Genomic DNA, 61,221 nt, shown 5'->3' with positions numbered 1-61,221 from the left:
CCCTTCAGCGCTGACAATGACGCCACAGAGGAAACATTGATTGACTTCTGCGAACTCCTTGGAGCCCACTCGGGAGATAATATTGCAGAAGTTGTGTGGGCAACACTGGAGCTGTATGGCCTTACGAACCGTGTGCGTGCGCTATCATTATATTTTCCAGAATATCTGAATTCCTTCTTTTAGATCTCGGCTTTTGTAATGGACAACGCAACGAACAATGACACGATGGTGGCCGCAATCGAGGAGAAGTGCATAGCTGCTGGCATCACTTTTTCCGAGAGCGAAGCAAGGCTCCGATGCATGCCTCATACTATCCATTTGGCGGCACTGAAGGTGAGATCAATTGCGCCTGCTTCGGCACTTCAAAAATTGATGTATCGTTAGCTCCTCGAAAGTATTGGCGCAGTTGAGAAGCCTCCGAAAAAGGCAAATGAAGACACTGATTCCTCATCGCCAAACTCCTGTTCGTATCAAGAGCATGTTTCCGAAGTCAAAGCGCAAGCGCCCAGTGACGACACCGACAACGACGACCCTTTTGCAGCGGAGCACGAGAAGGGGGATGACTTAGATGCAGCCCAGCGTGACGACGATGACTGGGATGAGGAAACCGAGGGCGCTGGCGAGACTGGCCAAGATTTGGCACCAAATGCGACACAAGCAACCGGCAATCTTTTACCGCCTACACCTTCGAATAAGGCGCTCCTTGGGGCCGTAAAAAAGGTGAGCACTAAACGTTGTTTGCGAGTCATTCACTTGAACTTTGCTAGCTTCGTCGAATTGTCCGTGCGGTTAGATCAAGCCCGCAGCGCCGTAAATCATGGCAGCGCGAGGTCCGAAACTCCATCGATGAAGGCACTACCACAGAAACCGATGTGTTGATGCTAATTTTGGATGTTCGGACGCGATGGTCATCAACGCAGCAAATGCTGAGTGCGTTCAACTCGTCAATTACTACAAATCCTCATCTTGATTATGTTACCAGGTCGAGCGTTGAAATTTCGGAGCGCTGTCGACAGCTTCGTTGACCGGACCCGAGAGCTACACCAGTTTGCATTGGACGATAGCGACTGGTCAGCAATTTCGCTCGTTTCGGAGTGGCTAGAGATGTTTCGTGATGCGACCGTTCAAATGTCGAAGACAAAGTATCCCATGCTGTCGACTACACATGCCGTCTTCCGAGGGCTTCAACTCCACATTCGCGACTGCCTGAGGGCCCTTCCCGATGATGTCTCACCACAGATCAAGCAGGGATTGGTCGACGCGCACACCAAACTTAGCGATTATTTCACCAAATTCGATATTTCCCCAATCTATACATGGGCTGCATGTGAGTAACATATTTGCATTGCTGTGAAATGCTCACGGAGAACTCATCACGCCGACAGTGCTTGATCCACGGATATCATACGAAGGAATTCAAGAAGACTACAGTGACGACACTCTCCTCCTCGCCTACCTTGAAACGGCCAAGGAACGGTTAGCAGACCGCTACGAGAAGCGATATGCGAAAAGCCATGATACACCCGCCAGTGTACCCTCACCGGCTCCCCAAGATACCTCAAACAGCAAGCCAATCCGCAGCTTTACAGCGCGACTTGAGAAACGCGATCAGGCAGTTGTCAATGAGTTGGAGTACTACTTCACGCTTCCGCGCGAAGACTTCAAAAAAATGTGACCCGATAGAGTGGTGGTATGCGCGTCGCCGTCAATTCCCTTGTTTGCATCGGATGGCCCTCGATATTCTCTCTATCCCTGGTGCGCTACTTATTTCAAGTCTGCCAACACATCAATAATTGCTGATCATCGTGAAAGGTTCGGCCGTTGCAGTTGAGCGCATTTTCTCTGGGGGCCGAGACACGATCAGTCTCTGACGTTCCAGTCTACAGCCTCAAACGATTCGCGGCCTGATGTTAGTAAAAAACCAGCTCCGTCAACGGCATCGGGAGATAAAGCAAAAATTAAATGAATAGACTCGGATACATTAGTAGCATCGAAATAGTTTAGTTTTTTTTGCATATGCCATGCCGTCTCCGTAAACCGTAATACGGCCTGACGGCGCCGTACCGTACCGTAAGGGCATTAAAATCGCGGGCTTACGGTACGGCATGGGGCCGTCCCGGCGCCGTCAGAGGCCGTACCGTACACGGCCGTAGCCGTATACGGTACGGTCTACAGCCCTAGCAGAATGAGGAACGGGCGCTAAAGACAACGTGGGCGCTAAAAGACGAGCGTTGGGGGCCTGGTGAAGAGAGGCGGGTGCTGCTGCCGGTGCTCGTGAGTCGTGTAGGAGGCGGTGCCGGCGCAGCAGAACAGGAGGGCGGCCAGCGCTATGGAGGCGGCCAGCGCTATAGAGGAAGAAGTGTTTTTTGTGATTAGTAATAGATTGTGTGACGAAGGGTGACGACCCGATTGACCCAACGATATTTGTGACATGTGTGACCAGGCATCGAAAATTAAGCCCTGGGTTATTCCCCAGGTTATTCCCCAGGTTATCATATGATGGGATCAAAATCTGCTCGGCGGGCGCGGCTCAGAAATGATGGCCTGGGTGCCCTGTGAGCTATTCAATGCATTAAATACTGGAGGGCAGCCTGGGTGGGAGGTGAGCCATATCTTATGCATTACATTCTGTGGACCCCACCCATATTCTATGCATAGATATAGGTATAGGAGCTGAGAATGGGGGAACGTCGAGGAGGACGGCGGTATGCGGGCCCGTTCGGGCCCGTACGGCCTTATGGCCCGGACGGCCCGACCCGAACCGTGACACAGGCTGGGGCTACGCCCCAGCTTCAAATGTTGTTTCACAATTTTTGGCAGACTAAACATGCCAATTTTATTCATGAGTTTATGAAATATCAAAGTCTGCATGCCCTTTATACTGATATTACAGCCAAGAACAACATCATGAATAGCCTTAGATTGGTTACATTCACATGACATCTGCTTAATATAAGAGTAATTAATTCTCAAGAGATTATATTTCAGGCATTTCCCCCTGAGCTTACTTCCCGGCATTTTTACTAGCTATTCCCAGTGCACCCAGTGGATGTTCTTTGGAATGCTTCTGCAGACTGAAGTTCATTACTCCAAACGCTCCAAAATAAAAATAAAAATAAAAAAAATTATATTTCAAAATAGCTACATTACTAAGATTAGGCAATAATAGTATTATCTAGGCATTTAAATATGCTGAAAATGAAAACTGCGATATACAAGGTGTTAACACAACAACTCGAGTGTCATACTAACTATAATGAGGTATTGACTGCTTTGATCCACAACAAGGGTTACATTACTGATGACTAATTTCCACCTGCTAGAGTCTTCTTAGTATTGTACAGGGTCTAATGAGCAAGATACTGCTTAGAGTCACTATGAGTCTTAGGGTTTTACCATGTTATTAAGCCCCAACCCCAGCAAAGATGCTCAAAGTGAGTATCTCACAGGATTAATCTTTGAATCATTTATTTTCATTTGTTTATTGTTTGGCAATCAGTCCAACAAAATGATTATTTAAATGTTTATTATCATTTACAAATGATTTCAAACTACTCTAAAATGATTGGAGTCCTAAATTGATCTGAGCTAAAAGACCGTATCCGCAAGTCAACCCCTTCTCGGACATGAAATCATTTTGGTTTCCTGTTGCTACAGCCTAAAATGGGGGGTTGTCCCGCCCCTTGTGCGCTACCTTATTGCCAGTCTCCGTGCAATGATATTCCAGCCTTATTTTTCAACACATTCCAAGTCATCCTACTGTGGCATCCTTCCACTATTATCAAGCCCGGTGGAATGCTGTACACTCAAACATTAGCTGTCCCCTCTGTGTCCCCGCTTCAATTGTCCCCGCCAAATCATCGCTCAGCACGCGCTCCGTCCCGGGGACCCACATCAACGCCAGCCTGAACCTCTCCGCAGACCCCAGTCTATCTCGTCGGATCAAAAAACTACGCAACACGTCGTCGCTAAATGCCCCACACGTCCAGAGCTGCAGCTCCTTCAGCTTCGGCAACAGCATTGTGTCGCCCGGGGCATCAACCCAATCGACAAGAAGTGCAGAAAAGAAGCTGTCGGTGATGAGTGGGGCAATCGGCAGTTCCTTGTCACCAATTGCAAGCGATTCGAGGGCCAAAAGACAGCCGAGGAGCTGGAGTAAATGGGCCTGCTTGATGTCGATGTCGACGATGTAGAGCTCGCGTAGGCCAATGCTCGCAGGGTAGAGCATCTGGAGGGCGGCATTGACTGGCCAGCTTAGCGAGTAAACGTCGTCGCTGGCATGAACGAGGAGGCTCGTCAGTTGTGGCATTGCCAGTGCGCTGAAGAAAAGGTCCAGCAGGGGAGCGATTGCCCCAGTATGGGAGAGAGACAGTTCCAGTGTCGAAATCTGCGACTCGTTCCGCCCTTTGTCCAGTAGCTTTCCGTGAAGCCGGTTGAGATCCGCTTGCGATGCAATGAGCATGAGGTCCAGAAATAGCGTGCTGCCCATCGGCAGCCTGTACATGAACTGCAGCAGGGAGGGAATGTCGTAGACGCCCAAAGGACCGAGCTTGACTCTCCGGAGGTGGAGCAGGGATAGTTTGGCGATGGGCCTAAGCGGGCCGGCATATTCGAGCTGCGTGAGCTTCTCCGCTGAGGCGAGGACGGCAACGAGGTGGTTTGGCGAAGGATCGACGAGAGAAAGACTGATGGGAAGCATCGGGTTATACACCGTCGGAACCCGCAGCTCCTTCAACCTTGGAAGCTGTCCCTTCAGCGGGCCAAAGTCGACCTGCATACTGGGTGGCACGTCAAGCGTGACGCTCTCCCAGCGACGGGACTCCGCAAAGATAAGCCGCAGAGGGGACTGCGGAAACTCCCCCATGGAGCGGACTGCCAACGTGAGGGGCAAGCTCTGACTACGCTGGAGAGCACGCTTGAGCAGCCACATCAACGTTTTGTGCTGGTCTGCTTCGCGCTTGATGCGGCCATTGAGGTTGAAGACGGGTCGGATGGGAAGTTGGAGGTACGCGTCCGCATGAAAGCCGTGTAGGTCGAGCGTTAGCTCGTTCCAGAGCGACGGCGTGCCCGCGATGATGATGCGGAAGCGGGAGCAGACTTGCTCAAGGGTGGCAAGGTCGCCGCCCGCGAGGGAATGGAGCGCAAGTTGGCGGGCGAAGGAGGGGTCGAGAGTCCCTAGTGAGGTATTGCGCACGTAGTTGTCGACGTCGGGCCTGAAGGCGAGGCAAAGGTGGAAAATTTGGGAGAGAGTTTCGGTGGGCAGATCGGTGAAGGCAGGCATGATGGTCGTGGAAAGCAAGGTTGGTCGTCAAAGCGCCGTAATCCAGGCGTTATATATACTAGCACTGCCAGTGCGCTTTGAATGTGGGACAGGCGTCCGTGACTCACGTGTCACAAACGAACAGGTGGCAATCTGGATGGACGATCGAAGAAAAGGATAAAGCAGATAGATATGACACACTGGCTGTACATGTAGGAATATTGAGCACGGGCCGGCGGTCTCCGGCTTGAAATTTCCTCCCGCATAGCCTGAGTACTAGTACTAGCATGTTCGTTCCGTGTCTTCAAGTTCCGCGACAAGGCATACGCCATTGTTCATGCTTGGACCAGCAGCTTGGTAACTGGTTCATGCGATAAGTTTGAAAGGGCACCAGAAATTGGAAGACGCGTTAACATACTAAGTATGCGGAAGGGAAGCGTTGAGGATTTCAATACTTCAAAGAGCTCGTACTCACCGTACTCACACCAGAGGCGCACAATCCTTCCTCCCAGCCGCGGGTTGCCGCAGTACCATTCGACGCAATTTTCCAGCAGGTGAGCCCGCAAAGTAGCTGGGAATGAGGCCATCCACGCACCAAGCGCACATGCCGGCTCGCTTGGATGCTCTCCGCGTATCGGGCTGGATGCGCGCGCTGCAGTGGGCGTCATCGTGGGGGCGCTGAGCAAGCGTGTGAGCGCTGATCGGCTTTCGGCTCCGTGTGACGTCGTGACGGATGCGTATCACGCCTTCTTCTGCCCCACGACGACGGGCGAGAGCGCTGTTTATGCGCGTCGTTTGCCGGCTTCGATATTCTGCGGTGCGTGTTGGTATGCACGTGTGGGCTGCTTACTTCGTGCGACAGAGGCTCTTACCGGCTCTACCCCCGGCATCAAAATTTGAATGCGTGGCGCAGATGTTGTGGATGCGTGTTTTCTGCCTGTGGCGGTCTCAACTCACTGGTGCGCCCTCCTTCTCTACTACTCCAGGTTACCGCTCACTATGTGTTTCGAAGTGTGCATTATGATGGAGTCCGAAGTTGCGCCACGAAGGACCATTTGATATGGTGCTAGTGCGTGAACGCCTAATGTTAGCCCTGGATCTAGCTGCCTCGTGGCAGCTCTCCGAGAACGACGGCACTTGAAGCTTCAGACTGCGCTCTCGCTTGCCTGCGTTTTCGAAGTAGAAGACGACCACTTACATGCCAGTGAACGGCGTTATGAAGTCCATTATGGCGGTTCTAGCTTCGTGAGTGGGCTGGTGCTCTCTTTCTTTCACTCCACCAACATCCCGCCAGACGACGCCGCCATGCTCACTTCAGACGCCTCCGACCAAGAGGAAATGAGCGAAAATGACCTGCGACAACTCCTCAGTGAAGGCCTCGAGGATGAAGCGCTGCTTACCCACGAAATCGAGTCCACGCTGGCCTTGCTGCACGACCTGCACGACCTATTGGGGCAGAAGAAACAGGAGAACACCGCTATTGCAGCCGCCCTCGCCGCCCTCCGCTCTCCCATCCAACGGCTCCCGGGGGAACTTCTGGAGGCGATATTCGAGCTGTGCGTTGTCGCGGACTCCACGGCGCTTACATACTTCACGAGTGACTCGAGGGTGGCGCCGCTTGTCCTTACGCACGTCTGCGCCGCATGGCGTCAGTTAACCTTCGGCTCGCTACGGCTCTGGAAGCATTGGTACTTCCGCGCAACACACACCCGATCCGATTTGGAACTGCTCACTCGGGTGATACCGTCTGGCCATCTTCAGTTGCACACGACGATCGTCCACACAGTCCAAGGGCCGAACTCCCGTGTCTCGCGCCGCAGACATAAGGGCATACCTGTGTTCGTCATTCAGGCTCTCCTAAGCATCCCGCAATTTGTTGCTGGGGTCCCCACTCTGGTCCTTGCCAAGGGCGCACTTTCGCCAACCGAGGAATTGGCCCGCCCGCCCCAGACGTTCAAAGAGCTCCGCGCGCTGACGATCGATCTCCACCGCTCTCCGCCCTTCCACCCGGACGCTGGTCAGACCCTCGACGCTTTTGCGGATGCTCCGCGGCTGACGAATCTCGACCTTACGCTCTCGCTTGGGGAAGCCCCTCCTGGCTCACTATTTGCGCCACATTTCCCCTGGGCCCAAATTCGCTCGCTGCGGCTGGCATTCCCAGGCAACGCGCTACCAATGGACTGGCGCGACCGTGGCGCGCTCCGCTCCATCCTCCACATCCTCTCCCGTTGCACCAATGTGAAGGAACTGACACTCTACGGCCTCTCCCCTCCGCTATTCATGGCGATGGTGGATCAACCGCCGCTCTGTGTCTTACCACTACTCACAAAGCTCGTCCTTCTCTTCACCGAAACGCTGGTGGTTCAGTTTCTCGTCCTGCCAAGACTACAGGAGCTCGTGCTGTCCTCGCCCAAGTCGCGCGGAGACCTCTTCCCTCTTGAGCGATTCCGCAGAAACTCCGAGGCCAGTCTGACGACGCTGCGGACGCTCGAAGTCCGCGGCCTCACGAGCCTCGGTTTGCATGTGCTCCGCACCACATTCATGAGCCCCGCAAGCCCGATCACCACCCTTCGCCTGCCTGACATTCAGGACACAAACGCGATCAACGCCCTAGTATCGTGGCAGGATGCGGACAGACCACTGCTCCTACCTGCGTTGACTTTCATTTTCATCGGAGCGCATAACGCCAGCGTCGTTCAAGATGGCGGGATCTCGATCCTCAAGATGATCCGCTCCCGGCTGGGTCCTCAGACGGGAGATACCAGCGGCAAAATAGCTGCCAGCGCCAGTGCTACTCTCTTGCGTGCAGAAGTGGCCCTCCCCGAGTCGGTGTGGCCCCGCACGGTGGAGGTTTGGGATGCAAAATGGGAACTAATCGCGTGCGGGGTGCTCCATCTTTCGGGTTCAATGTCGTAACTCCCACTTAGCTCATTTGCTTTATTGTAGTCAAGATAAATGGCTTTCAATTCCGCTTGGTTTGATTAAGTACTCTGGCACCAAATTTTCACTGACCAATCACTTGGTAAGTAAAGCCATGGAGACTTTGGAAGTTTGAACTTTGCGCCCTGGGCGCGACCGGTGGGATCATGATGGCTCTTCCTGGGCCAGGTTTTGCCGCCGTTGCACACCGAGAAAGAAGCCATGCGTTCGGGCAGACACCGCTGGTTGTTACCATGTCAGCGGGACAGCCTTGAATGATGTGACGCGTGTGACCCGCTTGCCAAAAACGTCGACGGAGAAGATACGTGGCTCTGCGCGCGGGGCATATCGGACGTTTCGCTACGACGGAACTGGTCACAGGCTATCCACACTGCATCCCACACCCGCAAATAAAGCTTCTCCGTCATTCGTCCTGGCAGTTGAGCTCTCCTCTCACGAGTATATACGAGTTTGGTGGGAGTGGGACTCGCGCCAGTCCCACTCCCAGTGCTGTTTGACAGCGGTTAAGCCGATTTGGTGGGACTTGTCCCATCAGAGTGGGACTCGATGCACATCATCTTTCTGATGTGTCGTGCGTGGATCATTGGGTTGCGGCGCCGGCCGCGACGGCCGGGGTTTTCCACCCCGGACCCCGACCAGGGCGTTGCCCTGGACCCACCCTGCCGGGGGCATCCGCTCGCCGCAGGGCCCGCTGCGCGGAGCATCGTCCGTCTTCCCTTCAATTTTTTCCGCCTTTTTGCATGACTCACTGTCTTTTAACTCTAGGTTGCGGCGCCGGCCGCGGCGGCCGGGGTTTTCCACCCCGGACCCCGACCAGGGCTTCGCCCCGGACCCCACGCTGCCGCGGGCTGCCGCTCGCCGCGGAGGCTCGCTGCGCGACGCCGGCTAAGTCTCTCTCCTGAGCTGGCATCAGCCGGCCTTGGAGACGATCACAGCAACCAGCCATGAATCCCACTTTGATAGCTGGAGTCCCACAGATTGGAAGGGAGTGGGACTGGCACGAGTCCCACTCCCACCATTCTCGTGTACCCTCTCCTCTCACCCTTCCCGGGCCAGCCCTCTCCTCATCTTAGTACCATGATCCCATGCACCCTGACAGGCCTCGACCCCGAATATGCGGGTCCTTACCTGTTAACGTACGTGGACGACGGAGACGACGAGTGGGCCTTTCCAGTTGCTCGAGAGATGGCATTGGAAATGCCAGATTTTGTGGACCTGCCAACATCGGAGACCACAGCCATCATCCAAGACGCGCTTCTCGCCAGCTTGGCCGCAGACGAAGGGGAACTCCCCACATGGATTCTAGACTACACAGGACGTTTCTCGCCCGAGTATAATGGGAAGGCAGACAACTTCTTTGGCACCGGGCTCCTGATTGAAAAGCATAGAGTGTCTCGCGTGCACCAGCATGGGTTTTGTTATAACGGCCCGAATAGGGCCGGCAGCTGGACCTCCGCCACGGTTTTGACCGACTCCCCTGGTGACTCGGAGGATGACTGGCGGTTCTTCTGCTGGGAACGACCATATCTTTATTACCGCCACTGGATTCAACTTAGCTTTAGATTGCCACGCAACGCCAATGTCGACGATGCCGCGTTTGCGACCCAATTATTTGATATTGTCAATAGCAACCACACAGACTGCTGTCACAGTGAGTAATTTCGCGCTCCTATTTGATCTTCATTACTCACTGCAACTTAGGCCATGCAGCTGATGCTCAAAGCAGGTATCAACTCAACGGACTTCTTCCATGTATAAGCTACGGCGGCATTGAAAAGCTGCAGTCCACAAATGAAGAAATTACCTTCATGCTCATCCGTGATAGCGTCAAGAGCACTGCCGCTGCCATCGTTGCAGGTGCAAGAGGCCGTGATCTGTGGGAGCCAATGGCGCTTGACTTCGGCGTCTGGATGACATGTCGGCCAGATAACTGGCCCGTATTCCAAGACCTTGTCGATGTCCCAACTACTGTCTTCCTGCCTGGAGGGCAGGAATCCACGATCCACACCCTCCCAGACGAGATACTCCTGGAGATTCTCGTCCACCTCCCGCTCCGTGATCTATTGGGCTTGCTTGTCTTGTCGCACGGTGTTGCACACACAATATCTCCGCTTCTCAACGAGATCTTGTGGTTTCATGTCCATCACGGCGTCTTGCACTGGCTTCTCCCTGTTGTTGCCGTCGATGGCGAAGTTCGGCGTTTGGGGCATTCGTTGAAGGGCGCTCCCACCACTTTTGAATCTATGAGCTTCCCATTCACAACATACCTACCTGCTTGTTTTTTATCGATTTCCATGCGAAATCGCGAGCGCTTTTGGAATATTTCACAGCAATTTGGAGCACATTTAGAAAGCAGCAGCTGAAATTAGTAGAAAGCAGTGTTACCAAATGATATGTTGTTTCTGTTCGGATCAAATGTCTGCAAATTGCCACTAGTAGTTCCATCAGCATTCCCGGAGCGGCATCTACACACTGGCCATTATCAATCACAACAAGCTAACGGGCATCACACCCCTCCGCTTACAGATGTGCACCCACAGTCTCCAGAGTAGCACTTAAGTATCGGAAGGTGTGTATGGATACTTTCAGGCTGGTTCCACTCCATTTTCTCTTCTCTCTCTTGCAAACTTCGGCCACTTCTCTTCTTCTTTTCATCTTCTTAGTAATCAGAATCACAATGAGACTCTCTATCATTGCACTCTGTCTTTTTCTTGCTCTAGAAGTTCCGGCAGTGCCGGTTCTGGGGGTTCATAAAACTTTGTCTATTGGCAATAAGGTGTGTTGGGTTGAGGTCGACCTTTCAATGATATCTTAACAATATGTGATCTGGCAGATTGTTGGCTCTCATTCCCAAGCAAATAGTCCTATTGCAGTCAAAAAAGCAGGTGTAGTAGTATCCAGGCCCAAGACTGGTTCCAAAGTGGGGTCAAACAAAGTAAGACAGTTGATATTCATACTAATAATTACTCAACCCTACTTCTCAGAGTACAAAGTCTACCAGTGTGGGCATTGGAATCAATAGCCATAGAAAAAGCGCAGTAAGTACATTTATATGCAGCTGTTCAATGTTTAGACTGGTGCAGGTTAAAGCCAGTCCTATCCAGTCAGTTCCTATTAGGACAGTGTCCCAGGTCAAATCAAATGCACCAGCTCAAACCACTAATGGAGTAAAGCAAGGCAAGCCAATAACATATATCACAGAGGTCAGATACTAAATTAAATGCCAGCATCATGTAAAAAAGATCAACCTCCACAGCTCTCAGGAGCAAGTTCAGGGACCTCAGATATATGCAAACAACAGATCTTACAGACTCAAATTCTTGGGTTCCCACGCTTCTCACTTCGCACCCAAGGAGGCTCTCTTCTATGTGGTGCAAAGGCCCATTTCTATGACTATATAGATGATCATACTACAGTGATATTGACTGTGAGTATCATATTTCAAGATATTCAATTCAGTTTTAATTTTGATCAGGAGATCAAGTTTGATAGGAAAAAGCTTGTAAAATTTACTGCACCTCCTAACACAACTTGTGGTATGAGCTGACCAGTTGATTTTTTTTCATATATTCAACTGATTAACTTTTTTGTTTCAGATCACATCCTTGAATTGAATGTACTTCAAGATGTGTTAGAGGCCCCTGGGGGTGTTTGTGATGCAATAGGCCAACAACTACAGGCTTCTGTGCAAGCAGACCCTGATCTACAAGTGCTAACACAGTCTCAGATTGATGCACTCAGTTTGTCAGGGGAACCCCCGCTTCGGCCTCCTTCGGACCCTCCGAACGCATCCGAGGCGCATCCGACCGGCGCCCCCTCGGACGCTCCGACCCACCCCGACCATCGTCCACGGCCTCCTTCGCCCGCACAATCACCGATCCGTCAAGACCCTCCCAACGATCACCTTGGGACAGAGCCTGCGACGCCGCTCAGGCCTTCTGCGCTCTACGTCGGCAGTTACGGACGACCAGTATATAGTTGGCGCCCTAGCAGGCGGACCCTTAGAGTTTCTTCTCTTTGGATCCTCCCCTGCTAGGTCGGTCCCTCCGTGTATTTCCCGTAGCTTTTATTCACCCTTTGGATCCTCCCCTGCTAGGCTTTCGTCGGGAGTCTCCAGGGTTGCCCTTACAGCAGAAGAAACTCTCTACGGGATTAACCGGTCAAGATTGCCAGGTTTGGTGCTGACTCAGGCTCGGAGTACGAGTCCGTACCCCCCTCGTCACCGCCCCTGCCACTTGACCCCTCCTCCTCTGCTCTTGTCGTCTTTACGCCCGCTATGTCTACCGGAGCTGCTCCGGACGCTGACGCGCGCATGGACGCACTTGAGGCGAAACTAGACAACCTCACCAATCTCCTCACCCACCTTGCTTCCCAGGCTTCCGCTGCCGCACCACCTCCGGCAGCTCCCGAACCGCCCGGCATCTCCGAATGCCCCGACGGGATGCGTTATTTGGTGACATTACTGTCGCCTAAAACTGGTCTTACGACCAAACCCCCCCGTTTGCGTTTAACGGAGATCGCAAACGCGGCCGCGCCTTCCTATACGCGGTCAAAACCTACGCCGGCTTGCCCCGGAGGCCTTCGTAGTTAACGGAGAGCCGAGCGAAGAAAAGGCCGTCCGCTACGCCATGTCCTATATGGCGGAGGGACCTGCTCAGCAATGGGCAGAGCGTCATGGGAGCAAAAACCCCTTCCCCTTCCCTCGGTGGAGCCAGTTCCTCTCCGAGTTTCGCCTTCGGTTCGTCGAGGAGAACGAACAGGACCTCGCGCTCGCTAAGTTGGAAAGCGGGGTTATCACATGGGAACGCGGGATGTCTACGGATATACCGACGACTTCGAGGACTTGATGGACCTCGCTGGCTTCAAGACGCGTTGGTTAAGGTAACCAAGTACCGCCACGGACTTGACCCCTTGATCAACAACGGCATCACCTCTTCGAACGACCCCCCAGACCTCCGTGACTATCTAGGCTGGCGCACTCGGGCTTTCCGACAATATGAAGCCCTGGTGCGAGCGAAGCTCATTAAGGGAACGGCTACCCCTGGACCGCTTCGGGAGCTCCGCGGGCGCCTTCCCCATCACTCGTTCGGCAACTCCGTTCCCCATCCGCCCGGTGGCCGCACCTGCGCCACCCGCGGCCCTGCGCCCCGTCCCGGTACCTCCGGCTCCCGTCCCTATGGAGTTGGATCGTACTAGGGCTCGGGCGCCCCTCGTCGAGCCTGCTTCAGATGCGGCGACCCCAATCACTTGGCTCGGGACTGTCCGCTCCCCGCCCGATGTTCGCCATATGGACATCCTCGACGAGGTGATCCAGCAACTTGGCGATGAGATGCTAGGAGAGCTACTTGCGCGGTTGTCCGACACCGCGGCCTTAGCAGAAGCGCATTCGGAGGCTCCGGCAGAGGATTTTGTCCCCGCGACGAGTGACTGGTGTGCCCTCGTTCGCGTCCCATAAATCGTTTCACTTGTTTGTATGATGAATCAACTCCCTTGCCTTACAACGAGCCTGAAACGAAAGACGCACCCCCGCCCCTCCGAAGCCCCCCGTTCGGATACGCCGACTTGCCTGGGAGAAAAAGCTACCTGGCAGTTATACCATCTCTGCCGCTCCTGACGTTAACTCGCTGCACCTCCCCCTTGAACTTGAGTCCACTGCGAACGCGCTCAAGCTCTCCCTCTCGGGTCTGGTCGACTGCGGAGCCACTTGGACTTTATCGACACAGAATACGTCCAACCGAAACAACGTGCCAGTCCGAAATCTCTCAGTACCCATACCGGTCTACAATGTCGACGGCACCCCCAATGATGCTGGGTCTATTCGCCAAATCGCGGACCTGGTCCTACGATACAACGGACACTCCGAACGCGTTCAGCTGGCTGTAACCCACCTTGGGAAACAGGACTTGATACTCGGGTACTCCTGGCTCAAAAAGCATAACCCCGAGATCAACTGGGAAACAAAGGAGGTGAAAATGAGCCGCTGCCCCCGAAGCTGCTCCACCTGCCGCGACGAGGAACGGACCGAGCGCGCTGAGGTTCGCCGCCTCCGACTCCTTAAATCGCGCTTACTTGCGGGCGCCTTCCCCACCGTTTGCGCTATCGATATCGCTGGCCCAGACGATGCCGACGACGAACTCGGAGCTCCTTCGGACCCTCCGGAGCGCTCACCAGACCTTGACGACGACGAGCATCTTGAAGACGGCGACCGCATCTTCTACACCTCCTTTCGCCCAATCGAGGAGATTCGCGCTGGGAGCACCGTGTCCCAACGCCTTGCAGAGGCCTTCGCCCGTAACTCGGCCCCCCCGCCTTCGGAGATTCCGGACTGGGCCAAGGAGTTCCAAGACGTCTTTGACAAGGAGTCCTTCGACACGTTACCAGAGCGGAGGGCTTGGGACCACGCTATCGAACCCGTCCCCGACGCGAAGCCCGCTAATTGCAAGGTGTATCCGATCTCCCCCTTGAACAGCGCGAACTTGACGAGTTCATCGAGGAGGGACTTGCCACAGGCCGTATCCGCCCTTCGAAATCTCCGATGGCTTCCCCGTCTTCTTCGTTAAGAAAAAGGACGGAGGACTTCGGTTTGTCCAGGACTACCGCGCCCTCAACGCAATGACGATTAAGAACCGGTACCCCCTCCCGTTGATTAATGACCTTATCAACAGGCTTAAGGGCGCCCGTTACTTCACCAAACTCGACGTTCGCTGGGGCTTTAATAACGTCCGGATTAAAGAAGGAGACGAGTGGAAGGCAGCCTTTCGGACCAACCGAGGGTTGTTCGAACCTTTGGTGATGTATTTTGGCCTGACGAACTCCCCCGACTTTCCAAACGATGATGAATGACATTTTCCAGGATCTCATTCTCTCAGGAGACGTCATGATCTACCTCGACGATATCCTTATCGCGCATTCGGACCTCCGTAAGCACCGCGAGATCGTCCGCGAAGTCCTTCGGCGACTCCGAATGCACAAGCTGTACCTTCGCAAGGAGAAGTGCGACTTGAGAAATCGTCAATCGAGTACCTGGGGGTTATCATCTCTCACAACCACGTCGAAATGGATCCCGTTAAGGTTGCCGGAGTCTCCGCATGGCCTCCGCCCGAGAACAAGAAGGACGTCCAGCAGTTCCTGGGGTTTGCTAATTTCTACCGCAGGTTCATTCGGGATTTCTCGGCCCTAGCGCAACCCCTCTTCGCGCCACCAAGAAAGACCAGAAATGGACCTGGGGAGACGCCGAAGCCGCCGCCTTTCAAGCTATCAAAGACGCGGTCGTCTCAGAGCCCGTCTTAGCGATCCCGGACGACTCCCGGCCTTTCCGACTTGAAGCAGACAGCTCAGATTATGCGACGGGGCGGTTCTTTCACAACAATCCGCCCCGGACGGGAAGTGGCACCCTGTAGCGTTCTATTCCAAAAAGCTTAAATGATGTCCAGCGCAACTACGAGATTCACGACAAGGAGATGCTCGCGATCATCCGCGCACTCGAGGAGTATCGGCATTTCCTCGAGGGTGCCGCGCATCCGGTCGAGATCTGGACTGACCATAAGAATTTGGAGTATTTCCGAAAGGCACAGCACCTTAACCGTCGGCAAGCCCGATGGTCGTTGTACCTTTCCAGGTTTGACTTTACGCTGCACCACGTCCCAGGTCGCCAGATGGGCCGTCCCCGATGCTCTCTCTCGCCGGCCCGACCACGGTATCTCCGACGACAACTCGGATGTCACCCTCTTACGCCCGAACTGTTCCACGTTCGCGCTTGAGGCCGTCACCGTCTCTGGGCCTGGCTCCGAACTTGTCCAGGGACATCAAGGAAGCGCTATCCGGTGAGCCTGACCTAGAGGAGCCCGTCGCGCTTGCGGCCCGGCAACTCTTGAAGGTCCGAGGTCAAGTTCGGGGCCCCCGCTCATCATGTTCGGACGAGTGGGCCGTCTCCGGCGACCTCCTGTACTTCCGCGGCAAGGTTGTAGTCCCTAAAGACAAGGACCTAAGGAGGCGCATCATCGAGCTCTGCCACGATACGCGAGTCGCCAGACACGCCGGGCGGTTCAAGACCTTAGAGTTGGTTTCGCGCAACTACTGGTGGCCGCAGATGTCTCGCCATATCGGACGCTACGTCGCGACCTGCGACTTATGCTGCCGCACGGCCCCTCCGAAGGCTTCCGCATGGAGAGCTCCATCCGACCGAAGTCCCGCCCGAACGTTGGCACACTGTCACTGTAGACTTCATTGTCGAGCTGCCCGAGGCCCACGGGTATGACGCGGTTATGGTAGTGGTCGACGCCCTCGGAAAGCGCGCCCACTTCACTGAGTGCCATACGACAATAGACGCGGTCGGAGCTGCCCGCTTGTACTATCGGAACGTCTGGAGGCACCACGGAACCCCCGAGAAGTACATTTCGGACCGTGGCTCGCAGTTCATCGCTGACTTCACGCGCGAACTCTGGCGCTTAATTGGCGTCAAACCGGCTACCTCCACGGCTTACCACCCGCAAACCGACGGACAAACCGAGCGCGTTAACCAAGAGCTCGAGCAGTACATCCGGATCTTCACCAACTACCAACAAGACGACTGGGACGAGCTTATCCCTGCCGCTGAGTTCGCCTATAACAACCACGTTCACTCCTCCACTCAACAGGTACCCTTTATGACGGACACTGGCCGGCTTCCCGAATGGGTTTCGAGCCAGGCGCCCGCTCAGAGTTGGAGTCGGTAAACGAAGTTTCGCGATCGGATAGCTAACGGCGTCTCCGAGGCAAAGGCCGCACTCGTTAAAGCCAAAGACGAGTATAAACGGTACTACGATCGGAAACGTTCGGACGCTCCGAAGATTCAAGTTGGTGATAAGGTTTGGTTGGACGCCTCTGACATTAGAACGACTCGGCCCTCCGAGAAGTTCTCCCACAAGCGCCTTGGACCGTTCAAGGTGCTCGCAGAGGTTAGCAAAGGTGCCTACAAGCTAGACCTCCCCCCGCGTTACTCCAAGCTCCACCCCGTCTTCCCCGTTGTTAAGCTCGAGCCCGCTCAGGACGACCCCTTCGACGGACGACCCGGCTACGACGAACCGCCCCCCGAACTAGAGGACGGAGTTCCCGAATGGGAAGTCGAGGAAATCTTGGATGCCAGGATAAGGTATAAGCGTCTTAACTATTTCGTCAGGTGGAAAGGCTACGATGCTTCACACGACTCGTGGGTTCGGTTCGACCGTGTCTTTGCGCCAGACAAGATTGCGGACTTCTATCGGAGATACCCGGGTAAACCACGGCACATCGCCTCAGCAACCTTCGACTCGCTGCCCTTCCGTATTATGCGTCGGCCACGCCGCATTCAAAGGGGGGGTGATGTCAGGGGAACCCCCCCGGCCTCCTTCGGACCCTCCGAACGCATCCGAGGCGCATCCGACCGGCGCCCCTCGGACGCTCCGACCCACCCCGACCATCGTCCCACGGCCTCCTTCGCCCGCACAATCACCGATCCGTCAAGACCCTCCCAACGATCACCTTGGGACAGAGCCTGCGACGCCGCTCAGGCCTTCTGCGCCTCGTCGGCAGTTACGGACGACCAGTATATAGTTGGCGCCCTAGCAGGCGGACCCTTAGAGTTTCTTCTCTTTGGATCCTCCCCTGCTAGGTCGGTCCCTCCGTGTATTTCCCGTAGCTTTTATTCACCCTTTGGATCCTCCCCTGCTAGGCTTTCGTCGGAGTCTCCAGGGTTGCCCTTACACAGTTCTGCTGAGAGTGCAAAACGGAAAACTGCTATTGCCAAGCACACCCAAACTATCAAGACACTTCTAAATCCAATCATCAAGGCAGCCAATGATAAGAACCTGAATGTGGCATATGCTCTTGGGTGTCCATTGGAGAAGGAGGTAATAATTCAATTGTGTAGTATTCTCATGCTAACACATACTCCTTGTAGAAGACCTTAGTTATAGCCAATATAACAGGCAAAGCAACAAGTCTTGTCATCCCTCCTGATATAGGGATCCCACCTCCTCCTCCAGCCACTACTAGAAATAGAGTGACAGCTGTAAAGGATTATCTGGCACGTACATCCAATGGACAAGACAAGCCTGATGGCCCCAATTCACTACTGGTGGCGGACAATTTGGACAAAGCTATCAAATTGAATTTTGTAAGCCATTTAAGTTGCATTTGAATTTGATCCTGAAGAACTACAGCCTAGCTTGACAACAACAAGAACTGTAAAAGCAGACTGGATCCGGATTCTAGCTGCTGCGCAGGCTCTTCAGCTTCCTTAGATTGCTGGAATGAGGCACTTGTGCAAAAATATATAACTTAGCATAGGACTGTACCAGTTCAATATATTTATCAAGGGAGTCCAGACTATGACACCCATCCTTTTTGTTAAGTGCCATGCACGAACCGAAAGGAAGTAACGGAAAGTCCGAAGCAGAACCGAGTGGCTATCGCAACACTATATTGGAGTGAGCAACTACACGTCTTGCAGGCCGAAAGCAAGTCTGAACAAATACGTAAACTCCTGCGGATACGTTCGGAGAAGCCAAAGGCGATAAGGCTTAGAATGCGGGAAGGAGTCGGATGAGAGCGGAGAGTGAGGCAAGAAACGTTAATAATGAAACTGAAGTACAGGAGTGTAGAGTACGAGTATTTATACTAAGTGGTAAGCATAAGGCATATGACCTCGCAGGGAGATCCGATGTGGTCTGCAGGATCTCCCTGCGGGTTAAGTACAAAGGCATAGTAAGTAAGGGGAACAAGAAGACATACACGAGGCAAAGGAAACAAGGCGAACGCCTAAAGGATATAAGTAAACAAACACAAGTCCATGGGTAAAGATCCGAGTTGATGGTTGGGGGGACCGAACAGGTCTGAGGGAGTCTGCATGCAGATTAACTGTTTGAAGGGAAACACTCAGATACCTTAATCGCGTAAAAACCCTGTTACACTCCAAGGATAACCTCGGAGCCTCCGAAGATGCACGGGATATAACACTTTTCCTTTTTGTCACCCAAACAGTTTTTTCTGCAACTTATTATATCATTTCGATCAAGTGTCTGGATTATATGTTACATGGTGGCCTGGACAGGACTTATTTGTGGGAAATAGCTTAAGTTGGATAAAAGAAATTCAGAATCTATTACTGTGGACAGGTCAGATTTTAACCTTGTACACATTCTGGAGGGCTGTGATTGTGGACAGAGTGCCTTCCACGTTACATGGCCTGGAAACTTGATTGAAATGATACAGTAGTATGAGAAACAACCATAATGTATGTTTGGTCTGGTAAAATGGGGGGGGGAGGCTGAGATGATTAGATTGTCATCCTTGGCCTCTACTGCCTTCCTATACCATAAGTGCATTGAACTCAAGGGCTTATGGTACAGCATGGGCCATCCCAGCACCGTCAGAGGCTGTACCAAACCTAATGTGGACACTTGATCAAGATGGTACAGTAAACAATCAAGACCACACAGTAATTCAGATGAACAAGTTCATGGAGCAGAAGGGAGTTGGCAAATACTATAATCAGTGACTGGGTATAATTTAAGTTTCAAATACTTATGTCCTGTGAATCAACTGAAAATATCACAATGTTTCCCTATAAGTTTCATTAACTTTGTGTGAAACTCATCCCGTATACCGACCCATTTTGGCCTGCCTCTGCCCCATAACCATTTGGCCAAGATATGCAATTCTAGCATGACCTATTACCTGATTAGGAAATTCGGTATACATGTGGAAAATTTGAAAATCTTCCTGATTGGGACACTTTGTAACCAAAAGATTTGGCTGTGACCTGTAACCCCCCAAAATATTTCAGCCAAAAAATCTGAGGTGACTGTGACCAGCAGAAGAGAATTGAATTCAATGGGTCAGTAATGCTGGTCCGTGCGCAGATAGCCCTGTACTTAAGTAGTTGGCTGTGTGTTCCCCCGGCTTTGGTATCAACTAGGCACCTGGACCCTCATCCCCTGACAGCATACCAAAGCCTCTACATCGACTCTGGCACTCTTCTAGCCCCAGTTGATCCTCTCTATCTCCTATATTTGTCCTCACCCTACTGTGCTTGCCTGCTCTTCCCCAATGATGACTCCTGGCATCCCTGTCGACCTGTATTCGTACTGCCTGATCCTGCAGAGCGAAATTACTCGCCTCATTGACCGTCTCGACCGTCTTGAGTATGGTATGCCTGCTCCACCCCCTGCTCCCCCTTCCCCTGGTCCTACATTCTACGGTGTCTGGGACGGCAGTTGCTGGGTTCTTCCAACAATCCCGGCCCCTACCCCTGCCGTCATTGCTGCGGCCCACACTTCCATACCACTTGCCGAAACCTTTCCCCTACTGTGCCCGACATTCATGGCCCTAGAAAGAAATGCGATCGGCACCCACTGTAAGGGCAACCCTGGAGACTCCGACGAAAGCCTAGCAGGGGAGGATCCAAAGCGTGAATAAAAGCTATGGAAATACACGGGGGGACCGACCTAGCAGGGGAGGATCCAAAGAGAAGAAACTCTAAGGGTCCGCCTGCTAGGGCGCCAACTATATACTGGTCGTCTGTAACTGCCGACGTAGAGCGCAGAAGGCCTGAGCGGCGTCGCAAGCTCTGTCCCAAGGTGATTGTTGGGAGGGTCTTGACGGATCGGTGATTGTGCGGGCGAAGGAGGCCGTGGACGATGGTCGGGGTGGGTCGGAGCGTCCGAGGGGGCGCCCGTCGGATGCGCCTCGGATGCGTTCGGAGGGTCCGAAGGAGGCCGAAGCGGGGGGTTCCCCTGACAACTTGGAGTGGACTTCTGCTGGATGAAGACTCCTTGCCGGATAACTGGATAAATGAAAAGGGGGTTTTAGTGGGTATTCTACCTTTAAAAAAGGGTGTTGGATGAATCACACTTGAGTAGGAGTCCCACACTGGTTTAAAACGTGCATAAAGGCATTTCCTCCTGAGCTTACTTCCCGGCATTTTTACTGGCATTTTCTAGTGCACCCAGCGGATGTTCTTTGGAATGCTTCTGCCGACTGAAGTTCATTACTACAAACGCTCCAAAAAAAAAAAAAAAAAAGTATTCCATCATTAGACGTCAATAGATTGTTGTGACAGTACAAGATGATATAGTTGGACATTCTACATGATAATAGGAGATTATACCTTCCAAATCAGCTCTGTCCCAGCTCTATCAACCCAGCCTAGCTAGAGATCCATCCTGACCTTTGAGAATTGATGGAAATCAAATACCACTGATGAGTAAATGCACAGCATTCCCAGTGCCATATCACCTGTTTATCCCAAAACCCACTGTGCATTATCAGTGGCAACCCAGCAGGTTGGCACTGATAACAGCCAGTCTTTTCATCTTTGCCTAAGTGGTGAATAATTGGTGGAGATGGGGTGAATAATTGGTGGAGATGTGAATATCTCCAAAGTCCAAGGCCATTTTTTCGCTAAGTCCAACATGTAGGGGTGAATAAAGGTGAATAATTTGACACAGGCCATCAAGACCAAGTTCGCCAGTCATACTCCGTGACAAGTGTGATATATTGTCCCGAAAAGGAAGTTTTTTACTAATAAACATATAAGTAGGTTTTGTTGCCTGTATCATGCTGTTATACACTGTCCTATATGGTAATAGGCATTTTTGAAATTCCAAGAAAGGAAATAAATACTGTTTGATGATACAGTCATCAGAGTATGTCACACATTGTCACAAAATCAAAGTTGTATATTTTGACCATATGAACAACTTTCATTAAGTAACCTATAGTGCCAGCCAAATGGGTGCATCACTACTTGTTAATCAGTACATGATCTCTAACTTATAATATGATATCTCAATGAGTAAATAGGATAGAGACCCAATGGCAGCACTACCAATGATACCTACATGAGATGATCAATATCCTTCACAATACAGGATCATCAGCACACCTATACTGACCCATAATCATCTATCAAACATTTTGATCTAGCCATATCTCCACCAGTTCATCATGGATTTGGATGATTGTTTCACTAGTAGGTAGGCGGTTAATATTCTCCTGATATAGGCTGATATTAATATAGTTTAATATCTCTAGACTACACTGTTATCCCACTTTTCCATGGGTTTTCTGGCCTTAAGTTGAATCAAAAACAATGATGACTTGATATCTAGGTGAGTAATGCATGGATAATTAGGATACAAGTTGTGTTATAGTCTGTTGGATCTCTATAATAGCTTGTCAAGACATATATATTTTTAAATATCCTATATGTCTGTATATATGTCATATATGCCAGTGTTGCAATCTCCTAATAACTTACTCAGAGGTCAGGTATCCCCAATGGGATAAAGGTAGTAAGCATACAGAGGAGTTCCCCTGAGAGATTTGATGCCTTCCATAATATTTTCTTGATGGAATCTCTTGTTATTCTCCATTATACCTATTACTGCTATGACACAATATATTGATAATACAGCCATAATCTGCTGGTTGATTATAGATCAAAATATATTAAGTTCAGTCAATGAGGTATATAGACATACCTACATACTCTGATTGATAAGGGTCTGCACTTGGATAGAGACATGAGGCAGACATTTAACTACAGGTTAGGTGCGAAACTGGTGTACATGAATGGTGAGGTCTATAGACTCAGTACACATCAGGAAAACTAAATTTCTCTGGAAGACCTGGCACCAGGTCTTCCAGGTCCTCTAGATGCTCCAGACAGCCTCTAGCACCAGAGGACATGCCTAATTCCAGAGCCTTCCAGAGAAATTTCTGGTGCCAGAGACACTTCCAGACAGATGTCTGGTGCCAGACGCACTTCCAGACACTAGCTAGACATGTATCCAGAGACTCCATTATGCTCAAATCTATACCAAATATCATGCTCGTTGTTCAGTTGATTGAATAGACAGTTGTAACGAATAGCTAATGCCTAGCTAATGCCCATTTGCCTGCTGCGCAATCCCATTCCCCTCCTCCCCCTCATCCTCAGAGATGTCCAAATTCTCCCGAGGGTCATAACCTCCTCGTCCGGCCTCCCCATCAGACCCACTTCCCTCGGAGGTAGCATCGAGACTCGCAGTTGTTGCATTTTTCTTGGTATATGGCTCCACAAGGTTGAGGATAAGTTGCTGCTTCTGTGTCGATTGGAGGGCACCAAGGCCGTTGTAGTACTTCTGAGTTCGTTTAGCCCATCCAATGCTAGAGAATAACAATTTCTTCTCTTTGCCCCCGCCAAGGTCGATCTTCTGGATGAGCTCTCCCGTGCGCCACATTTCTAGTGCCCGTTCAGCCTATAGTATGAATAAGTACATAGTCACACAGCAAAATATAACTTACTGCGGCAGCACAGAGCGCTAAAGCTCCCGCGGGAAACCCAAAGTTTGCCCGAGTACGCGGCTGAATTGCCAGCCGAAGATGCTTCCGAGCGAACGGAATGAGAATATATTTCGATCGATAGATGCCAGTCTAGTAGTATGGTCAGCCATGGTATCATATGCAGACTCCACGTTACATGTGCGGCTCCCCCGGCATACAAGAAGTTGGCGTTAGCAAGCTGATGTTCGGCACGTTCAGCAATAAGCTCCTTCGTGATTAGTGGCTGATTTGGCAGCGGGTCGCCCTTCTCGTCTCGTTCGAGGTCCTTCAGAAGCAGTCCTGTAACTAGGACAGCGTCTTTCCCGATATCACTCCGCCAGCTATCAAGATGGGCGCTCATCTGTTCAAGGAATTCAGCTATTGCCAGTGGGAAGTGTGTATTTGAGCACTTACAACACCATAAACAGCCGGAGTAATCGCATATGGGGATTCAGGGTCTTCAGTTGCAGGGAAGACAGCCTCCCAGGCACCTTTGACGGTCGCGCGAAATTCTTTATGGCTGGCAGTGGTAAATGGTTGCTGCAAGGTTCCGGCCCAGTCGATGATAGAGCTCGCGACCGACTCGCGGAACTGTCTCTTGTCAATGGGGTCGTGGATGGGTAGATGGCTGGTGGTGTAGCGGGGCTTCGGTCCTTTCTTACTCTGAGACTCGTTCTCGGCAGCAGGGCTGGGTTGTCGAAGCACGATGCCCATCTCGTAACATGTCAGAATTTTTTCCCACCGAAACATCTTGCTTCTTACCTGCGAAGTCGTTGCGTGAGGCTTTCTGGCCTGTGTTGCCGAAACAGTTGCCTCTAAGCTCTCAGTGTCGCCCTCCAGATCGCCATCGATATCATCGTCTCCGCTGGGATGGCCTAGAGCGGAGGAGACGGAGGTGGTGGATGTTCGGCGGCCCTGGTCCAGGACCTCTTGCCAACCCAGCGTCGGCCCCGTCAATCGCTCGTTTGCCAGTGGCACGTTCGCAACTTGCTTCCAATTTGCGGCCACACCGCTCTTTGCCTTTTTGGCCCTACGCGTTGTCAGCGGTTGTGCCGGCACGGAGGGAGGCTACCTGGGACCATCCAAGGCGGATTTTTCGCTAGGCCTTCGTTTGGTGGATGATTTGGGCTGAGGCTGCCCCAGGTCTTGAATTTCCGCACGAAGAGGGGCCTGATACTCATTGGTAAGCCGTCGTTTGTCGGTTAGACTTGACTGACCTTCACTTTGGCCTTCGCTTTGCCCTTTTTCCTCTCCGACTCCTTTTCGACAACGCTCTTCGTGTTTGCCATCTTTGCCTTCGACATCGTGGCTTGCTGCCGACGCCGCTTGTCGTTTTCACCATTGTCCGACTCATAGCTGTCGGACCCGTCAGACAGCTCCTGCCCCGCATCGATATATGCGTCGCTGTTGTCCTCGCCGGAGCTTCCATCTATGGCGCTGCCTGTGCTCATCTTCAAATGAGAATCTGTCTGATAATCGTTAGTATAACTCAGCAAAACACTGTTGCGCACCTTGACAACAACATCAGCTTGCTTTACCGGTACTCGGTCCTTCATTCGGAACGGGTTTTGGCCCCGCGGTGGCGTGAGCAGAAGCTGGGTTGGAGTTAGGTCAATGAATAAAGGTGTGTGAGTGTGAGTGTGAGTGTGACGTCTACCTCATCGTCCGCTTCTTCATCCTGCTGACTCTCCTGTGATTTCAGTAGGTGCTGGTGGCCTGGAGCGAGGTCGGGGTGGTTCGAGGAGCTGGCCGTCGCTTCGTGCTTGTCGCGTAGACGTTGTTCAGCGGCAGCAGCTTTCTGGATTTGTTTCTTGCACTTGGCTTCGGCACTCTTCATCTTTGCTGCTTTTTGGTGCTCTTCTTGGCGGCGGTCTTCTGCAATTTCAGCGGCTGTGCGGCGCTTTTGGGTTGCATTCTTCAAGATCTCGCCGGGACGCTTGTCGGTCGCAGGGCGGCAAGGTCTGGCTTCGGGCTCCATGGTGGACGAGAGGAGAAGTGGGACTTGTGTCGAAGGTTGTTATTCGTGCACGTGCAGGCACAGCACTGCCCGGTCGATCGTTTCATGATCAGCTCCTATGCGGCTAAACAGCGCCTCCATCCGCAGCTTCTCTCCTGTCCTCTTCTTCCTGGTAATGCCGCCTCATCGTGGCAATCGCAAGACGATCGCAGACTTACTGTGCCAGTTTCCGGGCTGCGGGAGGGCATTCAAAACTGCCTTTGGCCTCACTCGCCACGTTCATGCTTATCATGACAATCCAACTCATGACAACGCAAATGTGGGCGCCTCCCTCCATCCACCCATCGACGCTCCAGCCACAGATATTGCGCGGGACAGCCCTATGCCCGACTGGGAGCCTCTTGCCCGTGCTGCGAGTCCCTCAGAAGCCTCACAATCGGACGTGGCGTCTCAGAACTCTCCAGGCTGGCGGCGCATTCATCACCCGTTTCTCACCGGTAGGTTATAGGCATTACTGGAGGAAATATCGCTGACTTTTCATCGTTAGCTCGTCCTTGTGATGAAGATGGTGTCTATCTTCCAGAGGGAGCAAAGCCGCGGCCGCAATGCGAGTTGGCGCCGGACGAGTGGGATCCCTATGAAACCGAGGTCCAATTTCGGCTGGCGGACTTTGCTTTTCGAAAAGCACAGATTTCAGGCTCGAATATCGACGAGTTAATGGAAATTTGGGCCCTCGACAAGCTCAAGTCTGACGAGCTGGCCCCGTTTGCCAATGCCGATCATCTCTACGAAACCATCGACGCAACGACGCTGGGAGATGCGCCATGGAAATGTCTTGTCACTGATCCCGTCTCCACCGCCGCCAGTGCTCCCGAATGGGCCCGGCGTTCATACGAGATTTGGTATCGTGACCCGGAGGTCGTTGTCAAAAACCTCCTTGACAATCCGGACTTCGATGGACTCTTTGATTACTCCGCATATGTGTCAGGGGAAACCCTGATGCCGTCACTTGATCCCATCAAGCGCCGCGTCTCCGCTCACGTCTCCGCGTCTCCACTTGCGTCTCTGTGTCTCCACCCGAGTCTCTGTATTCCTGCACCCTGACGCTCCTCCTCCACTTCTCCCACCACATCCCGCATCCAGTGGTCCCCAACCTCCAACTCCCATGGCCACCCCTTTCTGGGAGTCTCTCCGGAGTCACCATCAGGGATCACTAATGCCATCGGAGACCTCTCCGGATGTGGCCGCACCACTTTCCTCTGAGACCTCGAGCCTATGGCCTTATAGCCTCTCTGGGCTGTCGCTCATCAAGGTCTCCCTGCAACCTCTACCCGTTGGACCTCTTGGGTGTCCCCAACCTATGTCAGCGTTCGGGCTTACGTTCGGATGGCTGAGCCCCACCATGGCTCCGCCCCCCCACTCCGCCACCACGGCCCCCGTCATCGGGTCTTCCTTTGGGTGAGGCCTACTGCCGTTAAGGCTCGTGCCTACTGCAGCGCCCCAGGCTGCACGCCCTCACACCTCCACCTCTCTGGAGACATCCGGGGACGTCTCCGAGTGACCCTCCTGTCGCTACCCTCCAGTGGTCATGGCTGGCCGCCATTCCTATTGGTCCTTTCCAACACTCCCCGGCCCTTGGGCTAGACCGACTCCTTCCCTCTCCGCTCCATGCCCCCCCTCTCCGTTTCCGGCCGTCACGTCACGGTCACACACCCGGAATCGATTCCGATTCCGATTCCGGTTGTCACGGTCACGGTCACAAGCGGAGACGCCCAGAGGCAGTCTGGACCCCCCGAAGCCCTTCCTGGGCCTTCTAAGGATGCCTGGGCTCTTCCCTTGGCATCATGGTCCCAAACCTGCCTCTCCGGAGCTTCGAGGGCTACTCGACACTCACCTAGGGTCCATTGGCGACACCTGACTTCTCCCATGCGTTGTTCGTCGCTATGCAGTCACTCTATCATTACTCCGGTCACTAGTATATAGTAGTGCACCTGAGCAGAGGGCTCCTTGGCTTGTTCTCTAAGGATTCCCCCTCTGCTCAGGTGAGTCTGTAGCGTCCCTTCCTGTTGTAGTAGTTTCACTAAGGATTCCCCCTCTGCTCAGGACTCTGATTTCGAGCCTCGCGAGGTTGCCCTTACAATATGTGGAGGTTAATCCGGAGAACAAACGACGCTGGTCGGATTTCATGTCCGCCAACTTTGCCTGGTCTCATTCGGTGAGTGTCTGTCGCTAACAGATGTCCTTCAATCTCACATAGGTGCTCAGGATCAGATATACAATGCCGACAATTCCACAGCAGGGGCAATGCTTTGTCCACTCTTCTTTGGTGCGGACAAGACAACAGTTTCAGTCTCGACAGGCAATGTCAAATATCACCCGGGGTATATGGGCCTCGGAAATGAGCATAGTACACTACGATGGGCGCATCGAAATGGTGTTGTCCCTTTCATTTTCCTTGCCATTCCGAAAAGTGTGTGCTCTTCTCTTTTCTTACCTGCTCCGCTTGCTGACAGCGATGAACAGGTGATCGAAAGTACGATAACGACCCCGCATTCCGTACCTTCAAGCGTCAGCTATACCATGCATCATGGGCGGCTGTTCTCTCGTCACTGAAGCCCGGAATGACAGTACCTGTTGTCCGCCGCTGCCCTGATGGTCATTTCCGTCGAGTAATCTATGATTTTGGACCCTTCATTGCCGACTATCCAGAGCAAGTCCTTCTTGCTGGTGTTGTGCAGGGATGGTGTACTAAGTAAGCCTTCTCGATTTGTCTCAATATTACAATGATAGAAATTTAGATGCACGGCTCCTGCGCATGACCTCGATGGGCCGATAAAAACTGCGCGAACATATGAGGGGACGGAAGAGCTTATCGAAGCATTTGACGGGGATACAAAGACTCTGTGGGAGAACTATGGCATCAATACGGATGTCGTTGTACGTGACTTAATACCATTGAAATCACATGTGCTTAGACTTTATAGCCATTTACGACTGAGTTTCCTCGTGCTGATATTCACGAAATGTTATCACCTGATCTTCTTCATCAATTGATCAAGGGCACATTCAAAGACCATCTGGTAGAATGGGTTAGTGAATATCTCTATCTGACCCACGAAAAGGCCAAAGCAGAGCAAATCCTCGATGAAATTGACCGCCGGTATGTCTTGCTTGTTGCTGCGTAAAATAATTGAGCCACCTCCAAGTATTGCGGTAGTCCCTGCATTTGCAGGCTTGCGGCGGTTCAAACATGGCCGACGCTTCAAACAATGGACTGGTGATGACTCAAAAGCACTTATGAAGGTAACTGATCGCTCGTTTTATATTTTTGTGATTTTTATTGCACTCAGGTCTACTTGCCGGCTCTTCAAGACCTTGTTCCCCCCGAGATAGTCCAAACACTGAGCAGCTTTCTCGATTTCTGCTATCTTGTCCAGCGACAAGACTTTGACGAGGACACACTTGATATCATCGATGATACCATCACCCTCTTTCATCAGCGTCGGGAGTTTTTCCGCACTGTCGGTGTCCGCCCTGATGGGTTTTCACTCCCACGTCAGCACTCTATCCGGCATTACTGCTGGGATATCAAACGATTTGGTGCGCCCTATGTAGTGTGTTCTTCAATCACCGAATCACGGCACATTACTGCTGTCAAGAAGCCATGGCGTCGCTCAAGTCGATTTGAGGCGTTAGGACAAATGCTGCTGACAAACCAACGTCTTGACAAGCTGGCTGCCGCTCGAGTCGATTTCGAGGAGCGTGGCATGCTACGCCCCCAATTTCCCGCTCTTCCTGACAAAGTCAATGTGGAGGATGATGCTGACGAAGAAGTGATTGATGGGCCCCGGGTTGATGGGAATGTTGTTCTTGCTCGCACTCGAGGTCTGTTGCCACTTGTGATGTGATGGTTGCTTACATAATTGACTATAGAGCGCTCGTACCCATCAAATCCTGATGATCTTGGCGTTCATGTCAACATCCTGCAGTTCTCTGCCCTCCTCCGTGCCTACCTTGACATCGACGAAGATCTTAACTTGGACGACGAGATCGAGCATCTCTCCGTGTTTCATTCTGCCGTCGCCAGCTTCTACTCTCCCAGTGATCCTTCTGGAATTCGCGGCATGAAGCGAGAGCGTATCCGATGTACACCATCATGGCGCAAACATGGTCCACGTCGCGACTGTGCCTTCATTGTCGAAGATGATGACGCTCCTGGATTTGCTGGTATGAGTGTTGTCCGTATCCGACTGTTGTTCTCTTTTACTCGCCATGGTGTCTATCATCCATGTGCAGTGGTGCAGTGGTTCAAAAAGGTGGGCCGACAGCCTGACCCACAGACAGGGATGTGGATTGTTGAACCAGAGGTGAGACATGGCTCCCGTCTTCTAACTATTGAGCACTTGGACACCATTCTTCGAGCTGCGCATCTTATTCCTGTTTTTGGAGAGTGTAACATTCCCCATGACCTTCGTTATACCCACTCCCTTGATGCTTTTCTGGCATTTCATGTCAACAAATACATAGATGCACATGCTAATGAAATTGCATTTTGATTCTTAAATGTATACATTGTCTGGAGGCTGCGCTGGAGACAGCCTAGAAGCACTGGGTCAATAAGCAGTTTGCTGGAAACTGTCTGGAAGCACTGGCTCCAGACAGTTCTCTGGCCAGTCTGGTACTAGGTTGGCCAGATCTCCCAGGGATCCCAGGTGGCCCAGAGAAATTTAGTTTTCCTGATGAGATGCATGTATGGTGGTATTTGGATATCTACTAGTACCCTGTACTATAATTAGTTGTGGTTCTGACATGTGTTACAGAAGGTAGCTGAAGAGAGGGTAGGTAGCCATAGAGCAGAAAAGAGTGTCTTCGCTATTACAACTGGTCAGAAATTAATTTCAAGTATGATACAAGACTTGAACATAGGATACTATAGACCTTCAAATAAACCTGTCCAGCACTTGAATTAACCTCATAGCTATTCTGGATCTCTCACAGTACCATTATCAGTGCTATCTATCCCAAAAATGATGAGTTCACTATGGGCTAGTCTCTGTGAATATCATAGATCTGACCATATCTCCTGGTAGGGGTCTCATGCACCTCCTGTAAAATGGTACCCCTACCCTCACAGCCCATCTGCATCCTAGCTTATATGGCACCCAAGGTCTCCAGGAATTAACTGACCCTAACACTTGCTCTGTGGTTATGAATGGGTGTAGTGTGCTGGACCATCCCATGGTATCATATCAAGTTAGATCATAAAATTCTATGCATGCAGTCCCAGTATATCAGCAAAATACTACTCAACTTAGGATTCAGGCATGCTTGGCAGTAAATATATAAACCTAATAGTAGCAAAAAAATATAGTTGATGATGCTTAAGTATAGTTGGATGGTATACCTTTCAAATGAACTTTCTTCCAGCTTTATCCACCCAGGCAGGCTGGGGATCTGTGCTGATCTTTCAACCATGATGGAGATCAAATGCCACTGATGAGTGAATGTATGGCATTGTCAGTGCCATATTCACTAGGAGATGGGAGGGTATATAATGGAGCAATAAGTTATAGTAACTAAGCTTACAAATCAGCCACCTTACAATTTTAAAGTACTAGATATTCTCTTGTTTATGACTGAATGGTTAATAAAGAAATCATATCACATAATAATAATCAAAACATCCATATTAATTGATAATACTATGAAGACCCTTCTTGCTAGTGCTTGATTTGTGCATTTAACTCAAGTCACAAGCAAGATAGAAGCCCATCAGTTATATATAAGCCAGTAATTGGGCAGTGCCAATACTACTATTGAGCTGCCACTATAGATAGTCATGATATACAACTTTGATTTTGTGACAATTTGTGACATGCTTTGATAATTGTCCTTACAAACAACAAATTTCCTTTTACGGAAATAGCTATATGATATTGTAGAACAGGACATAGGCAACAAAACCCACTTACATGTCTATTGGTAACAACTTCCTTTTTGGGACAACATGTCACACTTGTCACAGAGTATGACTGGCAAACTTGGTCTTGATGGCCTGTATCAAATTATTCACCTCTACATGTTGGACTTAGTGAAAAAATGGCCTTGGACTTTGGAGATATTCACCCTCATCTCCACCAATTATTCACCACTTAGGCAAAGATGAAAAGACTGGCTGTTATCAGTGGGTTTTGGGATAAACAGGTGCGCGCAAGAAACCACGGCTTTGCATTGTATTGTATTCCCAAGGCCCGGGCGCCTCCTGTCTTATCCACTGAACACACGGCGCGTTGCGGGTTCGACGCCCGGTGCGCTGATGGGACATTCTGGAGTCTCCCCACAGCACCCGTTTTTTGTCCGTTGCCCTGGGGCGTCTGGTCACGGTGCCGGGCAGCCGGATGCACAGAGGCATGCCGGGATATATGAAGATGTACTTGACACTAATTAATTGCAACACAGACTAATTGCACCCCACGCATCAGAAAGCGAGTCGCAGCCGCCCCTGGGCGCCGGTTCGACGCCCGCCCAGCCGTGGATGAGTGGAATACCCAGGGTGAAATAGTAGTCTTTTGACGCAGCGGCGGGCAGTGGCAGCCTGGCAGGCCATGATCAGGGGTAGGCCGCAGGAGATGTCAGGACCGTATTTTGTATTGTAGGACAACATCAGAGAGAGAGGTAGTAAACAGACACAATATCGCACACTAGAAGCGCGGTCCCTCGCCCCGCCCAGGCGCGGGTTTGACGCCCGCCAGGCCACAGCCCACAGCCCATGGGTATTCGGTATTTGCATACACTTTTGGCCCGTCGGCTCGGCGCGGGGCCGCGCGCAGCTGCTGCGCACGAAACCACGGCTTTGTATTGCATTGTATTCCCAAGGCGCCTCCTGTTTTACCCCCCTGCTGGCGGATCCCGGCCCGGGCCCGGGCCGCGCGGAAGCCGCCCACACTGCAGCCTGGGACCCGTAGGATTGTGCATGGTACTAATGTCTGATGGTCATTGGTATCACTGCGGGCAATGGAGCATATTCCACCCTGGAATATGTTGAGAATATTATGAATATTACAGGGTGTATTCATTCCATTTTCTAGGCTGGAATATGACAGGAATATCCGTGGAATATTCTTAATTTTCTCACCATCTGCCACATATATGACAGCCCGGAAAATGTTGGGCAGATCCGTGGAATATTCTCAATATGCCTCATGTTTTCATTCCGTATTCCAGCCTGGAATATATCACATGTTCCAGGCTGGAATATTGTGACCAAATTCTGGGACTATCATTGATTGGGATTCTGATTGGGATTCTATAATTAGCTACTATTTCAGCAACCATGTTTAACATCCCAGGTATGCACAAATGCTCAACAAATTTTGCCTCTATAAATGCCCACCCAGCCCCAGCAGACTTGCAAGAAGCAGAGCACAAACCCAAATTCTCTATTGCCTCAAGTTCTCCACGGATGCTTATAGCCCATCCCCAATTGATTACACAAGTACCTACAAACGCGCTTCAAACGGCACTGCTACAAACACGCTTCATTCGGCAGCGCCCGTTTGTGAGCCACCCCCCCAACCTCAAGATTCAGGTGAGTCAGCTGGTTGAAACTCACGGGAAAAGAACTTACGAGTTGTTTGGCTAGCCCAGCACTTCCCTGATTCACGTCCGCTGAACATAAAATGACTGCGAGAACCTACTCAAGCAAGTGGATTAGTTGAAGCAGACGGAAACGACCTTACCTGGCGGCCCTGGCCAGTACAGCAAATCCTCCATTGACTTCTACTCCCCCGATTCCCGCTTCCTGCCCCGAAAAGATGGGTACACGCGTGGGTTCCGCTGCAGGTCGGGCTCCCGGCCACTGCCATCCCACAATTCCGGGGGTCGTTTGGCGCTGCATCAAAGCGTGAGTTTGCGTGTTACCTCAGCCAAATTTTACGCACCTTGACCCGGACCCCGCTGTCTCCGCCAGCGCTGGCGCCCAACAACATTATGATGCGCGCGCGTCGCAGCCCGCAGCCCTAACCATGCGCCCGGCCCGAGCAAACCCCACCGTGTTCGTCATTTCGGTGGCTGTGGCTGTGGCCGTGCCGCGAGATTCTGCAGGCGTTGGCACGGCGCAGCGCCACCCGGCCCGGCAGTGTCGCCCTCACTGGCCTGTTTCTAGTCTCCAAAACCAAACTCGCGTATAAGTGTGCAGACGTCCAACGGCACTCCATAGGTCGTTCATAACTGTGTTGTATTTCGAGTCTTCGTATGAAAAACGAGGAACTCGGCCCATGGTCGTCAGGACAGCCGTTTGGCGAGGAGAAGGGGAAGGGGTCGAGTTCGTTGGCGAGGTTGGCAATGAAAGATGAGGGGAAGGTGTGGGTTTGCTACTGGTGGGTGCGAACCACAGGTAGCATATCATCTCGAATGTCTAACTTGCGGGTCGTGTCCGCGCAACATAAAGCCAGTCGCGCCCAGGCATCGTGGAACCATCCATCTCTACGCGCGCTGAGATTTCGACTTCTAATCATTGACATAGTAGTCCGCGGGCGGTTTCTGGTGCGCGAACGGAAGTAGTATAGACGCTTTAGAGAAGCGGTCTTGGCGATTTGAGGCGGGCAAGCACTCGAACTCGGCTAATCTATTGCTGTCCCGCCCACCAGTTCTCGCTAGTCAAGTCAATCTCGCGCGCGAGTTGGGCAGCGAGGGCGGTCGTCAAAACTGCCGTTTGGCGGGTAGTTGGCAAGAAGGGGCCAAGCGCATTGGTGGAGAAGAACAGCAGCTGCCAGCGTGGCATTTCCCACGGGGGCTCCGGCCGGCCGGTCCGAACACAGACGAGGACGCTAGCTTTGCTACGACTAGCGAAAGCCTTTGCCACGACCTGGCAGGTGCATGAAGGGAGCCTAGGGCTGGGTTGGTGGAGGCGGGTTGGCGGAGCCTGAGGCGGTTGGCCAACTTGAAGCTTCACTAACGGCACTCGTCGTCGACCGCTGGCACGAGAAGGCAAGGCGGCCCGATGGGACGATCTTCCCTCGTTCGAGCTGGTGGTGCCCTCGCCACCCTCGCCAAAGTCACGTCGTTGACTGTGGGCCCAGATTCTCGCAGCGGGCGGCCCGGGTGGATTCGGTGACACGGCCCGGGCTCGGTGCCAATGCGATTTGCGGCTTGAACAAGCGGTTCCTCGCAGGTTTCAGACCTGCTTCAACCTAAGGATCCGCCTTAGCTGGAAAAGTGACAAAGCCGGAGGGACAATGACGGACAGTGGCCTTTTCTGCCAACCCGCTCACGTCCGTCCGGGTACATGCATTGACGAAGGCTGATGACGGGATTCGAGCGGGTCGTAGGGGGGCAAAGACAGTTATGCGACTGGATCTGAAGAGGACCATTAGCTGGTATAGGAAGGACTCAAGACAACAGCACACCTTTCACTCAGAGATACGTGTCTGCTCCGAGTCCTCCGACATTTCATACCCATCTAACCCCACAAGTCGACATACTGTACTAGATGGAGGCTCAGATATACGAAATCACGGAGGTGCAGCATCTTCGAGAACGCGTTGCAAATTCCCGCCAGCGAGAGGTCCGGCTCGGACGGCGCTGAAGCCTCAGCTTGCTTACACCAACAGCACGGACGACGACAAGCGCAAAGCTGGGTCTAACGAGGTAAGTGGGATGTGTGAAGATTTCGAGTTCAAGTTGGAGCTCACCAAAGATAGTCTCCAGTGCGAGACTCTTGAAATGATAATGCATGCTCAACGAGCTCGTTGTTGTCCACAACTTGTGGCCTTCATCCGCCCATTGCTTCCAACACTGGCAATTACTGGGATGGTGCCGATTTCAATTATGCCAGTGACTGATGGGGCAGGAGCAGGTGGATGGTGACGATGAAGATAGCAGGCTTCTTCAGCGACAACAACAGAACTCCGCGCAGACTCAGCAAGGTAGAAACAGCAACGGCAGTAGAAGACAACTCACCATCCCGACTCCAATGCATCGCCGGCCCTGGTTGATCCCCGTCAGCTGTTCCTTCTCCCCCATAGCAACTCGGCGGCAACTGGACAAGTCAGAACGGAGACAGCAACAGCAACTTAAACACTCACCATTAATCGGCGCAAAAGAGGCTTCTGACTCCAAGTCTCCAAACGTGTTGCTGGCTGAGCATGGCAGAACTGGTCGACGCGAGAAATCAGCAAGATCACGGCAAATGCCTTTCCAAAAACGCGTCGCGTCTCCGATCCGCGGAGAGGCCGGGCTGGAAGACATGTAACCCGCAGTGACAACTCACCTGCCGACAAGTCCTTGCAAAATCCCAATGGCGCTCATCTTTTTTGCCCTCCCAAAAACGACAACGATGGTGAGCGCATATTGATGATGACAAGGCCAGTGGTGGAGATCGGGACAGACCCTTGTCCATAGCTGGTTCTCTAGGAGAATATTGCCAGTCCGGAGGAACAAGTATGGCCATTGACCAGAATCACCTCGCTAGTTTACAGTCATCAGCGCAGTGATTAGGGGGTGACCGAGAGCAAATACTCACTAGCAAGAACACACTTTGTGGTTTGCCAGACATTTTTCTGGCAAAATGGACCTTGTTGTCAGTCGTCGTGAAATCCATTGCTAATCAAATGCACAGCAATACCTCCGGAGCGAGATGGGCGAAAGATGGAGAGTGCTGGCAGGAAGTACTGGCCGTGGCTTCCCCGAAACTACCATGTCTATCTTGTGAGTCAGCCAAACTTAATGTCAGTGTAAAGTTGTTATCTATGACAACCAATTATGCATTAAAGGAAAAAGCTCTTGATTGTTGGTAGAGCTATGAAGGGCTGAAAAGTGAATCAGACAAGGAAATTTATGATGCTGAGAAACTTGCTAGAGAAGTTTGAATAGACCAGGCCATCTGCAACACATAGCCGAGTACTTAGGCAATTGTGGTCGTGCTGAGGCATCGCCCGATATAACCAGACTGTCGGTCGTGCTGTGGAAAAGCCCTCTACAACCAGCAAGAGCGGTCGTGCTGAGGCTAGTCCATATACAACCAGACTGTCGGTCATGCTGAGGCGAAGCCCTCTACAACCAGCAAGGGAGCGGTCGTGCTGAGGCGTCACCCTATATAACCAGACTGTCGGTCGTGCTGTGGAAAAGCCCTCTACAACCAGCAAGAGCAGTCGTGCTGAGGCTAGTCCATATACAACCAGACTGTCGGTCATGCTGAGGCGAAGCCCTCTACAACCAGCAAGGGAGCGGTCGTGCTGAGGCGTCACCCTATATAACCAGACTGTCGGTCGTGCTGTGGAAAAGCCCTCTACAACCAGCAAGAGCAGTCGTGCTGAGGCTAGTCCATATACAACCAGACTGTCGGTCATGCTGAGGCGAAGCCCTCTACAACCAGCAAGGGAGCGGTCGTGCTGAGGCGTCACCCTATATAACCAGACTGTCGGTCGTGCTGTGGAAGAGCCCTCTACAACCAGCATGAGCGGTCGTGCTGAGGCCAGTCCATATACAACCAGACTGTCGGTCATGCTGGGGAACACCCTCTACAACCAGCAAGGGAGCCACAGAGACACTAGAGCATTAAATAAGCATTGGCTATATCAATCATCTTACTCACAGTTTATCCTGACTTGCTTGTACCAAGCTGAGCCCATCCTGCTGCCAAAGGCATGCACAGCAGTGGTGCACATGATGAGCAGCAGTACACGTGACAGCCAGCAGATGTGGCTGTGTTCATTTCATCAAGGTGGCGGCTTTGCGGGTGAGTTGAAGCTCCAAATGTACACCTCAAGTAAGGGTCAGAACAATAAAAGCAAGCCAGGATAGCATATGTACCTTGCCACCGACAGCACCAGATGTGAGCAGGCTCGTCAGGTTGGGGGTAACTGACAAGTGGTAAGTTTCTTCACCAAACTCAAAAAAATCTGAACAAACCTGAGAGTTGTAGCTGCCAATTTTGCCTAAACCAGCCTGGCAAGTGCTGCTGAATGCAGAAAAAGATGTTTGCAGCACTAACTACTGGTGAGTTTCCTTATCAAAATCAGATAATCTGGGTATATCTGACCATGACAGTCCCATGCCAGCCCCAACCAGCCCAGCAAGTGCCACCGAACCTCTCCAGAGGCAACAAGTGGTGCGCCGTGGAATGATGCCACTGCAAAGACTGTCAGCAGGCCAATTTGCGGGATGAAATGGTGGTCTGGTGCTTACCAGCCAGAGTCAGAGAACCACTATGGCCCGGGACAGACATTGAAGTCGGTTATACGAACATGCAGATCCTGTTGGACATCGCCGCATCTGCATCCTCATCCTCTCTCCCTAGCTTGTTGTTGTCCGGCTTGTGTCAAGGTCGTGGGTGTATAGAAAGTGACTGTGTGACCCGAATGATGGTGTGACCCGAAGAATGATTTGTCAGAGTCTGACTGGAAAGACTCTGACTAAGCATGACCCTGTCTCGCCAGGATTCATGGCTAGTCGATCACTTTGGTGGGCTAGAAACCACCACTTTCAATCCCCCTTCGTTAACGGAAAATGCACTGTGGACAACCTCCAAATTCCGGTCGTCGCTACAAGAGCACACTTTGTTCTTGTTGTGCGGGGCAATGGAGGACTGGCAGTTTGTCCGGCGGCTAATTCAGGGGGGGAGGGGGTGCAAGTGCGAGGGAGGCGTTTCTTTCTGTGCAAAATGCAAGTGCTGCTGCTCGCGTTGTTTGAGCCATATGTACTGTGTAACTGATCAGCAATGGCATTAGCAGTACTTTATCGTAAATGGGGACGTTACAACTTTACACACAAGCTCACTCACCTCCCGACACGACGCCCCAGCCAATCCCGCCCCCATTCCACTGAGCGCGAAGAAAAAGTGTCAGGCGCAGCCTTCAAAAGCGCCCGGCCGGACGCCGGCCGTCGCCGCGTTCACACACACTTTCACTCCCGACTCCATCCAGCCACTGGCATATAACCCTGCGGCCATCCGAAAGATACTCCTACCCTTTTGGATGGCTGCCAAAAAACTCTGCCTTTGCGAACAGGACCCCGACGCGGCTGGTAAGTCACCGTTAGCAACCAGAATCTCATTTTCATGTGCGCTCACAATCGGACCGGCAAGCTCCGCCATCTACTACCAAGGATGACTACTAACTACGGGCACACAGGCTTGGGGACAACCCGCCAATAACTGCAGCAAACGACATCATTGCTCGGCGCAGCCAATATGGCCCTGTTGCGGCCTGCAGCAATCCGCGCGCGCGTGACAAGCATCTTAGCCCTGCCGCGAATGGCGAACTGGGCAGGCATTGGACAGGCCAATATACCGGTAAGCCCATTATTTTGAGCCCCAAACTCACCTCAACCTATTCTCTCGCAGGCCGGGTCGATCGACGCAAAACCGGGACAAGTCGTGCTGGGGCCGACTTGTGTTGCTGGTCGCGAAACGACGCTATAGCGTCGAATAAGCAGGTTAGTGGACTCCTTTTGAAGTTTGAACCCCACACTCACCAGTTTCGTGCTTAACGCAGGGCGTGACCAGCTTAATCGGCAATTGGCGCAGTTGCAGCCTGAAACGAAACAACTCGACGGTCAGCTCCATCGGCGCACAAGTGGGACAAGTCGTGCTGGAGGGAGATTTGGCCGGTCGTCGCGGCAAACGATGCCATAGCGAGCGTCTAATAAGCGGGTGGGCGAGTTGTCAACGCGCAGCGCAAAACTGGGCAAATTCATGTTGGGACGGCACACATGATTTCGGCATGCGATATCGACGACACAACTTAAACGCAGACCGGCGCTGGTGAGGATCGAGCGGCAGTGCGGGAGTTTCTACATCAACGGGGAGCAATGAAAAGCCTGCAAGAAGGAGCTAAGTACAACCCATGCAACGATGAAGACCAAGAACGCACCGTCACACAGTCCAAAGCTTCCTCCCCTGCCGCCCCAAGTCCCACCAAACAGCTCCTCCGGTCTTCCCCGATCCTACCCGTGACCAGCGGCGGGCAGGCCATCAAGCAACCGTGCGTTCGCGGCCACGAAAGCCTCAAAAAAACTCTGCTACCATCAGCTCTGCAATATGCCGCGTAGCCATTGAAGCACGCGCCTCAGCTTCAAGTCATATGGTCTTCGTGATTTGTCAGAGTCTAACTGGAAGACTCTGACTAAGCGTGACCAAAAAGCCAGTCGTCCGCCGTTGGTCCGCCTCGCTCGAGTTCTCCTACCTCCCCACCAACCGCCTCAGCCAACCACCAGCTCAAGGCCTGCTTCATGCACCTGCTGGGTTGTGGCAAAGCTGGCATCCTGTGTTCGGACTGGCCGGCCGGAGCCCGTGGGAAATGCCACGCTGGCGTCTTCTACTCAAAGTAACTCTTCGTTCTTGCCAACTACCCGCCAAATGGCCGTTTTGACGACCGCCTTCGCTGCCCAACTTGCGCGAGATCGGCTTGACTAGCGAGAACTGGTACGCGGGACAGCAATAGCTGGCTATGACTCAGCATGCAGCTGCTTTCCGGCCTCAAATCGCCAAGACCGCTTCTCTAAGGCGTCTACTTCCGTTCGCGCACCAGAAACCGCCCGCGGACCACGATGTCAACGATCAGAAGATGAAATCTCGGCGCGCACAGACGGTTCCACGATCGCCCTTGCCACGGTGAGCATGGTTTCAACTTTCAAGCAGTGTTTGCCCCTGGCATACGGCTCTGACCTCAAGAAACGAGCAATATTTGCAAGTGTCTTTGCCCGTGTCATATTTCAAGGCACCATCGAGATTGAGGCAGTCCCTGCGGTCGTCAACCAGCATTCACGTTTACTAGAGCTTGTGAACACGGAACGCCGCGCTGGCATTCATGGTTCGGGGCCTTCTCGCAGGCCCGGCTCGCCCGCTGTATTCGACACCTTCAAAAACATGAAGAACAGCGACTTCTTGAGCTGCACTGTGAGTCGTAACTCCCGCTCCCTTCAACTTCTGACCGTCCTTTGGCAGTTTGACACGCCCATTCTTCGCTAGCCCCAGCATCCACAGACATGTTGACCAAGAGCGTGTTGCAGGCCAAGAAGGCGGGACCTGGACACTTGTCAGGTCGTCCCAACAGCAGCCACAGATATGCACTCGAGCCGCTGGAGGAGAGCAAGTTGTGGCGTTCGGCGCCAGCAACTCTTCGGCCCACGCACGTACTCCGAGTCAGGCGGGCCAGCGCGGGGACACAAGCATTCAAATATTTAGGGCGAGTGGTGACGCGTTCGGGACACTTTACCCAGTCCACGTTGAGTTGCAGGTTGGAGAGGAGAGACCCAAATGGCCGCACTAGTACTCCTTGTTCTTTTGCGAGTGAGTTGCGGCTCCTTTCCCTTCAGACATCGCCTTACCGTTCCAGTCGAACGTGCTCTGGGTGTTGTTGATTGCCACAAATATTAATGGACAAGATGAGTCGTGTCCTTGTGTTCCTCATGATCTTGCTCATTGGTTGTTGCTGCAGTTGTCATCCGGCAACAATGGCATGGAAAGCAAAGATCGTGGGACTTTAGTCGTTAGCCAGGCGCCAATATCGCAATCGAGTCCCGAAGAACAATATCGCGTGGTCAGAAGTGAAAGAGAATGGTAAGTTGGAATGTTTCTGCTGTTGTCCTTGCGCTCATTTGCCCAGTCTCCGCCGAGTTGCTGTTTGGAGATGAGGCAATGGTTGTGTCCATAGGATGACTTCGCCTTGGCATACATCCTCTTGGTTTCCCTCGCTCTACCTCCCCAGGTGTTAGCTTGAGGCGTAGGCGTTGATTGTCATCCCCGCCAGACGATGCCCCCGGAATGCGTCGGCCATGTCCGCAAAGAACTGCGGGCAGTCCCGGCACATCTTGGTGGGCTGTCATGGGCTGCATTGGCTATCTCTGTAGGTTATGTAGACAGTAGCCTTTGACTGTAACATGAAAGAATGTTTGTACTTGTCCAAGTATGGAGAGATGAATTTAAATAGTAGCATATATAGAATGCTGATCAGAATCCCAATCAGAATCCCAATCAATGATAGTCCCAGAATCTGATCACAATATTCCAGGCTGGAACATGTGATATATTCCAGGCCGGAATATTGAATGAAAACATGTGGCAGATTGAGAATATTCTACGGATCTGCCCAACATTTTCCGGGCTGTCATATACATGACAGATGGTGAGAAAATTAAGAATATTCCACGGATATTCCTGTCATATTCCGGCCTAGAAAATGGAATGAATACACCCTGTAATATTCATAATATTCTCAACATATTCCAGGGCGGAATATGCTCCATTGCCCGCAGTGTATCCAACGGTTTGTCAACTGAAGGTGAACGGCCGTCTGCCCGCCGGCGATCCCGCGCCCGGCTGCGGGTTCGGCGCCCGCCGAGCGACAGCCCACGGGTATTCCATGGTTCGCTGCAAACGCATGAACCTTTGGCCCATCGGAGTGGCGTGGGCAGCCACTGCCACTGCCCAAGGCCGCACACCAAACACAGAATACCACGACTTCGTATTGTATTGTATCATATCACAACATCAGCGAGAGAGAGAGTAAAGAGGGATATACTAATAACGCTAGACACACGATAGCTAGCTAGCGACAGGCGATCAAAGAAACAGACAGAAACAGAGAGAAAGAGAGAAAGAAAAACGATACGCCAAATCGTACACTCTATGCTACATCTATCAATTATCAATTATCTCTGACTATGCGTTTTGCTAACACTCAGCTTAAGAGTGCATGGCTGTGGCCCCAGCAGTGGGTTCGACCCAATGGCAACTGCGACCCTGACCGGCACCGGTACCCAATGCTGGCGTGGCCGATTTGTTGAGACAGAATTGAAAAACCTTTTTGTCAATCCCTCAGTTGCAGCGCTGATGCCAACGCTGGGACTCCATTGCACTGCTGTGCTCAACCTAGCAGGGCTGCACAACTATCAACAGGTAGTGCCAAACCACGTAGACAAAGGATACACCTAGGGCTCCAACCTTTTCTATTTGTAAATATTTATAAATGATAATAAATATTTAAAGGGCCATTTTATTTGTGGACTTGGGCAAACAGAAATCACATACAAATAAATAGTTCAAATGGTTTCCACTTCTAGCAGATTGAAATTCATGTTGACAGTGTATTTCTAAGCTTTATAAACACTTTGACACTATAATGAAAATCAGATTTTTTATGTCTCTAAAGTTCAAATTACGTCTTCTTACTACTTAACAAAATTTCATGTTTCCTGATTTGGTAATACTGTAGCATTTTATTCAATTCGGTGGTCACGCGTCACACCGGCCCCTCCGGCGCCGAAATATTTTGGCGTGTCACGGGCCCACAGCCAGATGCCGAATGTCAAATGTGCCGAAAAATTTAATTTCAGCGCCGATGTCACACCATTTTGGGGTGCCGAATTGAATAAATTACTACAGTATAGTCAACGGAAATTTTATTTTGATGGTGGTATTGGATTTGAAAAGGCCATCAGAGCTCAAATGTTGATGTTTCCTCTTTGTTAATGTACAACTGCTCAATTTGTGTCTGATTACCAGAATTGTTTATAGATATTTGGGTTTTTAAACATTTATTACTATTTATGTTTGTGTTTCTATTTTAATAGTTGGAGCTCCAGAGGCACAACTACTTAACCTACTTAACATGCACTTTCGGCGCAGCACCATGGACACACACCGTTCGTGGGTTCGAGGCCCAGCGCGTTGATGGGACGTTCAGTTTGAAGTCTGGCATCCCCACGGCACCTTTTCTTTGGCCGCTTGCGCTCGGGCGTCCGGTCAGGGTCACGATGGCGGTACCGGCTGCCGGGCAGCCACACACACCGGAGGCACACAGGCACCGCGACGATGGAATACCACGATGCACTTTGCTAGCACTAATTGTACCACAGCATCAGTCCAAGAGCCTGAGAGCGCGAGCTCGAGCGCAGCCGCCCCTGGTGCAGGTTCGACGCCCGCCCGGCCGCGGATCATTGGTATTAAATGTAAAGTGGTAATTTTTTTTTGACGCATGGGCCGGCAGGTCGTGCGTCCCGGTCCCTCGCCCCCACCCCGGCGCGGGTTCGACGCCCGCCGGGCCACTGGCACAGCCCACGGGCATTCCATGGTTCGCTATCATGATAAACGCATAAACTTTTGGCCTGTCGGATCAATGTCGGATCAACGTCGGCTCGGCGTTGGGCCGCTGCGCAAGAAACCACGGCGTTGCATTGTATTCTCTTCCCAAGGCGCCTCCTGTTTTACCCCTGCCCGGGGCAGCCGCCGGCAGATCCGCGCGGAAACCGCCCGCACTGCAGCATGGGACCCACAGAATTGTGCACGGGACGAATGTCCGATGGTATCCAACGTTGTGGCAACTGATGGCGAACGGCTCGAATTTCACGCTCCTTCGCCTGGCCGCGGGTTCGCTGCAAACGCATAAATTTTTGGCCCATCGGATTCATCAGCAAAGTTGCATTTTTCTGGGGCGCTCTTGGGAGCCGTGGCCCGTGGGGCGCCGGCCATGCCATCCCAAGGCGGCCAGCCAGCCAGAATGAGTTCTGGGCCCAGAATCTTTCCTGGGAGTATATAATCCCAGTATGATTTCTGGGCCCAGAACTTGTAACTTGGAGCACCCGCATCCGAGTCCACTTAGTAGTACCCCAATAGATCGTTGTAGAATTCAACGTCGTGACTTTATACCTATATGACACTCGGCGCAATGTCAATGGCGGTTGAGATATGACAGTCTGATTGACAGGCTGTGGGGCAGACCGCATGGCAGACCCAACGGCGGTTCCAATGGCAGTCGGATTTCTTTGTCAATCCCTTTGTCTCCAAAAACACATATTTGATTCCCTATTACAATGGCCGCACACTGTCTACTATCACCATAAACTAGGCCCTTGCCCGCCCGCAATGTGAAAGACCGCATCTGCGGGCCTAGGCCGCCCAGCATGCTGTTGAGAATGTGAGCCCGGCAAGCCGGATCGGTTGTCCGAGCGAGGCTCCCACGCCATGTCTGTTGCTTCCTAACCACCACCATCGGATGACACAGGCCGTCGAAGGCCGCCAATGATGGCAGAGTAGGACCGGAAGGACTGGAAGGCAGGCGGGTGCAGCGTCTGAGAGAGGCCTGATAGCCTACAGGAAGGTGAGTCGAGGTACCGGCCTGCACCTCGGACTTGCTACTTGATAGTACTTATTCTACCCAGTTTCAGGAGAATTGCTGCGAAAAATCGCCACGGCACACCATCGCGGTGGCGAATGGGCGCGCGAACAGCAAGGTTTTGTGGCCGCTGTCGTCGATCACACCACTTGTGGTGCCGATCTCACTGGATGCACACGGCAATATACCCCAATTCTGGTCGAAACTCACCCGCTTGGCCCCGTGTTAGGCCTCGGAGCCCAACATCCACATCTTTTAGTACCCACAAGAAGATGCGCTGACATGCTCCACGCGTCTCGGCGCCGTGCGACGCGCTGAGGAGCCTCAGCCACGTCGAACCGCTGATGCCCGAGAATAGTGTGTGTGTTGGCCTCTCCTGCTGCCAATTTCCGCATGGGCAGCGCCAACATGGCACCTACCGCAAGCCTCCGGCTGGCCCGACGAGGTCTCCGGGGCAAATCGCTTTTCTCCTGCGCAAGTTCCTCCAATATCCCAGCCGCCAGTATGATCTTAGCGCTCGCAGCTCATCTTGTCCACTCCGAGTCGGCGGTTTCGGTCCGCACAGGCCATACCATTGCGTGAAGGCAAGTGGGCTGACGTCATGCATGACCGGAGACATGTTTTACATCGCTGTTGCGCTTGTTGGGGGCCTCTTTGGCAATGTCTGAGTTGCATTTGCATGCCTGCTTAGATGGCCGAGACGCCGTTGACGCTGCTGTGAAGGCTGCTCGTAGACACTTGGAGCGATGTGTAGGCGTTGGTGCTCGCGGAAGTTCTCCGAGTCAGGCTGATTTGGTCCGATTCACAGCACCGGCTGCGGCTGTACATGTCCATAATAGTGTGTTTGGTATATATGAAATGCTAGCCTTTGACGTACTTTTTATTTTGCACAAAGAGTTCGTAACAAAGAAATGGCTGGCTGCCGTTGGAACCCCCGTTGGGTCCGCCATGTGGTCTGCCACATGGGCTGTCAATCACACTCCCATTTCCCAGCCGCCGTTGCCATTGCGCCCGGTGTGAACATGGGCATACATTGGTCCCGGCCCGCCGGCGTCGCTGTCTCGCACTGGTCCTGCGTTTCTCGCGCCGCCCAGCGCATCTCCCGTGCCCCACTCTGCCCGCCCGGCCGGCGGCGGCCCGCCACCCCCGCATGAAGGCGCCACCCCACATGGCTTCGCAGGTGCTGACGTGATGAATCGAACGTGCTTGAGGGCTTGCTGCGTCTTGCTGCACCTTGAGGGCCTTGACGACGCGGGTTCGGCACCCGCCGCGTATTAAGTATTCGTGCTGGGAATGCATGCATTTTGGCCCGTCGGAGTGGCGCGGGCCGCCGCTGTCCCGCTGTCCGCGGCCCAGGCGAAGAAACCACGACGTCGTATTGTATTGTATCGTATCACAACAGCAGCGAGAGAGAGAGAGGGAGTAAAGAGGGATATACTAATAACGTTAGACACGCAACACGATAGCTAGCGACAGGCGACCAGAGAAACAGACGGAAACAGAGCAAGAGAAAACGATACGTATCAGACCTCAACCACTGGCAGAAAACGAAAAACGAAAAACCATACCAGAAGCGCCTGCGCACGGCCTGATTTGCGGCCCTCGCCCGGGCACGGGTTCGCCGCAGCCCACGGGTATTAAGTATTCGGGCTGTGAACGCACACATTTTGGCCCATCCGCGCGGGCCGCCGCTGCCCAAGGCCGCGCAGGAAACAAGTATTGCATGTAGCACTGGGAGCAGTCCACAGAAAGAGATGCGGCCGTGGCTCACACATCACACTGTTTTCTTAGAAAGGCCATCATTTATGAAAATCGCAATAAACACGGAATACCACTATTGTATTGTATCACAACATCAGAGAAAGAGAGAGAGAGAGTAAAGAGGGATATACTAATAACGTTAGACACGCGACACGATAGCTAGCGACAGGCGATCAAAGAAACAGACAGAAACAGAGAAAAGAAAAAAGAGAAAACGATACGAGAAAAAGAAACGAGAAACCATCCGTCACCGGCCCTTATACCCCCCCACCCCACCCCCAGCCGCACTCCCCCCCGCCGCCCCGCCGCGCTTCCACCCCGCCGCGCCCCTGCCACCGCCCAGCCCGATGCCATTAACTCCATTCGCCCCCGGCCCACCGCCGCCCGCGCCCGCGCCCGCGCCCAGCCCGCCCGCGCCCGCGCCGCCGTTCATCCCCGCCTCGCGCAGCGCCTTCGGCGCGCTCGGCGGCGGCCGCGCGTTCCCCCGCGCGCTCGCGAGCTGGTACGACCGCGGCTGCGTCGGCGGCTGCGCGGGGTCGCGCCGCGGCGGCGGCGGCGCCGGGAGGTGTTGTGTTTGCTGGTGCAGCGAAGGGTGGTGGTGTTGCTGAACAGAGTAGCTCGGCGTGGGCGTGGGCGTGAAGCTGGACGACACCGGCGCGCTCACCGGCGGCGGCGGCGGCGGCGGTACTATCTCGCCCTCCTCCCTCTCCCTCTCCTTGACGGGCGCGCGGAACCGGAACGAGAACGTCGGCGGCGCGCTCCCCGGCGGCGGCCCCGGCCCCACGTTCACCTTCGCGGGGAACGAGAACAGCTCCGTCGGCGTCTTGCTATACCCGAACGGCGCGGGCGGCTGGACCGGCTCCGGCTCCGGCTCCTTCACCACGTTCACCGCGGGCGAGTCGAGCACGCCCCCAACTATCAGCGGGGACAGCGCCGCGCCGGTCGCCACGAACGCCTCCATGCTCAGCGCGCTCTTCACCATCTCCGGCGCCGGCCTGGCCGCGGGAGGGGCGAACGCCTCCGCCGCCGACGCGCGGATGCCCGCGAGCACCGCCGCGAGCCCGTCTCCGTCTCCATCGCCGTTGGTGTTGTCCACCCTGGCCTCGGCGGCGGCCGGCGTCTCGGGCACGGGCACGGCCGGCGGTTCCTCGACGTCCCCGCTGACGCCGTCCTCCGCCTCCGCCTCTGCCGCCTTCATCCTTAGCCTTGCCTCCTCGTCCGCCTTCCGCCGCGCCTTCCACTCCTTCAGCGTCACCTTCACGACGGGCACCGGCGCGGGCGGCGGCGTCGGCGTCGGCGTCCGCTCCCGTTCGGGCAGTGGGTCGGGTTCCGGTCCGGGCGGCGGTTCTTGCTCTGGTGGCGTTGGCTCCGGGGGCGGATGGTCCTCTTCGAGCTCATCGACCTCGCCCTCCTCCACCTCCCCTCCAACCCGCAACCCCAGCCCGCCCTCGCCCTCGCCCTCGCCCCCGCCCCCCGCCCTCCCCCTCGCCCTCCTCCGGCGCCGGACTCGGGCTCGCCGGGCTCGGCCTGTACTCCTCCTGCCCTTCGTTCATCAGCACGTCAATATCCGGGTCGGGCCCCAGCTCATGGTCGTTGTTGAAGAGAACCTCGGGGCTCTCGTACGGCGGCGGGCTCTCCGGGGACTCCCGCTCCTCGATATCCACATCTCCAACGACGTCGACGTCGAGGTCCATATCGGCGGACACCGCCACCGCCGGCGGCGAGCGCGGCGTATACACCGGCGACGCGGACGCCGACCGCGAGCGGGAGCGGGAGCGGGAGACCGTCGGCGGGCTCGCAGGCGTGTACGTCGGCGAGCGCGATCTTGACTCTCGTGTTTCCGACACGTGCGTGGTCGCGGCCTCCGGCTCCAGGGCCGGCACCGCCGCCGGCGCGGGCGGGGACACACCCGCGCTGTTCCCCGCGAGGAACATCAACAAATCCGCCGCGGCGTGCAAGTCCTCCTGTCCATCCGCCGGCCCCGGCGCCGCGATCGACGCAGCCGGCAGGACGTCCACGTCCACATCCCTTCTCATCCACCCGCCCGCCGGCGGCCTCCAGACCGCCGACGCGGACGCGGACGCAGCGGCAGGTGAAGCGTCGGCCTGCGGCGACACGATGCGCATCCGCGCGAAGGACGCGCTGGGCGACGGGCTCGGGACATCGGTGGTATAGTTGGAGGAGGCGAGCGGTGGTGGCGGCGGCGGCGGCGGCGGCGGCGGCGGTGGCGGGGGCATATCTGCAGCCACACATCAGCACCCGACGCGGGGCGGGCGGAGACAAGAGACGCACCGTCCACATCGCGGTCCGCGGGCGAGCGCGTGTGCCGCCGGCGCTGTAGGTGGCGGTGGATACCGATATCTGCGGCGGAGGTCAGCGACACGACGACACGACCACCGACACCAGAGCGCGCGACCGCACGAAGAAGAAAAGGTGCGAAGGAAACAGGGAAAGCAACCACGACAGCGGGGCGATATCCCACGGCGCACGCAGAAGGGGAGAGCGACGCAAAAGCAAGAGAACGACACGCGCGGAAAACAACAAAGGGGAACAAAAGAACGCACCGTCTTCTTCATCCGGCGCCGTCCGCTCCGGACGCATGCGGGTGCGCATATCTAGAAAAGGAAAAAAGTCGTCAGCACGGTAAGAAAAAAAAGGGAGCGCGAGTGAGAACGGGGACACGCACCATCGTCCTCGTCCGTGGCCGCCCGCCGCACGCGGAGCTGGCGGTTCTGGGAATCTGCACAAGCGCGTCAGCAACGGGAGCCGACAGCGAGCCGATGACGAGTGCAGAACCGCGCCAGCACAAACACCGAATGCAAGAACAACGACGCACCTTCCTCCCCATCCCGGTCCTGGTCCCCATCCCCCTCTCCCTCCATCTCTCTCTCCCTCTCCCTCCCCTTTCCTTTGCCCTCCTTCGCCTTCGCCTTCTCCTGCGCCTCCACCACCCGCGCCACCTCCATCCACGCCTTCCGCAGACTCCGCGGCGGGAGCGCCTCCCCCCTTCGCCTGCGCCTCGTCTGCTCGCGGCCGGGGCCGGGGGCGCGGCCGGGCCCGGTGGTGCCGCGGCGGACCTTCTCCTTCGCCAATGATATCGATATCCTCTTCCTCCTCCCCCCGCCGCACAACAACCCACTCCCTCCCCTCCCTCCCCTCGCCCCCACTCCCCTCCAGCACCTCATACCCCCCGTCCTCCTCCTCAAGCACGCTCCCCCCCCCACCCGCTCCCCCCCCCCACCGTCCCCCCCGCCCCGCGGCCGTGCACGCACCCGCACCCCCCCTTCCCTTCCCACCAGCGGCCCCCAGCGCCCGCCCGCGCCGCGCGGCGGCGGGCTCGGCGGCGGCACCCCCGGCCCCGCGAGCCGGCGGCGCTTCTGCGGCTGTGCCTGCGCCGGGGCCGGGGCCGGGGTCGTCGGCTGGACTCCGGGCGGGGGGTCGACGTCCATCGCGTGTGGGGCGGGCGGGAACACGACGCCCTCGATCGTCTGCAGCACACACCGCTTCTTCGCGTCCTCTTCTTCTTCTTCTCCAGCATGCGCGGCGCCGGCGCATGCACACGCGTCGTTGCCCAGCGCGTGCAGGATGCCCGCGAGCTGCGCGAGGAGGTGCCGCTGCGCGGGCGTGGGGCAGGCGGCCACGCTGTGGGCGGGGGTCAGCAAGCGTATATGGCGGGGGCAGAGGACGGGGAGGAAGCGCAGGGGGCGAAACAAGGAAGGGAAGCGAAGATGACCGGGGAAGAGGCGCCCACGACAAAAGCCACAAGCGAGGGCAGGATATGACAGACGGAAGACGGAGGGGGAAGATAGATAGCCCGCACAAAAAGCGGCAAGGAAATAAAAGAAAAAAAAAAGGAGATCGGGAATAAGCGCCCGACAGACGCCGACCAAGGAACGCAGGGAAACCGAAATGGGAGGGGAAGGGAAGCAAGAGGAAGCCCAAGAAGATGAAATCGAGCGACAAAATACAAGGGGAGGCGAAGAGTTGTCGAAAAAGAAAAAAAAACGCAAGATGGAGAAGAAACGGGTCGAGCTGAAATCGAGAAGATGCGCGAAGAAGATTAAAAAAGACGAGCAGGAAAACAGCGAAAGAGAGAGGTGACGCAAAAGATGAGCACGAAAACGAACAGAAGGGAGGACAGGGGAAAGCCGAAGAGATGGCAAACGCGATAAAACGCAGAAGGAGAAGCCACGAGGAAGCGGAGACCAAAGGGAAGGAGATGGACGATAATAGGCGAGGATGGAGAAGCCCGAAAGCAGGGCAAGAGACGCAAGAAATTGAGAGCGGGAAAGGGAGCATCGTGCCGAGTGCGGGCACATGGAAAAGACATCGAAGGCAAGGGCGCAGATAACGAAAAGAAACAACGGGAGAAAAGAAGCGGGCAACCAACACGGAAGGGAAACGAGAGAGGAGAATGACGCAGAACGAAGCCAAACCAGAAAAGACGAAGATGGGCAAAAAAGCACGCGGATAGGCACGGGAAGACGCAAACAAAGGGGGAGAGGACAGAAAAGAAAGAGACGCCGCCAGAAGACGAAATAGCCCCAGAATAATGATAATGATAATAATCAAAAGAAAAAGACGGAGGCCACCGACGACAACGGGCGCAGCAAAAACGTCAGCGCAGAGTATGCAGAACGGGGCGCAGTACTGCGGGGAGACAACCGCCGCGACCGAACAGACAGCGGCCAAAGCAGGGAAACATGAAAATGAGGGATTGGGAGGAGAAGGTCCAAGGAGAGGGCAGAGGTGCAAATTACGGGGGAAGAGTTGGCGCCAAAGGCTCGAGACGAGCAGAAAATCGGCGGAGGTGAAATCGAGCGGGAAGAAAAGCCGAGAAGGGGAAAACGAAAAGGAAAACAGCAGGTGAGGAAACAGCGACCAAGCATCAGGGAAAACGCAAGAACGAGGGGAGAGATGGTCGGAGAAAAAGGGCAAGAGGGATACGAAAACGAGCAAGTCAAGGACTAAATACGGGTGAAGAGCACGAAGAAAATGCGATGGAACAAAAGAGAAAAAGAAGTGAGGGGGAAGGAGAAGGAAAACAACAAGTGAGGGGGAAACGAGAAAGAAAACAGCAAACGAGGGACGTCGAAAAAGAAGCACTCACCCAGCCTCCTCCGCGACCTCGCTCAGCCGATGCACCGCCGCGCCGTCGTCCCACTCCCACCCGAGCACGATCTCCTCCCCCCTCTCCAGCTCCCGTGTCGCGAATATCCCGAAATGCGTGCGCGGCTCTACGCCTTCCCCCTCGGGCTCCAGCAGGTCCTCCACCGCCCTTCCCTTCCCCTTCCCCTTCTTCTTCGCATTCCCACTCGGGCCCGGCGGCGCGGCGTCGCAGATATACGCCCGCACCTCCGCGTTCGGCCAGCACCCGCTCCGCGCCCACCGCGCCCTGCCCCCCCTCCCCCGTGCGTCGAGCGCGACGTCGAGCGGCGGGCCGACGAGGTGCACGAAGCGCTTCGGCGCGCCCGCGGCCGCGTACCCGTTCGCCGGCGCGCGCAGGTACGCCTGGCTGCTCGTGATGCTGCTGGGATATCTCGCGAGCAGCGTCGCGGGGCGCGCGGGCGCGGCGGTGTGCAGCGCGTAGCTCGGCGGGCGCACGGCGGCGGCGGGGGTCAGCGCGGGGAGCGCGTGCAGAACGGTCGGGGACGGCGTCGGCGGGGCGCCGAAGACGTACGGCGTGTGTGACCGGGCGCGCGGGACGGTCGCGTCGACGGCGCTGACGCCGCGCCAGCTGCTCGCGAAGCGCTGCAGTCTGCGCTGCGCCTCGGCGGAGACGACGTCCTCCTCGATGCGCACGTACTGCACGCCCTCCTGCACCTCCTCCTCCTCCTCCGCGCCCGCGATGATCCCCCGTCTCCGCTTATTACTCCCCCCTGCATGTTCCGCCGGCGCGCACACCCAGCAGCGCCACGTCGCGGGCACGCGCCCCTCCCTTATGCCGAAGCACGTGCAGTGGCACCACCGCCCGCACGCGTCGCACGCGATCGAGTACCCGTCGTCCTCCGCGTTCCCGCAGATGCACCGGATCGCCTCCTCCCCGCCGTCCTTGGGCGCGGCCTTGCCCGGGGCCTTGCGCTTCTGCGGGACGAGCGCCGGCGCGGGCTTGTCGTGGGGGAAGTGGTGGTTGTTGTGCCCGTTGGTGTGCAGCGACGGCCCCAGCAGCGTCCGCCGCGCAGCCGGCGGCGGGCCCGTCCCCGCCGCCTTCGTCGTCGTCGTCCCCGTTGTCGCTACGCCCATCCCCGGCGTCGGTGTCGTCGTCGTCGTCGGATGCATGTCTGCCCGCGATCAGCGACCGCAAGCGCGGGCGGGCAGGGGACGCACCTTTCTCCTTTCTTCCTCCCGCTTGTCCGTGCCTTCCTTCGTCCCAGCGATATGTGTGTATGTGTCGGCCGTCGTCTCTCGAGCCGCGCGGCCTGTCTGTCTTATCCCCGTCAGCCCCGCTCCCTCTCCTCCAGACCAGCCACTCACCTCCGTCTTTCCCTTCGCCTATGCCTATCCCTTCTCCTTCCGTCGTCGGCTGTCCCTCCTCCACGGGCAGCGGTCCTCGATACGCCGCTGGCAGCCGGCTCCGGTGTCGTGTCGCTGCGCACGCGGATGTGTGCGCGGGGCAGGTGGGCGGGGCAGCGAGGGGATGATACGAGCAGCGGAAGAAGTCGTGACGTGACCCGTCACTGGTCACAGTGACGGTAACGCGTAACCCGTGATGTCACGGCGCTTAGCGACAACGTAACCCCCGCTGGTCCGATCAACCGCGTGCACGCGCTGGGCGCTGGGCGCTGATCAGGGCGGCGGCGGCGGCTCCGCGCGGGAAGAAGAAGGAAGAAGAAGGGAAAAAGGAAAGAACGCACTGTGGCCGATCGCGGGCGGGGACCGGGGCCGTGGCCGGACACGACTCCGTGCTGGCGGGCGCGTACACCGGCACGCGTGCCCGTCGCGCACGCGCACGGAATGGGGTGCCAGTGTATTTATCTATCATTCACCCCCGCCAGCCCGCGGTCTAGGCCCGGCACCCAGAATCAACCGCCCGTTGTACAACACACATCCACCGGGTGACATGAGCATACCCACCGGGCTCAACTGAGTAGACTCCACGCTGACAGCCCGCCACTGCCACCACGCCCGGGATCGACCCCCGCCTGGCCATATGTGCCCTTTGGAGGTACTTTTCTTTTTCCCACACTTTAAACTTATGAGGAGACAGGTCCCTAAAAGACACCCGGCTGTGTGCACAACCTTCCCCTGCGAAAAATCAGCCAAAAACTGTGGCCTTTTCAAGCAGACGCCTCAGCGAAAAATTTAACCTTTCTTCGTGGCAACTTTTGCCTGAAAATGTGGGGGGAAAAATACAGACTAGAGATTTTTTACCTAATATATATATAGAAACTTGAAGAAAAAAAGGGGTTGTAAAGAATGTCTCTAATTTACAAGAAATCAAGTTCTATACAGGAGTATCAAATGTAGCATACACTGTGCCTACTGCGGAGAATTGACAGGTAGTTGTCCTGGTGTACTCCAACTATTAGGCTCGCTGGGGGGTTCTGTTTCTTTAAACCCCCTTATATACCACATACAACAATCTACAATGTATATGCAATAGCTGACCAATTACACTTCAGGCTCACATAATCAACACACCTACTCCCCTCCTGCTCACGTTTTGTAGATAATAAGTGCACCTCATTCAAGCCCAAATATTTATTGACAAAACCTGTGTGATACTATTCTTCGGAAACTCCTCCGCCACTTTACCAAACTTCATGGCTGAATCCCGACTTCCCGCACACCCTCCTTCTCCCGAGCGTCAACATATTCTCTGGTCCATTGCTTCATTCTCTCGATGTCGTCCCCGCTTCCGTTCCCACTTTGTTCCGAGGCGATGTCTGGCAACTGGACCCAGAAACCTGCCTACGTCGGTGCAGAGCAGAGGGGCCTGCTCGAACTTGCTCTCACCTGGGCATCTAAGAAAACTCGGGAATGCCTTCCGAACCATTTTCGCGGGTATTTGCCCCTCGTTCCTGCCGCGTATGGCTACACAATGGGACCCACTACTGAATCTAAACTACTCCAGGCTGTCTATGCCTCGCGCGATGCCTTCCTACCTCTGGTGGCCGTCCTTACCTTCGAGATTACTGATGCTCGACTTCGCCCGGTACGATTGGCGGACAGCTATTACGAGCGAGCTAGCAATGCAACCTTCAACGCGAGATACATTGGAAGATATCATGGAGACTTGTATCCAGAATTGCGTTGGAGGCATCATCGAATTCTCGACGGTGGAGGCCATTAGCAGTTATCGACGGATCGAGTGGTTTGTGAAGGGTATTCTTGAAAATACTATCCATGTTCCATTCTTTCTACATGTCACTATTCCCTTCTGCAAACACCTTGCAACCGCAAGCTCCCTGCAAGTGATCCGGCCTGTCGAAGTTTTTTGCCCGTCAAGAGATCGTCAATGAAAAGATGCGTGCTGTGGAAAAAGATTCAGAACGACAACGTCGTTCTGCTTGTGAGGCCGAGGCACAGAAGGGAAAGATGTTGAAGAGGGCAACTTTTTGGCGTTGGAAAGACACCAACAAAGATGGATACTATATCTGCCGCTCCATAACTCACGGCAAAGCGGAGGAACTTTGGGATTTCTATGGGCCAAATCAACGCCGATTCGATGCATTCCACGACCAATTCGACCTTTGCAAAGCCTTCGCGCCCCCACGAACACGAGCCCCAATGGGTGAATGAGGTCGCTGAAGACCGTGAAGATCCTAATTTTGCGTTTTTCTTTGGCAAAGAGCGGATGGGCAAGCCGCATCCACTGACATTGAAGAGTATTTCACGCGCAAAAACATCAACGACAGCAATAACCGAGATCCTGGGCACAATTCTGACACCATCGACGACTTGACGATGTTCTTCAGCTTATTGAATGTTGACAAGCGGCCTGACGAATACAAGGAATTGAAAATGCTTGATCAAGAGAACGCTCTCAAAGTACTCGGAGATAGTCGAACAACAATGATCCTCTCATTGAGCACCCGATTTCTGCTCTCTCGTTTGGAGTATGCCCAAGCCATGGCTGATGTGCCAGCTCATCTCTTCGATTTGCGGAGCCAAACGGCCCATCCATGGCTAAAACATGATATCAATGTCGAGTTTTGGGAGCAGCGCGACTCCCCAGCCCATGAACGCCATTTTTTCATGATTCAGCCCCTGGGTGATGGCCATAATGAAGAGTATCGCATCTTGATGTTTGATCCATTGCCTGTTATATATCTGCTGCGCAAAGGAATTCGGCATATGCAGGACATCCTCCGAGCATTAGTTGAGCTCGGGGGGAAGATTTCATTTGGTAATTCGCGGTTATGCCCCCGTGGATTGGCATCGTCCCCATCCCTATTGCCAAGGGCTTAGTTCTCGTGAGGAAGATTATCGTCCATGTGCTATCGAGTATGATGCCTATATCGAACGACGAGATCGATTCCTGGCTACCATTGGTGGCCTTCTAGCCATATATGCCAGCAGCGTGATTGCTCGCATTGCTCGAGAGGTTATTGAGAACCACATAATCCAAGTTCTTGTGGACGCGATTGATATCCCGTCAGCTGATGCACAGGTGCTCATTCCGGGCACTGAGGATGCCTACTACTACCATTGCTTGACGGAAAAGGAGGCAGCATTGTGTTCGGGGAGATACTCAATTCCCATGGGTCAGTTTTCAATATATATACCGAGACATTGACTAATATACAATAGAATGTAAGGACAAGATGAATAGCAGCGGAGTTCAGCAGAAACAGGTCTCATGGTGGCTGAAGGCTCCCACTTGGTCGCAATCTGGCCTGAATGTTGGTCATTGGACCGTCAATTGTGAAGACTGGTATCGCACACAAGTGTCCAGTGCCAAGGCCAGTTCAGCACTGCTGCGAAACAACAACATGTGGAAACGACGGGCGCTCGTGCCGGTGTACACATCCCGTCCATGCAGCCGGCGGGGCACGCATCAAATCTGAGCTGGCGGCGATGAAAGGGGGTATATTTCGCAAGACAGTACACCCCCGCGCGTCATGTCCGCCCCCTGCCACGCCGCGGCCACGGCCCCGCCCGCCGGCGGCCATAGTGGTTCAATTTCTTTTTTTCCTTCTTCTTCTTCTTCTGCCCACGCTGAGCGTGCACGGAACAGGGTTTATTTATTTATTATTTACCCCAGCCAGCTGTCTAGGCCCGTCACCTAGAATCAACCACGGCATGCTTATCCATGTAAAAACGCCCCTCCCGTTGCGTGTCCGGTGACTGATATCCCCTTTGTCCATTTATTTTCATTCAAGTATTTACTAAAATCAGCACCAAAATCGATCTCATCACAGTGCCAAAGCCATCTATCGCCCTCGTTATACAATATACATCTACTGGGGTGATATGAGAATACCCAAAGGGGAAGAACAGAGTAGAGTCCAAGCTGTCAGCCCTCCACTACTACCATGCAAGGGATCAACCCCAGCCCATCACGATGTTACGCGTCAGGGTCACCTGTGATGTCACGGCCATTAGGCACCATGTAAGTGACTGTCAGGGGATGAGGGTCCAGGTGCCTAGTTGATACCAAAGCTGGGGGAACAGCCCCACGGCCAACTACTTAAGTACAGGGCTATCTACGCACGGACCAGTCATGTGATCAGTCACAGCTGTCACATCACATGCTCCCCTTACACCAACCCCTCCTCAAGATCCGTCGCCTCGACGGATAGGCGGAGTGTAGGGTTCTGCGAACTCGTATTCGGGATCGCCAGGGAAATAGAGGTTGTCGCCTATGATGCGCGATGACTGCGCAGGTACACCCCCTTGTCGGGCGGTCTGCCGGCTACGCAGCCAGGCGTGAGCTACATCGATCTGCATAGGAGAGCCGATCGGGGTAGGTGACGCACTGGTCAGCGCCGACGGAGTGGCCATCACCACCGAGGGTGCGAAGGGAGTAGGGTAAGGCTGGGGGGTAGGAAGAGATGGTACCGCGGCCTGCATAGGTTGGGTAGTGGCAGCAGCAGGTTGGCGGGGGTAGGGAGGACGGGAAGAGGGGGGAAGACAGTCGTGAATGCCCAGCTGGCCCACCGGGCGGCCTGAGGCCCTCGGATGAGTGGCAGGTCGAACCGCAGTAGTGGCGCGGGGCACCTGAGACTGGGCGTGAATCACGGTGGACGAGCGGTGCAGAGGGGCATGGTCGACATCCATCTTCGTGGCACGTGGTACAGGCACAGGCGCGGCAGGAGGAGGGGGGGCAGGTCCCTCAGGAGACGGTGGCTGACGTTGCTTCTTTGCACGGACACGCTTGCGCATGAACCGTTTCCCAAGCGCAATAAGCACTTCACCGATTTGCTGGTCAGTTCCCCAGATAGAGACCCGGCGCTCGCCAGGTGCAGCGCGATCAGAGTACGCACGCAACTGAGCACCGGAAGTGTCATGAGCTTGGTGGAGACCCTTGCCGCCATGACCCACGATATGCCTGATAGCCGAGTCAGGCACCACAAGCGTACAAGAGAAGTGCGTGACAGTGTCAGGCGCAGTAGGAGGGAAGGTTTCGGCAAGTGGTATAGAAGTGTGGGCAGCAGCAATGACAGCAGGGGTAGGGGCCGGGACTGTTGGAAGAACCCAGCAAGTGCCGTCCCAGACGCCATGGAATGTAGGCTCAGGGGAAGGGGGAGCAGGGGGTGGAGCAGGCGTACCATACTCAAGGCGGTCTAGACGGTCGGTGAGGCGAGTAATTTCGCTCTGCAGGAGTAGGCAGTACGAATACAGGTCGACAGGGATGCCAGGAGTCATCATTGGGGAAGAGCAGGCAAGCACAGTAGGGTGAGGACAAATATAGGAGATAGAGAGGATCAACTGGGGGTAGAAGAGTGCCAGAGTCCATATAGAGGCTTTGGTATACTGTCAGGGGATGAGCGTCCAGGTGCCTAGTTGATACCAAAGCCGGGGGAACAGCCCCACGGCCAACTACTTAAGTACAGGGCTATCTGCACACGGACCAGTCACGTGATCACTCACAGCTGTCACATCACATGCTCCCCTTACAGTGATCAATTGCGTGCCATGTTGAAGACGGGCGCCAGGCGGGCGTTGATCAGGGCGGCCCGCTCGCAGTGGTGGAAGACACGCAAGGGGCGGGACGGTGTAAGGGCAACCCCGGAGGCCTGAGATCAAGGTCCTAGCAGGGGAGGATCCAAAGCGTGAACATTAGTAAGCAAATACAAATGAAGCTGACCTAGCAGGGGAGGATCCAAAGAGAAGAAACTCTAAGGGTCCGCCTGCTAGGGAGCTGACTATATACTGCTTGTCCGTAGCTGCCGCTGTCAGGCACAGAAGGCTTGGGCGGCGTCGCAGGCAAGGTCCCAGGGCGACCGTTGGGAGGGCGTTGACGGATCGGTGATTGTGCGGGCGAGATGGAGGGCCGGACCGGAGACGGAACCGGAGTCGGACCGGAATCGGAGGCGTCTGGCCGAAAGGGAGGTTCCCCTGACATCACCCCCCCTTTGAATGCGGCGTCCCGACGCATAGACCGGAACGGAATCGAGTCGAAGGTCGCGGAGGCGATGTGTCGTGGCTTGCCAGGGTACTTACGATAGAACTCCGCAATTTTCTCCGGGGCGAAGACGCGGTCGAAGCGGACCCATTGGTCGTGCGATGCGTCGTAGCCTTTCCATCTGACGAAGTAGTTCAGCCGTTTATACCTCACCCTTGCGTCCAGGATTTCCTCTACTTCCCACTCCGGGACTCCGTCCTCGAGGTCCGGAGGGGGTTGGTCGTAGCCGGGGCGTGCGTCGAAGGGGTCGTCCTGGGCGAGCTCGAGCTTAACGACGGGGAAGACCGGGTGGAGCTTCGAGTAGCGCGGAGGGAGGTCGAGCTTGTAGGCACCTTTGCTGATCTCCGCGACTATCTTGAACGGTCCAAGGCGGCGATGGGAGAACTTTTCCGAGGGGCAAGTCGTCCTGATGTCAGAGGCATCTAGCCAAACGCGGTCGCCAACCTTAAACTCCGGAGACGGAGTGCGTCTCCGGTCGTAGTAGCGCTTGTACTCCTCTTTGGCCTTAGTGAGCGCGGCCTTGGCTTCAGCAACACCAGTGGCGATCCGGTCGCGGAACTCATTCACAGACTCCATAGCGGAACGGACTCCGGGTTCGAAGCCCATGCGCGGAAGCCGTCCCGTGTCCGTCATGAAGGGGACTTGCTGCGTGGAGGAGTGAACATGGTTGTTGTAAGCGAACTCCGCGGCCAGAATCAACTCATCCCAGTCGTCCTGCTGATAGTTGGTGAAGATCCGCAGGTATTGCTCCAACTCCTGGTTGACGCGCTCTGTCTGACCGTCCATCTGTGGATGATACGCGGTGGACGTGGCTGGCTTGATGCCGATTAGACGCCAAAGTTCTCGGGTGAAGTCCGCGATGAACTGCGAGCCGCGGTCGGAGACGTACTTCTCCGGAGTCCCATGGTGCCGCCAGACATTCCGGTAGTAGAGGCGGGCTGCCCCTACTGCATCGACCGTCGTATGACACTCCGAGAAGTGGGCGCGCTTTCCGAGGGTGTCAACGACGACCATGATCGCGTCGTACCCATGGGCTTCGGGAAGCTCTACGATGAAGTCGACGGAGACGGTATGCCAGCGTTCCGGGGCGTTTCCGTGGGGTGCAGTTCTCCGTGGGGCAGTCTCCGGAGTGCCTTGGTGCGACAGCATAAGTCACAGGTCGCAACATACCGGCCGATATGGCGAGACATCTGAGGCCACCAGTAGTTCCAGGAGACCAACTCCAGGGTCTTGGAACGACCTGCGTGTCCGGCGACTCGGGTGTCATGGCAGAGCTCGATGATGCGTCTCCGGAGGTCCTTGTCCTTTGGTACGACAATCTTCCCACGAAAGTGAAGAAGACCACCGGAGACAGCCCACTCGTCGGGAGCGCGAGGAGCGGGGGGCCTCGAGCTTGACCTTGGACCTTTAGGAGTTGCCGGGCCGCTAGTGCGACGGGCTCCTCCAAGTCTGGCTCACCGGAGAGGGGCATCACGGATGTCGCGAAGAAGTTCAGAACCAGGGCCGGAAACGGAAACACCTTCGAGTGCGCGAACGTGGAAGAGTTCGGGCCGCAGAAGGACGACGTCAGAGTTGTCGGAATCGACTCTGTGGTCGGGTCTCCGAGAGAGGGCGTCAGGTCGGCCCATGTCGCGGCCGGGCTTGTGGTGCAGTGTGAAGTCGAACCGGGAGAGGTAGAGGGACCAGCGGGCCTGTCTCCGGTTGAGGTGCTGCGTCTTCCTGAAGTACTCCAAATTCTTATGGTCAGTCCAAATCTCGACAGGGTGCGCAGCGCCCCTCGAGGAAGTGTCTATACTCCTCGAGTGTGCGGATGATCGCGAGCATCTCCTTGTCGTGGATTTCGTAGTTGCGCTGGACATCATTTAAGCTTTTGGAATAGAATGCTACAGGGTGCCACTTCCCGTCCGGGGCGGATTGTGAAAGAACCGCCCCGTCCGCATAATCAGAGCTGTCCGCCTCGAGTCGGAAAGGCCGTGCGTCGTCCGGAATCGCCAGGACCGGTTCCGAGGTGACCGCGTCCTTGATCGCTTGGAACGCGGGAGGCCTCCCGCATCGCCCCAAGTCCATTGCTGGTCCTTCTTGGTGAGCGCAAAGAGAGGACGCGAGAGGGCCGAGAAGTCCCGAATGAACCTGCGGTAGAAATTAGCGAACCTAAGGAACTGTTGAACATCCTTCTTGTTGTCCGGAGTCGGCCAAGCGGAGACGCCTGCGACCTTGACGGGGGTCCATTTCGACGTGGTTGTGGGAGATGATGACTCCGGTATTCGATTGACGATTTTTCAAGTCGCACTTCTCC

At 54.4% G+C, this 61,221-nt stretch overlaps 5 protein-coding genes across 5 annotated transcripts; 3 read left to right on the top strand and 2 right to left on the bottom strand.

The window, feature by feature from the left end:
• Positions 1 to 3,781: 3,781 nt before the first annotated feature.
• MIND_00902500 (uncharacterized protein) lies at positions 3,782 to 5,281 on the bottom strand (the record flags this gene model as incomplete). Its single annotated transcript, XM_037365667.1, has 1 exon — positions 3,782 to 5,281. The coding sequence occupies one exon, from the start codon at positions 5,279 to 5,281 to the stop codon at positions 3,782 to 3,784; it is 1,500 nt and encodes a 499-aa protein (XP_037218909.1).
• A 1,284-nt stretch (positions 5,282 to 6,565) lies between these two features.
• MIND_00902400 (F-box domain-containing protein) lies at positions 6,566 to 8,176 on the top strand (the record flags this gene model as incomplete). The annotated part of the gene is made up of 1 exon (XM_037365666.1): positions 6,566 to 8,176. One exon carries the CDS (start codon positions 6,566 to 6,568, stop codon positions 8,174 to 8,176), a length of 1,611 nt encoding a protein of 536 aa, XP_037218908.1.
• A 17,423-nt stretch (positions 8,177 to 25,599) lies between these two features.
• Positions 25,600 to 26,585, top strand: MIND_00902300 (C2H2-type domain-containing protein; the record flags this gene model as incomplete). The annotated part of the gene is made up of 2 exons (XM_037365665.1): positions 25,600 to 25,978; positions 26,029 to 26,585. 2 exons carry the CDS (start codon positions 25,600 to 25,602, stop codon positions 26,583 to 26,585), a joined length of 936 nt encoding a protein of 311 aa, XP_037218907.1.
• A 1,081-nt stretch (positions 26,586 to 27,666) lies between these two features.
• On the top strand, positions 27,667 to 30,037 carry MIND_00902200 (C2H2-type domain-containing protein; the record flags this gene model as incomplete). The annotated part of the gene is made up of 8 exons (XM_037365664.1): positions 27,667 to 27,696; positions 27,747 to 27,951; positions 28,005 to 28,233; positions 28,280 to 28,418; positions 28,466 to 28,641; positions 28,688 to 28,784; positions 28,832 to 29,366; positions 29,415 to 30,037. The coding sequence occupies 8 exons, from the start codon at positions 27,667 to 27,669 to the stop codon at positions 30,035 to 30,037; spliced, it is 2,034 nt and encodes a 677-aa protein (XP_037218906.1).
• Positions 30,038 to 46,601: 16,564 nt separating this feature from the next.
• MIND_00902100 (uncharacterized protein) lies at positions 46,602 to 50,673 on the bottom strand (the record flags this gene model as incomplete). The annotated part of the gene is made up of 6 exons (XM_037365663.1): positions 46,602 to 47,707; positions 47,757 to 48,593; positions 48,647 to 48,715; positions 48,919 to 48,969; positions 49,041 to 49,094; positions 49,191 to 50,673. The coding sequence occupies 6 exons, from the start codon at positions 50,671 to 50,673 to the stop codon at positions 46,602 to 46,604; spliced, it is 3,600 nt and encodes a 1,199-aa protein (XP_037218905.1).
• Positions 50,674 to 61,221: the final 10,548 nt, after the last annotated feature.

Source organism: Mycena indigotica (genome assembly GCF_014461135.1).
Source record: "Mycena indigotica strain 171206Taipei chromosome Unknown Mind.scaff0007, whole genome shotgun sequence".
Classification (NCBI taxonomy): Eukaryota; Fungi; Basidiomycota; class Agaricomycetes; order Agaricales; family Mycenaceae; genus Mycena; species Mycena indigotica.
Note: the sequence above shows the minus strand (reverse complement) of the source record. Positions and strands in the feature narration are given on the sequence as shown.